The sequence below is a fragment of the Aptenodytes patagonicus genome, chromosome 4 (genome assembly GCF_965638725.1).
Source record: "Aptenodytes patagonicus chromosome 4, bAptPat1.pri.cur, whole genome shotgun sequence".
NCBI lineage: Eukaryota > Metazoa > Chordata > Aves > Sphenisciformes > Spheniscidae > Aptenodytes > Aptenodytes patagonicus.
Window position 1 is genome coordinate 3,067,709 of NC_134952.1, and position 71,722 is coordinate 3,139,430.

Below are 71,722 nucleotides of genomic sequence, written 5' to 3' on the forward strand. Positions count from 1 at the left end.
AGAGAGAGGAGCTCGGTTGAAGCATGTGTGACCCTCAGGAACAGCGCCGTGCCAGAGGAAGGATGATCATTTAGAGGCTAATAGGAGAAAGTGGAGACTGGAAAGAAAAGCTAAACCATGTCTACTAGTAAATTAATCAGTGGGGGAATGTTTATTCTATTTTACAGGCAGTTTGTTAGCACAGTCGTTCATCCTTGCTCAGTTTTGAAAGCTGGAGGGGGGGGTAATCCCCATAGTGCAATCAGCAATAGGTGGCCCACTCACAAAACTTGACAAAAGCTTTTTCTAATTCCTCAGAGATAGGGTAGGGAGGAGAACATATGGAACAGGATGGAATATGGAATGATATGGCTCACAGGAACCTCAGAAGGCTTAAATTGCCCCAGCACCTGCAGCAGGACCCGTCCTATTTATGCTACCTAAGACAAATATTTGCCCGAACTCCAGTGATAGAGAATCCATATCCTTTCTGGGCAACTGATTTCACTAATGGAATATTAGAAAACTCATTACTGATTTCTGTGTCACCCACATGGTGATTCAGCAGCTGCACTCAACATGCGGACTTTTGGGTAGTGGCTTCTGGCTCAGGAGGACATGGGACACAGCCTGGGTATGAAGTTAGCCACAGACAGAAGAGTGCTTTTGCCAAGAAAGCACAAAAAAGTATTTGAAGGATAAGACCTATACATATTTATATGTGTATCTCTGTATATCTATGTAGACACATCTATTTATACAGATATATGAATAAATACCTATATAAAAACATATTTATACACTGTCAAAACCCCCATACCCTAAAGCTTTGAGAAGTAACATTTAAACTTGCAAGCCTAAAAGCGGTTAGAAATGAAAGCGCCACAGCAATCAAAGTTAAATTGGATTTGTACTGTGAATCATCTTTTGAAGACTGTAGTAATAAACATGCATAAAACAATGGCAATTTACTCACAGATTAACATTAGTGCTGTTGAGGTAGCAAGCCTTTTAAATCCATAAAGCTACCTTGCTGTGATAAAAACAGGGTTACCCAAGGGCATTGCCTTTTTCCAATAATTTGTTGAGAAATTCCAATCTGTGTCAAGGCAACCTGTAAATGACAAAGAGCTTTCGGGATAACTCAATGTAAGTATAGTTTTGCCTTGCACGTTCTAATCGGTGCATGCTGGGCTTTGGGCTTTTGGGGGTCTTCTCTTGTGTTCCTGTCACGTTTCTGTATTTCAAACACCTTCTGTGAAACTCTGGAAATGGAAACTCTCGATTTCACAAGGAGAAAGGCTCTTGCAATAGTATTCCTCTTCCGACCGTGCCATCTGAAGCCTCCTGGCCATGGACAGGGCTAGGCTTTGGGACCTTTTCTTTCCAAAAGCACCCTCCTGCCACAACAGAACTCAAGTTTCTCATCCATGTGTTATTCTATCAGCAACCACAGATCTGCTAGGAGGCAGCAGTGGGGTTTGAACAGGCCATGCCGTGCCTCTGAGCAGTGATGCTACTACTTAATTATGGTCAGATTTCAATGAGATTTCAGAATCAACTATAGCTCTTAGGGAATTTTTTTTTCCATCCAGAAGGTAGCAGTTGTAGAGGAAGGAAGAGTAAATATTCATCCCTGGAGCTGGGTTGGGCCTTGATTTATTTTTTAAATACCCAAATGCTTTCTTTCAGGTCTTAGTGAGATTTTTTAGCATTGGTCAGCTGCACCTATCATGGGTAGAGTCCCTGCCTTGCTTCAGTCTTTCTGAAGGTAAAGGAAAGAAGTGCAGAATTTCCAAACTGTGTGAAATATCCTGCTTGAGGCTGTGTTGTGAAAATGAAATTGGAGAGCTGGGCATAATAAATGGAATATAATGTTTCCAGAAAATGCATAAAAATTATTTTTGATGTCTACACCCTACCCTCCAAACCCCAAGACATCTATTATCCACCAACATTGCACACAGGAAATCTTTAAAGTTAGATAAGTTTGGTTTATTGAACTGAACAGAACTGAACATTGTGCTCTAAACCCTTTTTTTCTGGCCTCATGGGACTTCAAGATAGGTTACTATCTCTGACTTGTCCTTGCCACTCTCTTGGCAGGACTCTGTCTCCCAGGATGCCGCAGGGACTGGCTGGTGTGGTTCATCCTGCAAGTCAAGCGTTGATCTGACTTTTGATGATATGTTAAACCACAGTAAATATTCTGTTCCCGTGGGGAAAAAGTGGGGACCAGAACTTCAATTTCTGCCTCTTCTTTGCCCAACATTTACATCTCCTCCCAGCTTACAGATCAGGTCCTTCTGCCATGTTCCTGAGTCAATTTTGCACAACAGGTTTTATGTCTTATTTCCTGGCCATGTACAGAAGTCTTGGATAGCCTAGGATGGCTCAAATGGCATGAAACACCTATATTCAGGCAACATTTTTTTTGGCCTATATCTCCATAATGGTGTTTAAACATCTGGCTCATAGGTGGGCACCTCATTGGAGTGGAGACGTCTTAATCTGTCAGCTGAATCCCACTGAAGGTACCTAGGAAAAGCAAACCTACTTGTCAGTGGCCTTAATGCCACCGTGCATGATCTGTGTCTCCATGGAGGGATATTCAGAGGTCTGAACATGAAAAAGAAATTGAAACCTTTGCACAAGATGGCTGAAGTTTCTTGGGAAATCTCTGGGCAACTCCCGGCCCCAGCTACAAACCTGTCCTCTCTGGAAAGATCTTAAAAGTCAGTCTATCCAGGAGATGGTTTTCAATTTCTGAGTGGTGTTCAGTAGCAGAAATTTCCCTGTGGGAATTGGCACACAGCGATGGCAAAATGGTATGACCTTGTTCATCTAATGTGCATTGGAGACTAACCTTGAGTTTTCTCTCTATATATTCTCATTTTAGCCTACGAGCAGAGGAATGAACGATGTAACTGCGGCACTTATGGGCTACCCAACATCCAGATGAAGGGGACATACAAACGGCTGTACCGGTTTGGAGCCTGGGTCCTTCTAGCTGAGTCCCCTCTCTCTGACGATGGAAACTTTGGGAGGGATAGAGGGAAAGAAAAAGTGAAATATCCCTTGAAATATTCTCCCAGCTGGCAACAATCGCTGCCTCAGGGATTTCTCAGCTCAGAGATTATATATATGTTTCAAAGAGCCCTTGATGGACTTTTCTGTCATGAAGGCACCTGATTGCTGTTCTAACCCCTATAGACTCTTGGCAGATGAAATATCTCGTGGTGATGGGTTCCACCATTTAAGTATGTGCCGTGTGAAGAATTACCTCACTTTGTTCATTTTGATAATTGGGTTTGATGACATTTAGTTCTTGTATTATGAGAAACAGTGAACAATCATCCACTATTCATCTTCTCCCTGACACTCCTGATTTTATAGACCTCCATTGTGTTCCTTCTCAGTCATCTTTGTTTTCCAGGAAAGTGCCCTTTGATTTAATTGTTCCTTGGATGGAAACTATCCCATATCTTTGGTCATCTTTGTCAGCCTTTTCTGAACCCTTTCTAAGTCCATTCTGTCCTTTTTGAGCTGGGCTAATCAGAAAAGCAAACAGTAGCCAAATTACAGGTACGTCATAGACTTATTCAGAGGTGCAAAGATATTTTCAAGGTTATTCTCCATCTCTTCCATTCTCTGTCTCTTTCCCAAAATTCCCTAACATGCAGTTTTCCCCTGTGACTGCTATCAAATATTGATCCAAGGTTTTCATATTATATCCCCTTTTGATTTTCCCTTTTGCCCTTCCATTTCTTGTCTCAGATATACAACATACATATTTTTATATATGTCTCTCATATCCCAACAGGTGATCCTCCACAAAGCCTCAGCAGCATTTTCGGTAAGCTCTTGCAAGTGCTGTGCTGTCCCTTGGCAGGTTTTCCTGGTGAGGTTCCCATCTTTGTGATGTGCCAGGCTCAGGGTGTGCAGAAAACCCCATGGGAGGGTGTTGGGGCAGGACCACCTGGGTTTGACCAGCGGTGTGGCAACCCTGGGCTGAGGGCTTCCTAGATGGGGTCAGGGGAACAGATCTGTGGGACTTAAATAGGCAAAACAGCTGGGCAGGATAGAGGAAAGAAAGCACAGGCTTTGTAGGGTGAGATGACACGTTGGCAGTGAGGCTAGCCAGGTCCAAAGACAACTACTGGGGGAAGCAAAGAGAGAATAAGATGAGATGAGATGAGAAAGCAGAAGCTGCCTAGGCGTGTCCAGACATCCCCCCAAATGGGGATGCAGAAACAGAATAGCCAAATACATCCAGGTGCTACCAATGTCCTTTGCTTTCCAAAGGAGTGATTGGCTTTTTGCAGTGTCTCTGGGCTATCTTCTTCAGCTACCATGTGTCGCTGGTAAGGCAATACCCAGGCTATTCGTTAGGCTGGAGTGGGATCTGGAAGAGAGTATACTTAACTTTCTGGGGAGCCCGGGTGGTCAGGGAGAGATCGCAGGGCCTAGTGTGCTCGATTGCCTTCGCTGGCCTCAGAAAGGGTGCTAAATGAAGGAGCCGTCCCCAAAAGCATGCTGGTGTTCCCTCCTCCAACGCAGTGTCCAGGCTCTGCCCAGGCTTAGCTGCAGCATGCTGGGAGCCAAACACAGCAGCTCAGCGAATGCTGAGTCTCAAATGCTGACAAGTCCATCACAGAGCCAAGAGCAACTGAAATACCAAGTGGTGGCTTCCCTCAAACCTGAATAAAAATGAAAAAAAGAAAAATAGTAATGAACTTAGTCAGACAGTTATCACCAGGCTTTTAGGGGTGCACCTTATCTCACTGGCAATCAGAGAGCACGTGCTTCTCATAACTGACCGTGCTTTGGATCATGGCCGGCAGTTTGCAAATCACCTGCCCACTGGTTGCCCACCAGAGCAGAAGAAAGCCTCTTCTGCAGCTGAAGGTTGTCTCTAAGGGCCGTGCCATAGAGAAGGGACACCAAGGCCTTGGGTGAGAGAAGGGAACCGAACTCCTCCCAGGATCAAGATGCCCCAGCACTCTTCCCCCTCCGAGTGGATCTGCTCCTCTGCCTGGGCAATGTCCAGCCAGCACATGGAAAGCGTGAGGAGTCATAGCGTGGATTTTGGTGGGCATGAGGAACAGATTTGGGGATGCATAGGGCAAAGAAGAGAAGGAGGCACTGGGAGTTGCACAGGTCACATATGATCCCCGTGAAGCTGCATTAATAGATGCATGGTCTTTTACGGGATGCTGCGAGATGAGCCAGACGAGCACCAGCCCGGGCTCTGACAGACACCGGGGCTGCATAGCCCTGGCCCCTGACCCTGTCTGCATAGCTCAGGCCACACAATGGTCTCAATGGATTAAACTTGGGGCGAGGAAGGAAGCCAAAAGCAACATGCCCAACCCAGCCTTGTGGCTCTGAAGGCTCATTCGGTCCTTGTGGCCATGGCATGGGTCTTATCGTAGCCTTGGAGAAGTCAACAGCAAAGCACCTAACACTTTCTTCCTGGCATCCAAGCAGGGCAGCAGCCTAGCTTGACAGTCATACAGAAGGGAAAGAAACCCCTCTAAAAAACGTGAGCAGCATCAGTCAAGAGCATCCTTTGCTGTGGGCTCGCCAGGGAACACAGCATCCATCCCCCTTCCCCAGCATCAGTCTGACTCAACCACACACAAGCATTAGCAAAATGCACGGCGAAGTCATGACAATCTTTCCCTGGAGCTGTTGAGTTGCATTTGGTGGCTGCTCGCTTTGCCTCTGCCTGGAGCCATCCCTGAAGGACAGCCAGCCTTGGGCCGTGCTTGGTCATTTGTTTTGCAAAGAAATTTCTGGGATACTTGTTGCTGGATGTTTTCAGAGCTCTGTTTCTCCCCTCACTGCATTTCAGACTCTGCTGTATGATATTGCTCTAGTGTCCTAGAGGTGAGGCAGGTGTTTTGTCTTCTTTTGCCATTCTCCCCTTTGGGCTTTCCAGCTCAGAGTCCTTCCCATGACACCCAGCCCTGAGACACCGCTGCCCGGTACCTAGAGGTGCCGTCGGGCTGCATTTTGTGAAGTGGAGTGAAACGGGAGCATAAGAAATGCTATTAATGGGTAATGGTTTTGTGAGTGATGCTGGAATTTTAACGTTAGAAGAAAAATGAAAATTTTCCAGAGAAATCTTCAATGAGCTGAAATTTCAGTTTTCATTAAAAAACCCTACTCTGAGGGAAATTCTTTCACCAGAGCTTGTTCCTGACCACCAACTACACAACAGCCTTCCCTCCTCCTGCCCTCCTCCGCTCCCATGGGTCATGGCTGCATCCAGAGTCGTCCTGCTCCAGGGAACGCCTCAGAGAAGACATGGCTGGTGTGGCCCCTTCATCCCTGCGTGGCACAAAGCCGAGAGACTCCTCTTCTAACTTGTTTTTATCATAAATTCTTGCATGTGGGAGCAATTATCCTAGTGAAACTACAAAAAAATATTTGAGAAAAAAACAACGCTGGATAATTTGCAGGTTTTTCTTCCTCCCTCCCTCATCCCCTACAACCCCTGTTTTAAAAATCAGACACAGCAACAATTCACAGCAACGTTTTAGACAGGTTTGTGCATGTATTTGGTACAAACAAACAAAAATATGTGCATTCTGTTTCATAGAGCTTACATCAGTCTGACAGAACTTGAATCACAAAACAGAAATACTCTGGCTAATAAATACATCTGGGGATGAAAAATAAAAATCTATACATAAAAAATTCCAATGTCTGCTAAAGAAAATGTACACTTATATACACACTGTAAACAATAGTAATGCAACCCAACTGCAGTCCAGCTCAGGCTGGCAGGGACCTTCTTCCCCCCTTAAATAGGACTCGTGAGAGTCTACTGATGTAAAAGCTGCTGTTCACCATCCTGCACACCCGGTTTGTTGAAGCAGCAAGGTCTGACGATGCAATAGTGACACGAAGCCAGCGCGATGAGGTGAGAGCTGCTGGATAACCAAGGTACGGGTGCTTTGGGAAATGGCCTGCTTGGCAAATTTGGAGAAACGGGACCACACCCTCAGCTGGTCACACCCTTGTGGGTCCAGAGAAGTCAGTGGGATCAGACCAAATTTACCTCCTGAAGGTCTGAACCCATTTTTCCAAACTTGGGAGAGGTTGGAGATTAAGGGAATCACAGAGAAATGCACAATTTTAGACACTCAGATCATATTTCATACAACATTGTCCTCCCTCCCCTGCCAGCAAAGGCACCCCTGTCTACTCTAAATGAAACTCTACGTGTAAAGCCTCAGAGTCCAGTCCTGGCATTGCCTCTTCTGATGCAAGCTGCTAAATGAAAGGGGGGACCTGGCTTAGGTGAGAAACAAGTATTTTGCTGGAATGCAGCACAGCAGAGCTCAAGACTTTCCTACAGCACCTTCTAGGGTATCTCTTGGGGCCTGATCAGATGCAGGCACAGCTGCAATGGAGGAAAGTAAATGAGCCAGAGTTCGGGCATTTATGTGTGTGTATGCATATGTGTGCTTAAACAGACATTATCCTCATTTTCTCCCTTGTAGGCCTGTAAAGAATTGGAATGGAGAGGCAGTAAACCCCCAAACTAATCTTTCTTTCCCTTCTGGATGCTTTCAAGGGGCTCGAGGCTGTAAATGTAAATATTTCAAAATTGGAAAAAAAAAAGAAGTATATTTAAAAGATCAGGGAGAAGTGTGAGCAATAATTTCAACTCATTCTTGGGAATGAACTGCTTGCCAGCAATTGCTAAAAGCCCCTGCAAAGCCTCCATTTATAGGAGAATGTCTGCCGTTTTGGAGATGACATTTATATGTATAAATGTAGTAAAGTGTGTATGTGCATCTGCATGGTCATGGATGCACCTGTTACCATGTGCTATGAGTGTCTGGCTGTGGAGAGACACCAGAAAAATCTGCTCCTGAGCATCAGAGAGCATTTAATGGCAAATGTCCATCTTCCCCCTTGACTAGACTTTCACTTCTGATGATATGTGTATCAGCTCGTCCTAAACTGTGCCCCCAAATTGCTTACATTACGTACCTGCATGTGTTAGACCTGCAAAGCAGTGTCACCAAGGGCCAAAAATGCACTTACTCCCTGCAGCAGTGGCATGTGTGCACATGAATCCCAAGAGCTGGGTGGAAGGCGGGAGGAGTAATGCTTTCACCTTTACCTTCCAGGCATCTCTGCTCTTCAGCGACTGCCCTCTCCCTGATGCCTTCTCTGCTGCTTCCCCGGTGACAGCAGTGTGCTCTCCCATCAGGATCCCCAAAACACCCAGGAAACCAGCGGCAGCTGCAGTCCTTACACTGCAAAATGACTTTCTGTGTCACCCCGTCATCACTGCGGGGTCTCGCTTCCCTTGAAGGCCAAAGAAACAGGGAAAAAAAAGATGCATTTCCCCGCAGAGGTTCCCATGGGGTATTGGGCCCTTGCTTTGGTAGGGTTGAGCCTCTCAAGCTGGCAACCTCTGGCTGATTTTGCAGACACTGGCAAACATGCAGGCAGTAATGAGTCTGGGTTCAGTGTAAGTGCAATGCTGCCCATGTGCCTTGGTGGGATTTGCTGCTGGGAGGAAAATATTTGGACAAAATCTGCAGGTCTTTGCGCGGTAATTGGTCCAGTTTGGAGTCGTGCATTGACTAAAGGGCAGAAGGGTGTTAAGGGTGTTGAGATAGGGCCAACTCCAGATATCATGTCTCAGTATGCACTGTACAAAAAAGTAAAAAATAGAAGAAGTCCAACTTTTCCTCTGTTTTGATTTCCTTTAAAGCAAATGAACAGCGGAAGGAAAGGTGACATTCTCTTTGCTATGCCTAGGAGCCTTTCATCTCCTTTGACAGCTGCCCTTAAGAGGCTTAGCTAGATGTGCTGTGCATTCATGAAAGACTCCTAGTGGGTTTGGGGGACAGTGCTGATGTGGATCAGTTTCCATCCAGACACGTTCGGTGTCGTGTCTCCACCCCTCGTCTTCCTGTTCCTGTTCTTTACTCACCTGGCTTGAGACACTGCACCTCAGAGCCAGACTTTGCCTCCATCGCCTGCGTGTCTCGTCCCTCTGCCCACAGCTTAATCTAATGACGTCTCTCTGTGGCTCATTGCCTCTCTGAAATTAGATAAAACCAGTGCCTGAAATACTTGGGCAAGCAGAGTTTGGGCAACCATTTTTCTGAGTTGCAAAGCACAGGGTGTGTGAGCCTGGCTGAGGTGGGCCTGTCATGGCTCCAACCTCCCTGTGGTCCCCGGAGGAGGCCATGGTGCCCTCCTGAGGGCAGCTCACACTCTGGGACTGTGAGAAGAGCAAAAAAACCCCTTATTGACATTGCTTTACCATGCTAACGGACATAACCAAGGGCAATTGCTGATAGCCACTAAAGGCTTTCATGTATCAGGCATGTGGGAAGCCACCTGGGAGAAGAGTCATGAGCGTGACCCTGACTGGGGAGAAGATGCATCTACACAAGAGAGCTCCAACTGCAGGTCAGCTGCATTTTAGCTTTGACTCTATGGGCAGTAGAAACGGGCCCCAAACTCAGCCACCCCACCTTTCCTGAGCCACAGCGCAAGTTGAATATGGACCTGAGCGAAGCCCCTAGGATGCATCTTTATTCTGTGTTGTTTGAGAGAGACAGCAAGTAAGAGCAAGAAGGGGAGAGAAAAAGGCCAGGGATGACCGACACCAAAAGGAGTTGCTTTGTCTCTATCAGAGAGGTATGCGCACTAGAGCAAGGTGGGTTGAAAGTGTTTCACTGGAAAGTGAAATGAGAAATGCATCACAGGTTAGACTTTGAGAAGAGAGACCCGCACACCCATTGGCATCGGCGTACACGTCTGGACTGCTCCTCTGGCCTAAAACCAGGTTACGTGGAAGGGGCAAAGCTGTGGTCACTGCACACATGACAGCTGAGAGCCAGGTTCCCCCCACCTTGCTTGGGAATACCACAGTCTGCTCGCCCTCCAAAGCAAAGACCTCGGCTGGAGGTCCTGCCCAGCCCTGTAGACCTACAAGATCCCAACCCATTATCCAAAGGATCAGCTGCCAGCTACTGCTCAGCAGCGTCCTTTCTGGGTGCTGCCTCTGGATGGAAACATGATCACGTGTACTAAGGCAGGGTTGGCATCTTTTGGGGTTTGATCTCTCCATTAGATTTTGTGGCGGTGTTTTTAAGGCAAAGGAGACATCCTGGTTTCCCTTAATTGCACAGCTTCCTCCAAAGTCAAAGATAACCATCCAATGGAGGAGACAGCTCTGGTCCTAAGGCCATATCCACCCCACATCTTCCCCTCCTGCCGTGACTCATTAAAATGGGATATGCCATTGGCTCTTATTTGAGGAACCCATAATCCCAGAGAAGGGGCTGACTTCCATGTGGGGGATGCTTGTATAACCTTTGGGCAACTGCATTTTATACCTGATTGCCGCTTCCAGTCTGCCTGACAGACCCACAGATGGTATCCCTTCATGTTTCTGCTAGATACCTCAAAAGAAACCATCAACAGCTGTCCCAGTGGCTTCAAATATCTGTTTCTCGCAGCCCGCAGCAGTCTGTTAAGTCATAGGTTTGATAGTCAATGGTTTCCGCGAAGTCATGAGGGATCCCAATAGAGACAGACTCCACCTCTGTTTTGTATGTGGCTGTCACCCCCCCTTTGCTGGAGCCACCCCGGATTTTATTAGAAAGGCTGTTCATCTTCTCCTTCAGCTGGGTGGATGCTGGTTTCTGGAAAGGAGTGAGCATTTTCCAGCCCTTGAAGCTGAGAGTTCGCCTCTTACTGGCTCTCTCCTGCAAGGAGGAGTGAAATATGAACGAGCTGTTCAGGGTGTTAATCCTGGGCCTCAGGTCCGTCTCAGAGTCTTGCACCGAGCTGTTCATGGAGGCCCCTCGCCAGTGGTGGTCGTAGACGCGCCAGATGGGCCGTCTTCTCCGGTGGCATTGGCACTTGAGCAGTCTGATGAAAGCTCGCTTGAACTCTTTGCTGGAGCACGGGTAGATGATGGGGTTCACGCAGCTGTTGAAGTAGCCCAGCCAGAAGATGACCTTGAAGACCATTTCGGAGGGCTTCAGAGATGGGAAGAACGAACCTTGGATGAGATCAAAAGAAATATGGTTAGAGGAAGGGGAAGGGTATGGCAGCACAGGGTAGCAAGGGTGGTGGTCAGCCCAGTCCGGAAGAGGCGAGACCTGCAGAAAAGGCTGAAGGTGTGATTCTGCTATTAGGTCCCTGGCTAGCAATGCCGTTGCCACCAGAGTGAAGATCTGGCCACTGCGGGACTGCAAGGTGTCGACCCTAAAGTGATAATGATGGATAATACTATGTCTTTGGCAGGAGCCTCCTAGCTCCCACTGCAAAAAAGATCCTAGCAATTGACCCAGCACCCTCAAATGCAGCTACGAGCCATCGTGGCAAGCCCATACAGCTTGGAAGGAGGCTGTTAATTGTTGTAGGAGCTACACAAGTATGAGGGGTGGTGGGGATGGAGGGTTTTTCTCACATCTCTCTCCAGATAACCATCCAGGTAACCCCCCCACCCGAATCCAGCATGCACTGTGTTTTGAAGGGGATCCACTCCAGAGGAGAAAGTCCTGGTGCAGGAACCCAACAGCCCCATGGCCAAACATGTTTACCTCACTGTGGGTTCAGCCATCCTGTTCTGAATTGATGCAGAGGACTTGCACCCAAGAGGTATCTTTCATACCTGGGGGCTGGGCTGCTTTCTGAGACCCTATAGCAGGGGCTGAGGGCATTGTTTTGGGGAACAGGTTTAGTGGTCCCCATGCCTTCCTGGTTTATCAGCACAAGGCAGCCAGGCCCTGTCCCATTCCACACCAGACAGGGAAAATTGTTGCTTGGCTGGTTTGCATGGATTGGTTCTTGGTGCCTGCCTCTTCCTACGTGTTGCACTGCACAGTTCACCACTGCAACATAAAAGGATGGCTACAGCCCTGTCACCTCCACTGATGGAAGAGCAACACCCCTTCACCTCCTACACTCATGTATTTTGGGTCATCAATGTCACACACTCTCTGTTCAAATTTTGCAGTGATGCTAAGGTGGACACTTAAAGTGGGCTCAGATAAAATCCACCGCCCCAAGTTTGTACCTGCTACTTGAAAAAGCTCTTTTGTCCACCCCGACCCCTATTTATGTTTTTGTGCTGGAGGTTCCTGGTGGTTTTCTTGGTGAGAAAGCTGGAGATTTTTTTTGCAGCCATAAGATGTCAGTGTTGCTCCCACATGGCCCCATCACTTAGCATTCCCCACTCAGATCTGAAATAACTTTCTGACTCAGCCTTAATTTCTTTTAATTTTAGCTCTGGATGACAAATTGTGCTGCCATGTGACTGAGCGTTAATTTGTATTTTAGTAAATAACATTAGCTCTGGATATCATTACTATTTTCCCTATGCTCAAAAGCCTGGTGACAAAATAAGTAAAACAGGTGCCAGAAGCCAGAAATTTGGGACTGACAATACATAAAAGCTCTCCAAGCTGTTTGCTGGAGAAAACCCATCATCCAGGAAACTCAGAGTACTGGTTCCAGCAAAACTTTCTTACACCCGCCCCTAAAAAGTGCAGAAATTACAGCCAGACTCAGCATTAGGTACGCGGGCTACTTCATCACGGGGACGTGGGAGAAGAAAGGCAAACCTCAGCACTTTCTGATGGTTAGGCAGGGAAAGCACAGATGCAGCCATGCAGCTTAAATATCTGCCGGAGGCTAACCCAAGTCGCAGGGCTGGAGTACACGCTGTTTGCCAGTATGTGCTGAAGGAGGCATTGAGTAAGGACAGTAAGCAGGGTTGACGTCTCTGTGCTGGAAAGACCTGGGACCTTCATGGAAATGAATGGCATTTGCAGGTTAATGAGCAGCCGCTGGTGTTGTAGCCTGTGGTTTTGAACAGAGCAATAGCACCGGGGTTAGGAGTTTTCAGAGGCAGTGCCCCCCACCTTGGTTGTTTTTGATTAAAGGGGTTTATTCCTTCCGGGACGGTGGTGAGCTTTATAGGTTGGCGCTAGGCTGCTTGAATCACCACATCCAATTCTAACCACAGCAGAAACACCACCCCCAAGTGTTTAGCCAGCTTTTAAACGCCCCAGTGGTGCTGGAGACAATCCCCCTTCGCGCTGCATGTAGCATCTCCTCCGTTCTCCATCCGACCATGGCTTTGAGCCTTCCCCCTTTCTCGCACTGCCCCCAGCCCACCACCCTGGACCTACAGGCACCATCCGATGCTTTGGGCAATGTGGACTAGCGGTGGGTTTCCAAGCCCGGCATCAATTCCTCTCCTCAATCTCAAGTCTTGACAATAGCGGATGGGTCTATTTTCCTGCCTGGACTCACCCCCTCTCCACCCTGCCTGGGATCAGCCTCTACCCGGAGCCCTGTTCTCTCTGCACGGAGATCCCTGGCTCTCAGCCCTGAGACATCGCATTGCCCTAGCTTGACCCTGCCATCGCTCAGTGTGAACAACTGGGGCCAAGACAGGTGAAGGACTTCATTAAGCATCTAATCCTGCTCATACTCTTGTTGGGGAGAGGTTCAGTGCCTCAGTTTCCCCACTGCAGAATGGGGCTAATTACCATAATCTCTTTCACAGCGGTGTTGTGAACCCTGTTTGCAGTGTGCACTGGGTTCTCAGAGGAGCTGCAGCTTTATGTAGCATTTTTTAACTTTAAGAGAGAGGAAAAGAAAACAAAAAGCTATGGTAACAAAGCAAATAAAAGAAGGGTCTCTTTAGAAATGAGATTAGCAATTACTGCTTGAGCCAAGCTACTTCAGAGACTGGTGCTCGCTTAAACAGCTTGATGGCTGTTAAAATAATAACTTATATCTAGTGTTTAGTGGTTCATTGCACATGCTTTGTCTTTTGCATCCAGATAAAAAATACAAATTGAAAAGAAAAAAAAAGCTATGAATTCCCTGAATTTCAACTTTGGCTGTTTTTCACCCGCTAGAACCTTGTGTACATCTGAAGACAAGAGACTCATTACCATCCTCATTACCATGCAAATAAGCATGCCCCTTAGAAGGGACGTGTACTGAGTGCATCCATAGCTTCCTCATTTGATCACACTGGGATGAACAGAACTAGGCAGGGAGTCCCCTGAAACAGGTCCTTGGCTGGTAACTTTGTACGTGCTGGAGCATCAGACTCTCGATTGGCACTGGGAGGCTGCACGTGAGGAAGAGTTGCGGGGTCTTATTTAGGGAATGAGTAAAGTACGGAAGAAATTAGCTCTTGCTTTCATGCACACAAATGCGCAACAACATTTTGAGAGAGGGAGGGTTTTTGAACTGGGCTTTGTAGCAGTTACTATATAGAAGCATGGATGTTAGGATGTGTGGAAGACAGTACTGAGTAATGGACACTTGAAGAGCTCAGGAAACACAGTCGGATGCTTCCAAGGTCCAGAAATAGAAAATGGGAGTAAAACATCAGGTATAGCAACACAGAGTGATGCATCAGCATTTTAGCCTGGTATCTCAGTGTAAGAGCACTTTTTGATGATCTGGCCCCAAAAGCATCAAAGCCAGAACAGGGCAATATCAAAGAACAGGAAACCCAAATATTGTAGGACCTGTGTCACAGTACAAGTTTGTGAAACCCATCTTGTTTCAAAGAGGAGCTCTTCCTACTCACTCAGGATCAGCCCTCTGGACACCTCTCTTGGGCATCCAGCTCAATACTTCATAGCAAAGCTTGGTGTACTTTCCAAAGGAGGACGTGCTGACACCCACCCTGGGGACATCCACCTGTGCGGTGGTCTTAGTGTGGTGAACAGTGACACTGTGTGCAGTATGTGTGCTGGGATCCAGCAACCCCCTGTCATGCTGGAGCACCTGGGACCCCAGAGCCCTCACAGGGAGAGGACCACGGAGTCTGGGCTTGCCCTTGCTCTGCTTGAATGGGACTGCTGCTTTTGGGGGTAGTGCTCTCAGCAGGGAAGTCTCCATCAGACCTAACCAAATCCACATCTGAAACACAGAGACAGCCTGGGGAGTAGGGCCAGACCTCTGAGGTGCCCCTTCTCCACCCTGACTGCCTACCCAGTGATGCTCACTCTCCTGGTGGATGGAGGATCCTGGTTGTATCTCAGTGTAGGATGCTCCCAGGTAGGGTGGGATGCAGAGCCTCGTCCTTCATATTTCCCACTGCCTTGTTGAGAAGGCTCCATGTTGGCTTATGGAGATCCTGCTGAGGACTTTGTCTTCTCCTAATAAATAAAAATTTTATAATAATACTGCTGGGGGGCCTGAGACTCCTTTTGGGGCTTTATTCCTTTCAGCATTTTATAAAAGGTCATTCCACGTCTTGCAGAGTCTGAATCGTAGTGATAGAGCTGGGTCTGAGCAAGGACTGCAGGTCTTGTTGTAACCTTTCATAATAATTCTTTCATAATTAAGAAATTATGAAAGCTGCAGATGAGCTCAAGGAAAGCTGTCCCCACCGTGCAAAGTGACTGGACTCAGTCTAAACATGACCTGAAGATTGAATTTCATTTTTTTTGGTGGTGCAAAAGTTGAGTGAATAAGGCATGTGCTCTGAAGTGAAAGCAAAAGAAGTAATTTCTTTGGTGTTCTTACAGTGTGTGTGTGCAGGACGTGCACATGTGTTTGTATGCTGTGTATGTGCCTACACACTTTTTTTCCCCGAGGTAAAGTCACCCTGCTCATATCTGGAAAAAAAACCCAGCCAGCTACAAATCTCTGAAGCCATGGGCATGCTCCCCAAAGCTGTGACACCCTGTGTTGGGTGGCTAGTGGATGCAATCTCCCCTCCACACATCCAAACACATATCCCATTTTTTTAGGTTGTTTGAGCGAGCACAATCTCATGATCTTTCCTTGTCTGCACTTCTCCACCCTGCCCTCCCCATGACTCACTCGAAGGTGATATCACTGGATTGTTTGGAGAGTTGCTGGTCCCAGTGTTCAGTGCTCAAAAAAATAAAGCAAAACAAGAAAAAAGACAAATGCACAAATGAAAATGGACCCAGTCCAATCCAAATTCTGGCCCCGGCTCCCAGTATGCAGCCAGAATCTGTGAGCAGGCTTGCTTTCTGCCGCAGTTGGCAGGGGCATCTTTGTTTTCAAAGGTCCCTGCTTTACAGCATGTCCTGAATAGTCCATGGCACAGAAATGCTGCAGACGTGATAGCAGGTGGGAAAAACAAAGTGCCAAAGTCATGCCCCAATGCCGTCCCACCATGAATGGGAAATGCAAGGACCAGCAGGATTGTTCACGCTGACAAGGGGCCTCGCTGTTGCTTGGTGTGGGCTTTGTATGAGGAATGGCCCTGGGCAAAAATAGCTTATGGAGAGTTGGACCTTGCAGGTGTTGGCGGAATGCCACGGAGAAGGTAAATAGGGAGCTATTATTCTCTGCCTTTTCCACTACAAGGGGCATCACGGGAGATGGAGACTAGCGGGTGGTAGGTTAAAAGCAAAGAAGAGGAGATGGTTCATCTCACAGCATGTTGTTCAGCTGTGGACGTCCCTGCAGCAGGAGGCTGTGGATGCTAAAAAATGATTGGCCAAACTCATGGAAAAGAAAAAATCTACCAAGGTGCGAATCACTCTGTTCCTGAGTTAGGAAGCTCCAGAAATCCATAGATAGGATTAGGCCCACAGTGGGGACATGTGCCCCATCACCTGAGCTTCTCCTGAATGTGGCCTCACAGGTCAGGAGGGGTCTGAGGACTCCCTCGGGATGTGTCAGAGCGGCAAGTCAAGAGAATTGCAGCTGGTATAGGAAAAACCCTGACGTAGGAGGTACCATAGCTGCCGAAGCTCACTGTGGGCTCTCCTGGCCAAAGAAACAGTCAGTCTCTTCTTTTTTTTCTGGCTCTCACAAAGTACATCATTAATTAAATCTGGTCCAAAGTAATAATGAGCTGCCACTTTCTGCTCATTACCCAGCTTGCATCCCTCCTTGCCAGCTCCTTCCCGGGCTCCCATGATGGACAACCTCCCTGATGCGGCTGCCAAGCTATGAGAGAATGGGCTGGGTATCAGCAAGGATTTCTGCCTATGTGTGAGACTGGGAGTCTCAGCTTCTGACCAGTCTTTCTCAACCTTCTCCTCCATTCACTATTGACCGCTTCCACTGGGCATCTGTAAGCGTTTCAGGGTCCCTAGAGGGTTAACACCTCCTTGCAGCTGGTGACTGTCTTAGAGTGATGGGGGAGTTCACTGCCCTCCTAGGATGGATCCAAGAGCTGCTTGGCGTAGGGAGGAGGACAGCATGTTCACAGTGACTCCGGCGTTTTCCCTGGAGGGCGATGGCGTTGGGATATCGGGTGGAATGCCTCAGGCCTGTAAGCCTTCCAGCCGATCCCATAAACAATGTCACAGATAAGTGACAGCTTCCGTCACACCAATGAAAACCCTAACGAGCTGCCTGTGCGCCTCTCTGCGCGTAGTCATGACTGCTTGCTCCAACATCTGCACCCTGATCTGACCGGGAAGAAAAGCAGGGAGAAGCCACCCCTCCCCTGCCCATTGCTGACCTTCTCGGCAGTGTTGCGTTGTCCCAAGTGGATGGTTGGAAGGGCGCTCCTGGAGAGCCCCTGGCAATGCCAAAGCCCGTGGTGGGGTGTGCATATCTGGCGTGTGGGGTCCCCATGGGGAGGGAGGGCGGCCTGTGGTGTGGTGGGGCTCAGGGAAGCATGGTTTAGGCTGGGGGTGGTGGCGAGGTTGTAAAGGCAGGAGAGGCCAGCCTTGGGGGGGTTGAGGGCTCTGGAAAACACCAACACTCTCAAGCAGGACCTCAAATTTGAAGACTGACTGCGGTTTGCCTGTCAGCAAAAGAAGGATAATGCAGCAAAGCCTTGTGCTGATAATTTACTGGTCTAATTCACAGCGCCCAAACCCGTCCCCTAACCTCTAGCGCAGTATGGTCCTAGTGATGTCTCCGAAGCTTTCCTCTCAGTTGCAGCCCATCAGTAGGACTTTGGCTGAAATTGCCTTTCATTCCCCTCAAAGCTCACATTGGAGCTTTTCTCAAAGCAATCCCATCAATCTGGACCGCTAATGGGTCATTACCATGAAGATGTTTCCGAGGCATCAAATTTCCTGAAAATTGTGGGTATCTTCTGATAGTCACTTACTCTCAGAATTTAGGTATCTGAGCAGGTCCCTGGGCTCCTCTTACAGTAAATGGTTTAGTCAGTAGACTCTGTGGAGAGGAGGCAATGATACGCCTCATCCTAAAGCATGAGCCCACAAGGTCTCAGATATGGACCCAGACTCCCGGCTCATGGGCATCCACATCATGGGCATCCAAGGTTACTTCTGATGGATTTCACCCTTAATGTCATTGGCATCTGGTGGTCTTCTCCTCTTTTGGGAGGAGTCTCCAAAACCTCCCATGTATCAGTTTCTCTCCTGTGCAGGACAGGACTTTCATCACTGGAAGAATTTCACCAGTGAGCCTCCCAGAGTGGTTGTCCTGGTTTCGGCAGGGATAGAGTTAATTTCCTTCCTAGTAGCTGGTACAGTGTTTTGGATTTAGGATGAGAACAATGTTGATAACACACCGATGTTTTAGTTGTTGCTGAGCAGTGCTTACACTAGTCAAGGACTTTTCAGCTTCCCATGCTCTACCGACTGAGAAGGCTGGAGGTGCACAAGAAGCTGGGAGGGGGCACAGCCAGGACAGCCGACCCAAACTGGCCAGAGGGACATTCCATACCATGGGACGTCATGCTCAGTACATAAACTGGGGGAAAGCTGGCCGGGGGGGCCGCTGCTCGGGGCCTGGCTGGGCATCGGTCGGTAGGTGGTGAGCAATTGCATTGTGCATCGCTTGCTTTGTGTATTATTATTATTATCATATTACTATTATTATCATTTTATTTCAATTATTAAACTGTTTTTATCTCAACCCACGAGTTTTTTTCTCACTTGTGCTCTTCCAATTCTCTCCCCCATCCCACCGGGTGGGGGGGAGTGAGCGAGCGGCTGCGTGGTGCTTAGTTGCCGACTGAGATTAAACCACGACAGTCGTGAAGGGTGGCAAAGTGAAGAGCCACACAGATACATCTACACTGTTACCTAGCAGAAAGCTAAAGAGTAATTTCAAGTCTTGGATCGTGCACAGTGCTAATTTGCTTGGCGTGGTCCAGCTAGACCTCTCCAGATAAATTTGGTTCAGGGAACAGTTCACTCCAGAGACCATTCCCAAAAGGCCATAAGGACTTGACTATGCAGTCCTCTAACATTGTCCCAGCAGGCTCTGCACCCTTAATTACTTCCATATGCCCTCATGCCACATCACAGGGCATGCAATGCAAAGCATCTGTTTCAGACTGAAGATCCACTCTGGTGGGCTGTCACACAGCACCCCCCTGCTCTTCCAGAGATTCACAACTCCCACAAGAGAGTAATTATGTCGTAGTACCACTGGGGCACTGCATGGGACCCAGGAGAGGCTTTGGGCCAGGTGCTATAAAGTACTTAGTCTGCTCTAGTCTGCTCTAGAGCCCTTGCTTGGGGGGCTTGTGACCATAATCTGGCTTTTTTTTTTCCTGCTATTTTTTTTTAGTAGCATAGATGACCCTTAGTATTTAGCTTGGTTCCTGACAAAGTTGTAGCTAAACTTGCCATTTGCTAGATACCATTGGGAATGTGCTTACGTGATACTATAGACAGGGGAGGGGGCCCAAAGAAGGTTCAATATGCCAAGTTTCTTGGGAGGGCACTGACCCCTTCATCTGTGGACACACAGCTGAAAGCAGCAGCAGAATATCCCCAGAAAGTCATCACATTCATTGCATTCTCCTTCCAAGGACCCGGATGTGCCATGCTAGCACCATGCACGAAGTTTCATTGCCCTGAACTGAATATGCTGCTTTCCATCTTTCATTAGGGATTTATAAAGAAGAAAATCATGCTCAAGATAATAAAGGAATAATTAAGAGACTGTGGTCTGCCACTGCACAGGGGCTGATGGATAGATATATAGAGCCCTGGGTCTGCAGAAGGGCCAAGAAAGGATTCCCTTGTTTTCCAACTCTAGCCCTGTGGCATGATGACAAAACCACCCTTTTGAAGTATATATGTCAGCAGGATGAGGATTGGGAGTTTTTCCATGCTTCTTGGTTTTTAACAGGAGCTCTGTGGACCCTACTCAGGCAGGACCAGGCAGAGGAAAGGGAGAGAGACACCTGGGCTTGGACACTGCAAACCAAGCTCACTCTATAACAAAGCTTTTAAAGTGGTTAAGGCAATGCTTTCACGAGGAAATGAAAAGCAGGAGCAAATATCTCCTTTGCATGTTGTGGAAGGCGATGTTGGCCCATCAGCTTTCTCATGCCTGTGATGAAGCCAGGACTTGGGCTCTGTCTGAGGACTGCTGCTGACCATTAATCCTGGGTCACCAGATGAGCTCATCATCATGAGTTCTTTGCTCGCTCTGTGGGGAAGAGCATGGCTGGTTCAGTGTTGAAAGGGGACTGTATAGAGGGCCTGGTAGCCCCAAGCTTGGTATTAGACATTGTCCTCTCCATGCCTTCAAATCAAGCTGTCCATTAACTCACCTCAACACTGCCGTGCCTAGGAGTAGCCTTTTTAGCTGCTTGGTTCATCCTCCAAGAAGAAGGGCTGGGCAGGACATTCAGGGCCACAGACAATGCTGAACACTGCAGGGTCAGTAGGAAAATGGGCTTTGAAAATGAGTCACAAAATTAAAAAGAAGACAAAGATGTAGGCTTTTTTCATCTGGCTTCTAGTACAGACTCCCTTAAAGGTAATATTTTTGTGGTGTTCTTATGCTTGGGAAAGATAAATGTGTATCTCACTGCCTATTCCTTAATGATTCACAGATAATAGCCTGACTCCAGCCCCAAAGGGGATTTTAAAACAAATCTTAAAATCATGAGACTCAGCAAAAGGACGTAAATAAAATTAGGAAAAAAAAAAAAGTCTGGAGGATTGGCCAATCTGGCAAATCCAAAGGGAGATATTAGGAAGGTTGTTATCTGCCAGATGCAAATGAAGAAAAAAAAAAAAACCCCGTCTCCTGAGAGAAGGAAAAAGTCAGGGTAACTGACTTGCAAGTCAAGAGCGCTTGTCTTGCTGTCTGAGCAGGAAGAAGACTGGAATCTGCATGCTGATGTTAGAGCGAGTACAGCAGAGACCACAGTGAGATTGTTGCCTGGATGGTTAAACAGAGGAAACACGCTTGGGGCGGTCTTTGAAAAGAAAATTTCCGTCTGGCTCAGGATCTGCATGAACACAATGGCCGTGCGGGGTTGCTAGGTTCCCTCCAGGGCAATGCAAAAATCAGCGTGTCATTCAAGAGAGGAGCACTCCCGTGGCTCCCCATTAAGCAAACGCGGGAGCGTCCTGAGCATGAAGGTCTTGCTGCATCTGAGCCTGGGAGTCTCTTCTCTGCATGCTGGCATCTCGGGCTCACTTCTGGGTAATGCAGCCAGTATGACCAGCCCTTGGGGAAGGCAAACATTTACGGGCAAGCTGACTGACTGCCATCTGCAGCAGGAGTAAGCCGTAGGTAGAATGTGTCATGGGCAAATACCCAACCATAGGCATAGGTTGCAAATAAAGATGCTGCTTATTCAATCCCTGGGACTCAAACAGTATGATGGCAAACCATGTAAGTTCTTGGCCATGGATAACTTTGTCCTTAACTAACGGCTTGCGTAATCCTCTCTTTTGGTGGACGGTAACTCTTCGCAGTAGGAGGCTATGTCCTTAGCTTCCTGATGCTTGCATTGCTGTCTCACTGGTGTGACTCAGTTCGTTAAGCTGGGAGGCTAGCACCATTTTAGACACCCCAATGTATCCTGGCCTACTGCTAATGTTTCAAAAGGGTGTGGGTCCACTGTAAATTGTCTCATATCAGCCAGATCTGTGCAGGTGCCTCAGAGACCCTGGAGTGGTTCAGGTGGCACTAGCGACTGGTGTTTAGGCTACTGAATTGAGCCCTGGATGCCTGGCTTTTAATCTGGCACCAAATCCAGCCCAGCAAAATGAATCTTACATGACCGGTAACAAACTACCTTGGGTTTTGACCTATCTGTCTCCCAAGCAAACCTGTGCTATGCCAAGTCAGTGTCGGGGCCACAACGACCTTTATTCCAGTGCTTTTATGCATGGAGAAGCAAGGGAGGCTGGCTACCATTAACTCCTTGCTTTGGAGTCTTGTGGCAGGTGGTTTGGTAGCGCAGTAGGTCACCCCCACCACAACCCGAAAGTCTTCCTCTCCTCACCCTGTGACATGAAGAATTGCCTTAAGTGATCCCTTTTTAGAAGACACGAGCAGAAGCTACCCAGCAACACAGGACGTCACTATCATCAGTGCCTGCTGCGGGTTTCTGTTCCCTTCATGATGGGCTGCAGGATTCGTCAGGAACGTAAATTCTTACATGGGATTTCTCAGGAGTGGAGGCAAAGTTCAACGTGGGGCTGGTTAGGAATGTAGCCTTCGCATTCCTGTCTGTCCAAATCCCCCTGTAAAAGGCGGTGTGTGGGTTATAGGGGAATTTCTACTTCTTTTGGGGTCCCAGCCAGCTTCCATTGGCAATCCAGTGAATCTGTTTTTCAGTCCTTTGCCCAGGCATCTCAATGGCTGACCAACCAGCTGAGACACTATCCTGATATACCCTGAAACCATCTTGCAGGGTTTAGCTTTCAAAGCCTGAGATAAACAGAGGGAAGAATCGATGCTCTCAGCTGGGTGGAGGTTGCAGACTGTGGAAGGGACAAGTGACGGAAGAGGTTCCCAATAGATCTCCCACAAATATAACACCTATTCAGTATTAGGAAATATTGCATGACCTTCTTTGTTAAGACAATGTTCCTTTCACAGACTAGTCTAAAAAATATCAACAAGAATTTTATGATCATCAGCTTTGCTAGTTAGAGAAATGAAAATATTGTATACAGAGGGCAGAGAACTTAATGAAATACGTACCGAACTAAGAATAATCACCAATAACCAAGGAAGAGAGGCACAAAAAAGGATTCTGGGGAGTCAGCTGAAGATTCACCACAATAATCTACTTGAGGAAACCCTACGTATTATGACAAGAGAAGCAATGACAAACTTCCCAGCAAGATGGGCAAGTTAGTAGAGGCATTGCTGTGACTTAGCCATGTGATAACTCCTTTGACACATGTTTCATGGAATGTCGTCAAAAATTTTTTTGGAAGAAAATTGCAAAAATGTTTCTTCAGCCCTTGCCATAAAGAGCTCTCTGCTTCCATATCTATAAATAGTGAATGGACATAGTACAGGGTTTTTGACCAGTTGTTCTCCAACTTTTCTGAACCAAAACCTGTTAATCCTCATCATTTTTTGCAGACTGGTTGGCTCCCTTATAAACTGGTTTTCGATGAACCATTTACCAAGCCTTCACGGACCATCAAGGTCTGGAGATGGCGATTTGGGAACCACTGTTCTAGACTACTGGTTCTTGCATTTAGTGGCAGGCACAATGGCACTTTGTGCCGAGCACTCCAGCAAGCTTCTTCTGCGCAACTCCTTTTAACAGCTTCCTTAAACTTCCCTTTGCAAGTAACTGCTGTTCCTCTGTGGCTACGGCAAACAGAAGCCTGGCTTCAACTCACCTCCAAGATAAAATATCCCTTTCTATCAAGCTGTCTCCACCACTCTGGTCAGAAACATTGAGACCGTGTATTTTTTCCAACTAAAGAGCAAGCTTGGGAAATCCTGTAGAAAAGGAGTGGAGGGGAATGATTCTCAAGCAAGTCATCCAAGTCTTGGAAAAACCACTGTGTTTGCTGGGTCGGACCCAAGACTACTCTTTGTTTTTCCAACTCAGAAGTTCTTTTCTCTGCACTTGGTTTTCTAAGAATGTGAACTCACCCACCCCGTCCTGTTTACAGGCTCGTAAATATGTAGATCAGATTTGGCTGCAGGGTAGGCCTTGGAAGGGCTGAATCCTGCTGGGAACACATGGCATTTTATGTACACCGAGGCCAGATCCGAGCTGCACAAAGCAAAAAGGCAGTTTTTCACTGGGTCCAACCCAACCCAGGAAAAAATTCTCCCCGCAGAGCAAAATGCGTGAGCCCTGACTTTAATTTACAGCGTGGGGTGAGCAGAACTCACCTTGGATGGGTGAGCATCACCAGGACCCAAACAGAGATAAGACCATTGATCTAGAAGGATGCCGCGGTGGAAGGTTTACTTAAGCTCATTGCTGGCAAAGCTGGTGGCCCCAAGTCTGGAGAACTTGCTAGTGGCGGGACGCCAGCATTTGGAAAACACGCTATCAAGGGAGGTGTGGGAGCTTCCTCAGCATGTTTCCACTGTGCTGGTCCCAAGGACATTCTGTTTATATCAGAATTGGGCAGACAGCACGTCACCGGCCGCGGAGCCTGGCACCGCAGCACTCGCAGCCCGTGCCCCCCTCCCGGTGTCGCCGGCTGTGAAGGATGCTGAACAGCATCCTCCAGAGAGCCGCACCGCTGGACCCGGGCGCTGTGACGTTGCAGAGGAAAGGGTGGGGAAGAAAGGATGGGGGAGTTTGATATTTTCAGCTCTGGTGAAAAGTCTTCGCAGGCTCAGGAGGGGTTATTCAAGACCAGCCAGGCAACTTCTTGTTTCTTTTCAGGCTTGGAGGGGAAAATCCTCCAACGTCTGCCCTGCACCCAGCTCCAAGGCACAGCCCTTCTTGTGTTAGATTGCACAGAAAAATCTGCAGAGTTTCTCATCGCTCGCCTTCTCTTTCTTTCTGTTTTTTTTTTGCGACAAGAAGGGAAACTTTAAAAAAAAAAAAAATTTCCTTCTTCTCCCCCAACCTGGATTTATTCAGGGGAGATAGGAAAGAGTTGTTCTGTGTCTCCCCAGCCCTGAAAGCCAGCTTTCAGCTGATACCAAGCTCTAAAAACATTGCGCTTCAAAAAGACACTTTTTCCCCCTCTCAGAAAACAATGGGTCAGTGTAACAGGGCTCCAAAAATATAACACGAATGGTGAGATAACAACATCCTCATCGCTCCCAACAGCTCCTGAAGCCCTTAACTCAAAGGGATAAAGTCTCCTGTTTAATGCCACATCAGTTGCCTGAGAAGGATCCCTCTCACTTGGTCCTTTCCCTCGTCTCCACGGGGAGGGTCATGTCATCCGTCTGATGTGACCGGCTGTACATCTCTTACCTGGTTATTTGGCAGCGATGCACTTAAGCCATACCCCTGCGGGTACAGCGAACAGGGACAGGATAAGGGATCAGATTTTGACCAAGGGTAACCCAGGCTGTTGGCATGGACCCTGGCGTGACTTTGGCCTGGACATGGTACAGTGGGTAGCAGAGCCGAGGGATGTACCTGCATGCAGACCCCTGTTTGGGAGGGTTTAGCTGTGGCAATGCCAGGCACATGGCTAACAAATTGACCCTGATCCCTTTTGTTTGCTAGCGTTGATGTGATGGGGGGACCGCACTTTGTGCTTGGTGCTGTACAAACACAGAGTGGTGGGAAAACCAGTCCCCAAAGGGGGTGTTTGCTACTTGATGCTGAGCAGGGGTTTCCTGTACCCCCGCAGCACACACGAGGTTGGTACCCCAGGATTTGTGATCCACAGCAATACGTCTGGCAGCGTGGATGGGAGAGACTGCATGGGTCGCACCACGTTAGGAGAGGAGAGAGCTTGTGATGCCCGGACTAGAGCAGTCTCCAGTAAAGCTTGTGGCATGATATAACCATGTACAGTGGTGTCAGGAACTGTCAGTGGAAAGAGGTGACAAGCCCAGAAAACCCAGACTATCGATATTTTTTGTTACCTGAGCAATCCACCGGGATGTCATGGCTGAATAGAAAGTAAAATGACACAAGAGGCAAAAACTGGCTGCCTGGTTGTCTTAGCCATAGAGCTGAGCCTGGGACAAGCACGAAGACAGTGCTGGGAAGGACCAAGAAACAGAGCAGCAGACCAACCATCATATCATGGTGGTTTTGTTTAAGCTTTACAGCCACATGGAGTTTTAAGGAGACATTTCAGGAGAGAGAATGCAAGAAAATTGCTGCATTGCCTGGTTTAAATGCCTGCACAGGGCAATGAGATTTCTGCTAAGAAGAGATGAGTGTCTCAGAGTGCCTCATTACGGTGATGAGGCTCATTCTCCACTGACATGCTTCCTGCTCCATCTCTGCCCTATCTCTATTTCTTTTTTAATCTCTGATCCTGAAGGGAAAGGATGGAAATTTGCATTCAATTTTCATGGCAATTTGAGTACCTCCCATGCAATATCTGTCTGCCTCTCTCTCGCCTTTTTGTTCGATAAACAAGCCTTTTTGCCTCCTGTGCTCTTCACTCACTGCTCAGAAGTAATAGACATGGGATCTGGGGTGCACTCCCTGTCTTGATGTGGCCTTGACTCCTAATTTACTTTTGGATATGCTAATTTTGCATATTCACTTCTCATTCCAGGGAAGTGACCCTAAGTGGACTTTCCATCCCTGCTTAGGAAAGTGTTGCTTTTGTGGACACCCCTGTCAAGACAGGTATCATGCCAGGTAATTATTATCTCCTGTTCTTCCACCATCACCAACTAGTTTCTGACTTGCCACCTCCCTCTTAGGAGACTTTGATGGGTCCTTATGTCAAGGGATCAAAAAAACAGGCCATATATAACTTGCTTTGCTTGTGCACTTCCACCAGCAGTGTTGTCTAAAGACAGGGAGTCTGGGGGTCCAACGGGGGGCTCCCAGTGGGTCCCCAGGATGTCTTGGTCAGTAGGTCTTCAAGCAGAGGTATTCAGTCTTGTCTTGTGCAATGAATCTATGGCTGGGTAAAGACACTCTACATTTGCTGTGAGACAGGACCCCGATTCCTTACAATGCAGATCCCCTACAAATTGCCTCCAGATATTCAAAACACTGAAAAGAGCAATTTACCTGGCAACAGAAACCATCTGTCTTGACAACACCAGTGATATGCTTCTTCAAGACTATCAACTTGCTTGTACCTAGAGACAAATATCTTGTAATACTGGGTGAAGCTAAGCCATCTGATGATCCCTAACATAAATGTCAGGGCACAGATTTTAAAAGTAGTTACACATTGAACTCTCGTTAAACTCATGGGTATTAAGCATTAAAATATCTTCTGAACATGAGGGTTCCCAGGATCAATCCCAGTATTGCATACATTAGCAGTACTGTCAGTTCTGGATCAGTATTCATGCCCGCCCTGAATGTTCCGCACATGGGAACATTTTGGTGAAATGGTTCGTTAGAGGAATATCTTTCCTCCCAGTAACAGTTGATGACTTGCTGTTACAGCTACCTCCCTGACAGACAGGCAGTCAAAGCTGTTGGCAAAAAGGCACGTGTGATCCACCTAGGAGTAGCGTTTCACAGAGCGTTAATAATAACAACACAAGCTTAGATCATAAAAAAGCCAAGAACAGGAACAGATGAACCAGACCAAGGAAGACTGAAAAATGGAGGTTGCTCATATGGAAAATCATGTCCCACTTCAGTGCCCACAGTGCAGAAAAGAAGCCAAGGAGACAGAAAATGCTCTGAGGAGCTCTATGAGACAACGCAAAGGTCTGGAAGACTTGACTTAGAGCATGAGATTAAAGGATCTTGATCTATTGGCATTATCCAGGAGAAATTGAAGCGACTTGCTCATGCATTGCAGTGAAATAGAGGGGAAGCTGTTTCTGATAGCAAACGTATCTTTAATCTAGGCAAGAATAGTAGAAAAATATAGTGGCTTATAGTTATAGCTAGATAAATTTACCCTGGAAAGAAAGCAGTCATTTTTAATAGCAAGGTTATAAAGCAACTGGAAAAAGCATAGCTAGAGACATGGGTTGTCCATTGTTTGCAGTCTTGAGTTAATGCTGAGTGTCTTTCTAAGGAGAAAACTGTTTTTGAGTAATGGGGGAGTTGAAGAAATTATTGAATGAGGCACTTAGGGTTGCAGTCATCTCTAAATCACAGTAGATAGTCAGAGCAGTCCCTTCTAGCCTTGCAAACTACGACTATGATTAGCAAACTCCATTCCAAAATGCGGTAGGTCTTGAATATAGAAGAGTTGTAAAAATCGTCATGTCACAGAGGGTCTTCAGATATGATAAGTACAAGAACCGTTTGGGAAACAGATTGTCTGTTCCAGAAACTGCTTTAATTGGGAACAGCAGTGGACCTTTCTTCCCTGCTGCAAGATCTTTCCCTGGGTTTGACACACATGTGCTGTGACGTCTACATTTCTATGCATTTGATCTTAATTAGAGGGACTGACAACGAGTCAAGCATCTGTGTCAAGGGGTTTAATAGAGTATAATGAAGGTTTTGCTTGTTGGGGATCATGTCAACATTTAATTAATTACAATGAGCTACAATGTTGGTATTTGAGACCAGTTAGTTTCTCCGCACTCTCACATCCAGAGCTAATATCCTTTGGTGTGCTAGTAATTAGCCAGAGCAAACAGAGCTGGGAAGAAATAAGCACCGCAGAGCGCTTTCTGGGTCCTTCTCAGAGCAAGCTGTGGATGCCACGAGGAAAGACCTGAGCCAGCTTTGAACAGTCGTTCAGGTCCCAGCAGCATTGAAGCTGCATTTTTTGTCCTGCCGAAGAAATCAGCGTGTGACTTGCTAATACTGCTTTGCAGCTCTGGGGACAGCTGGTGGGAGCAGCCTTGGGCGTTCTTGTGCTGGGCTGTTTGGCGCCTGACTGCCTGCCCTGCCTTGTATTTGTGGGGCCCACAGCCCACTTGGGAGTGGTTCTAAGGACCCCCAAAGGAGCTGGAAGAGCAGATGTATTGATGTAAAACTCCATGAAAAAGAGCTTTTCTAATAACACCCCTTTCTCCCAACCTGTGAGCTTTCCCCTGTCAGTCCAGCAGAAAATGTGTAACCAAGATCAAGAGAACAAAACCTGTTCAAACAACTAAAATGGCTTATTAAAAAAAAAAAATCTCCCTTCTTCCTACACCTAGTACTTTCTCTGTGGAGACTGTCCTAAGGCCCCCATCAAAATATCCCCTGTTCCCTGTTGGGGCAAGCAAATGGCCTCTTCCAGTGACTCTCTCCTGTGCATTCCTCTCCGTGGTTACGTCTCGCTCTTGCAGGGACAGGTGCCAAAGGACACATGCTCATTCCTGGCCATGCCCAAATGAGGAAAATCAAACCCAGGGCAGCCCTGCCTGCAAGCACTTGGCAAACTCTGCCGGTTGCTCAGTGGCGCTGGAGTCCTGCACAGCATCTGCACTAGGAGTTGGGAGGCTTTGCATCCTGGCACTCCCATCACCCTGCATCGCTTCTCCTCTGGGATATCATTTTCTCCTCCCTGCAGGTTTGAGGTCTGAGTCTTCAGTAATCACCACCTTGCTTCTGTCTTTGAGAGTTCCCTTTACCTCCTGCTGGCCCAGAGGAGATGGGGCTGCTCTCCTTGGTGTCTCAGTTGGGGTGAATGTCACCTGGACCTCTCGCTGCAAGATGCTGAGGGAAATCCTTGAGAGATGGTACTTTCAAAACCTGACTGCTCTTCTGGGTCAGACTGGGCAGCTAGAGCTGGTCCACTTTGCAAAATGAAATGAATATTAAGAAAATAATTAAAAAAAAAAAAAAAATCTCTGATGAATTGGCCAGGATGCTTTTTGGGGTATAGAAGAGACAGACCGAAAGCCTGAGTGTGAATGTGGAAGAGCAGCGGCTGGGACCTAAGACTCTTAAGTCCCTGAGAAGCATGTCAGCATAAGACTATGAGAGAAGGGGATGGCTTTTTTTCAGCGAATATCTTGAAAAGCACTGCAGGCCAAAAAACACATTTTCCTCGGTGCTAGATCTCCAGCTGGAGCTGCAGTGCTGGACTTGTCCCAGATGGCTGGAAAGGGGGGTGCATGAGGCTATGAAAAATCACACCTGTGTCTCAAGACTTCCTTTCTGGGAGTCAGATCTGGAGATCCACCCGGCACTTTGGATCTCTCTTTCACCGCTGTGCCCCTTTTTAGGGAGGAGCAGACTGCTATGCGGAGGAGCCAGCTGCAGCTCTAAGAGGCTTTGCAGAGTTACGCCAGAGCCTGGCCTGGTCTTGTGTCTTACCGCCTGCCAAGCAGTCACTGCTGATGAGTGCCTTAATAAATATACTTCATTCCAAGTGTACCTTGGATGCTGAGCTCTCTGTTGGGCTAAGCCTGATGACACACAGAGTGACCTCCTGGCATTTGTCTCTAGAGGAAAACAGATAAATCCCCTGATCCCAGCTCTTCCAACACTGTGTATGCCGATGGATGCTACCTCCCTAATTATGCATCAGGCCACGTAGCATCGTTTGGATACCCTGATCTTTTCAGCATATGCATCCAACTTCCAGAGTGCAAGACCCAAGATAGCAGGGAACGGGGCCGTAATTACTGTTTGCAGCCAGACAACTCCGTTGCTGTTTAAAAAAAATTGCTCTTCTAACTGAACCAAGCTCTCACTTAAAATCTTGATGTATGTGTGTGTTGGGGCGCGTGCATGAAGAAAAAGGTGTTTGGGCTGCTGCCCCTGTATATGGGGCCCAGAACACGGAAAGTATATGAGGCTTGGCACTTCTGCCTTCAACCTTGGATATCTGGAGGTGAGGCCTTCCCTAGCACCCCTGAGCATTTTTGGATCCTCCCATTACACTTGGAAGGCCCAAATCACTCCACTCCACAGATGAATTTTCCAAGAAAGTAGGGCTTATTTGGTTCCAAAACTGCACACAAGCACGTGGCTGCCCAATGTCTAATTTCTAGGGTTGAGTCTTTTCAAGTGTACTTTTTTTTTTTCTACTGTCCTCCAAGCTTGAAAGCTCAGATTAGCTCAGCTGTGCTTGCCCTGGTCTGATAACCTCTTTAATACCTCTTAGAAGTAACTACAAAACATCAGTACACTGCCATTACTAATACCATTAAGTCCATGCCTGAGCAGAAAAGAAGGAACTCCTTGCCAGGCATGTAGCTGAGCCTGGACTGATCCTGAATCCAAGCAAACCCATTTCAGATTTGCTGACAGAACTCTGCATACACCATCTTGTGACAGATGCTCTATCGATGCAGGAATAGATAACCAGGATTGGGCTGAGGTGCATCGGTAGTAGAAGAGACAATAGCAACAGCAAAGACGATTAGATTGCAGAAAGTGAGTTAGAGGCTCCCGTGTACCTCCATAACTCCCTTGAAGAGAAAAGGTCAGCTTGTAATAGACATTTCAAGCTGTTATGTTGCTCAGGTTGTTTCTGAAAAAGTGCAGTTTCTCCAAACTTCTTCTCCTATGAAGTTCTCTCATAGACCTGAACGGCAGCTCAGAGCAACCACAGGTTCCATTGCAGGCTCACCGGGCAGTAGGAAGGTTGTCCCGTTAGGGCAGTCAGGTCATTCCCCCAGCTCTTTGCTAACGGGGAAGGAGACTGGGGTGGACTCCTCCTGAGTTCAGCTGGATTTCATCCCCTTTGTGCCAGCAAAGCAAACATGAAGGAGCCAAAGATCAGCATTCGCACAACTCCTCTGCAATCTATTTTTCACAGCCCCCTGAACTCTGTGTAATTCCCCAGCTGGAAATGCACGGGGAGGTGCTGTATTCAACTCTCTTCTGGAAAGCAAAGCAGCAAGCTGTTCAGCAGACGTGCCCTTACACCATGCTTAGGGAAAAACATGGACAAATGAAAAGACTGACACGCCTGAGTCCTGCTTCAGTAAAGAAATGGGAATGTCAGCTCAGAGTCCTTCCTTGATAGTGGCACATCCATTTAAAACAAGGATAAGCTCCGTGGATCCCAGTTACCTCTGGAGGTGGTGGATCCTATAGCAAAGGGCAGGAGAAGCAAGAGACCTGCACAATGTTCACTCAGGTACACACGTGAAATCAAGGCTCACTTGAAGGTGGAGTCGTTGGAATAAATACAGGCAATGATATGGAGGGAGTGGACAAAATATTTGCACAATACTAGACTTTGTTAATCTTCATGGTTGGACTGAAACAAACTGGTTAAAAAGAAGGGGATCCGCCAAATGACAGAGAGGAAGCGTAAGAGAGATGATTTCAATGAGCCAGAACAGCTGGGACCCAGATTATCAGGGGTCTTCAAGGGTAGGATTAATCTCACAAATTGACACCTAAATTTAGTTGTCTGCATGTGAATGAAAGGCTCAATTCCGATGCCCATGCAGAGGTGCCTCGTGCTGTTTGGCATGACACAGGACATCCAAAACTTTCACACAGGACTGGCAACTGTGACACAGGACCTACAGGAGATCGGCCGCTTTCTAGAGCAGAAATTGGAGGCTAGCTGGGACATCCTAGTACATCTTTAATGGAAACAGCATGACACCCCATACCACCCTGCATGGTAATGAGAGTTTAGGTATCTACCTCCCATGTAAATGCCTGGACGTGTGCACCTACCTTCTGGAGCATTACTATGCCAGCCAGTTTGCCCTGGTTGCATATTCATTGTCAATTTGAAGCTTGCCTATGAACATCCCCACCACTGGAATAGACACTTCCATGAAAGCAAAAAGGAACGACTTTGGCCCGTGCAACCAGCCCAAGGCATGGTGTGGGAGAGGAACCTCCCAAGGTCCATTCCCAACAGGCGGCTTGCACGCAGCCACCCTGTTTTGAAGGCTAAGAGAGTTCACTAGCTGAGATAAAGGCTGTCATCTGCCAGCTGGCTTCAGCATCTGGGAACTTACCAGGCATTCAGTTTACTGGTACAGACGCAGCTTACTTCTCTGAAATTTTGAGACATAGGTGGGCATCGACTATCTAATGATATGGGCCGAACATACTGGAACAAAAGGCTGAGAGTGGAATAATTGAAGTATAACAAACTAGGCCAATTATAACTTTACTGACATATGGCTCTCCAGTTGGATCTGATTTGAGAGACACAGAATAAGTGAGTTTGGAAGGGATCTCTGGAGGTATCTGGTTCAACCACTACTAAAAACATGGCCAAGCAGGTTTTCTGTAAAAACAGCAAAGAGCATGGCATTGGTGCCCATCTCTCCCATTGGGTTCCAAGTGTCTGGTCAGAAATTTGGAGATTTTTCTAAGTCACTAAATCAAGCAAGGCACGGCAAACATGCCATGGTTGAGGGTGGCAAAATTCGGGCATCACATGAAAGACGCTGTATTTTTAACAAGTGACAATATTCACCAGCTGTACCAAAAAAATAAAATCAAATCAGGCTTTGTAATTAATCTTTTTGAGAGATAAATAATTACTTCTGAATAAGAGATACCATGGTTTCATGCATTTAACCTACACATGAGATAACCTGTACTCCTTCGAAAGTTATGCTGCTTGGAAACATCTGCTGGTAAACCATACTCTGAGCCAACTCACACCATAAGACAATCAGCTCAACTTCAGGGAAAGGATGCCGATGTGTATGTTGTGTGTAGGGGAGTCCTAGGATAAAGCAAGCCAGTTACAAGGCTGGGGCAACGGAGCTATTGGGAAAGAGGAGGCAAGCTTTGCAAAGGCTGAAGCTGTTAATCAGGAGTTGGATTTAGGGTCAATTTATGTCACACAGTTTATACTTGCACTGCTGTTGGATGGTGGAGCTTTTTCTTCAGTGATAACCCGTACAGAACAGACTTGTAGTGACGCTGATACTGCCTGAATTACATGAAGCAGCAAAAGCTGCTTCAAAAGACTCTCACACTCATAGCACCAGGGCAACCAGAAATCCCCATGTAATGGAAATACTACATACTCATTATATAGGCCAGATCCATTTTCTCTGACCTGAGGTCAAGGGAGGGACTAGATCATCTTTTAAGACAATTTCCAGCCCCAATCATCTATATTTCTACAGAGCCAGTGGCGCAAATCCCCATGATTTTAATGTGACAAGATGGTATTGTTAAGACTCACTTTTTGCAGTGTGTCTCAATCCGTGCTTGGGAACAGAGCTATCTGGAAATCCAAATGCCTGTTTTGTGGGAAATTTCAGTGTTTGATATTTGTTTTCTTTCAAAAAACAGAATGCAATAAAAAAATAATGAAGATTTCCGAGGAACTATAAATTTAAAAAAATGAATTCTAAGAACATCCAGTGCACACTGTTGTCTAAAAGGGATGTATCCCTGGAAACCTGACAACTACCAGCTGACGTGGAAACACTTGTTAATCCATGGAGCAACCATGCCAACAGTCACCCACCACTAGACAGATCTGCACCGTGGGGCAGTCTCCCCCTCTCCCTCTTCTCAAGCCTCCCCAGCCACTGGTACAGAAGACACAAAGTCCTTGGCCAGCTACGTTCCCTGGGCTTTCCCTGGTCTGAGCAACACAGGAGATCAGGCAATGGAAGTCCTGCAGTCCTTTGAATTTATGAATCTGGGAATCCGGAGTGTCTTGAAGTCCCCCAAATTAACATGCTTGTAGCAGGAAGCCTTGAAGCATGAGAAAACCCTTTCTGGAGCCAGGGTGCTCAGGGCTTCCAGGTTACTTGCATTGGATCCAGGAGTCAACCCCGGGTTAGCGCAGAGCTGCCAAGGTTTTCACTCTGCTGGTTGCATGGTGAGAAAGCCACGGAAACTTGGCGTGAATGGGCTGCCCTGGAGCTATGAGTGGTGATTGAAGTAGAGGTTGTTAAACCTGGGACATTTCCGCTTGGTTTTCCAACTGGCATTTTCCAATGGAATCCTCCTTTGCTGGCCCAGCATCCAGACCCGCTACTTGGGAATCTCGAGAGTTCAGCGTCTGTTTAAATGCTTCACTTACTTTGGGCCATTGCACCCAGGAGAACGGCAAGTGCTTTGCAGATGTGCAGGAGGTGAATCCATGCCCAAATATTACAATAAGGTCAGACGTGACTGATGTGCATTTGCTGCTGACTCTGGATTGACATTGGAGAGCACAGGGCCTTCTGGCATGACTGCATAAATGAAGGAGAAGGGGAGAGGTTGCACAGATGGATCTTTTCTCCATCCCCATTTTAACCTCTGCCTAATGGTTTTCTTTTCTTGTTTCTCACTCCTCCTTCTTCACTTATGTAACACGCCATTTCCCAGCAATTTAATGCAAAAGATGCCAATCAATCACCCGCAGGCAGTTAATCTGCCAATTTTGTATCTGGAATAGCCATTTTCAGGTTTGCAAATGTAAATGCAAATACATACCGATCTGCACGACAATGCTTGTGCTTTGCAGCGGCATGGATGCCATCAGACATTTCAGCCCTGCACCCCTGACTGCTGTAAAAGCCAACACTTCCATCCTCAGCCACGCTTGATCGGGCACAAAGTTAAGCTGCTGATTTGGAAGTACAGAAGTGATGCAAGCAATGGGAAAGAGAGGTCTCTCATTCTTTTGATTGCTGATGAGAAGGGAGGACAAAATGCTTCTGCTCAGACAGTTTCACTTTCTGTTTGAAGAAAGTCCTTCCAGTTATTGGAGAAGATCAAAACATGCCTTGACAAATGGATGCTGACTTTCCGATTGTCCCGGGGGGATTTCCCATTTGAGCTCTCTGAAAAGGTAACTTTTGCTTCTCTGCAGAATCAAAGCACAGAGGCATGCTGCTGAGTTGCAGATTATCCTACGCTGACCCTGTGGAGGAGACAGGGAAGGGAGCATGGCTGCCCCTCTAAGCCACAGATGACTCCTAGTCACTGGGGTGACATAGCATCACAGAATCATAGTATGGTTTGGGTTGGAAGGAACCTTCAAAGGCCATCTAGTCCAACCCCCCTGCCATGGGCAGGGACATCTTCAACTAAATCAGGTTGCTCAAAGGCCCGTCCAACCTGACCTGGAACGCTTCCAGGGATGGGGCATCCACAACTTCTCTGGGCAACCTGTGCCAGTGCTTCACCACCCTCAGTGTAAAAAACTTTGTCCTTATGTCCAATCTCAGCCTACCCTCTTGCAGTCTAAAACTATTGCCCCTTGTCCTGTCACAACAGGCCCTGGTAAAAAGTCTCTCTCCATCTTTCTTAAAAGCCCCCTTTATGTATTGAAAGGCTGCAAGAAGGTCTCCCCGAAGCCTTCTCTTCTCCAGGCTTAACAACCCCAACTCTCTCAGCCTTTCTCCATAGCAGAGCTGTTCCATCCCCCTGATCATTTTTGTGGCCCTCCTCTGGACCCGCTCCAACAGGTCCGTGTCTTTCTTACGCTGAGGGCTCCAGAGCTGGACGCAGTGCTCCAGGTGGGGTCTCACCAGAGTAGAGCAGAGGGGCAGAATCCCCTCCCTCGACCTGCTGGCCACGCTGCTTTGGATGCAGCCCAGGATACAATCGGCTTTCTGGGCTGCGAGCGCACATTGCTGGCTCATGTCCAGCTTTTCATCGACCAGTGCCCCCAAGTCCTTCTCGGCAGGGCTGCTCTCCATCCCTTCATCCCCCAGTCTGTACTGACATCCTGTCCTGCCCTTGCACTAGGCTATTTAAAGAAGAAAAGGAAGAAGTTGGGTGACACGAGATATTCCCCCGGATGCTGGGTGACAAATCAGTCCAGATTCCACTGATGGACTCTGTCCTCAGGGAAGGGGGTGGGCGTTGGACCGGCTGGGAGATTGTTCCCCCGAGGAGACCCCAGGGTGAAGGTGGTCTCTGCCCTCCTCACACTCTGGGACATCTGTGCTCCTTTGTTCATTCCTTTTGACCTCCCTTGGCTTGGTTCCCTCAGCGACCTCCCTGAGGAATAGAGAGGCCTGGTATCAATTAGCTGCATGAGACAGCTGGTTATAATCTCCTCTTTGATGTCCTGGCATGGAGAAATCCCTGGATGCTCCTTTTGAAAGAGAGGAAATGGTCCATTTTATGGGCTGGCTCTGCAGACTGTCAGGGCTCCCTTGGTACTTAGCCTGGGAACCTCCATGGTCATGAATCTGCCCTTGTTCCTCATCTCCCGTGGCACAGGTGTCCCAGCTGTGGCCAATATGAGGAGGTGTGGGTGATACCGTCTATGCCCAGAGCCCCGAAGAGGGATTTTGAGGTAACACGGGGAAGAATTTGGCTCCGTAGCTGAGCCTGACCTGGTGCCTGGCCCTAGATGCTGCTCCCACGGCCAAGTGCACTGACAACTTGCAGGCGAAGAATGTCAAACTGACCCCTCCTGCCTGGATTTTGGGATAGGTCAAGGGTGATTATTTTTTTAAGGGCGGGGTGACATCCTTTCTCACTCTCTGCCACTACTAACCGTCCGTGACTCTCCTTTGAAAGAGGCCACCTGGTCCCCTAAAATGGCTTTTGGGATATACAGAGCAACATTTCAGTCTGGGACTTGTTCCGTAAAGGGAAACCGAAAAATGGGTACAACCAAGAAATGTCGTGGTTGTTCACAGCAATAACACGTCTGCTTTATTATCCAACCTTCTTAATCATTTTATACACAGAGATTCTCAAGAGCTTTCCAGGCTGTACCAGGATATCTCTCCTGACACCACTCTCATGCAGCCTGCCAGAAAAAAAGACATCTGATGATATCAGGTCAAAAATATATCGGATGGCTATTTCATTCACTGCAAAGCATGCAGATCAGAGGAGACAAACACAAATTTTCATGTAGGGCAAACTTGTCAAATTGTTTTGGCCAAAGCAGATGAGAGAGAAAGAGAGTATTTGAAAAACAAATGCAAAGTTTTGATCTTGAAACTTTTCTAAACAAAACTTTTCTTTTGGGGTAGGGAAGAACAGGCGTGCCAAAGTTCTTTGTATTGAAATTTGCTTACATTTAAGTTTACAAACCAAACCCAATCAAAGCACACAGGGAAACAGGACATTATGGGTCAATTTGAAAAACAGAGTTTAATTTTCTTTTGTTGAGCCAACAATTCTCTCTCTTCCTTCACTAGATCCTAAACCTGCTGATAAAAGACCATTATCAGCCTTCTGGATCTCCCTTGGGTGATTCAACAACCTCATTATCCAACTTTTCACTGAAAACATACACATTTTGATGCTTGATATTCTTCTGAGCATCTGCTGTGGACCACTTGTGATAGTCCCACAACCTAATGGTGGCCAGAGGTCAACAATTTGCACAGTTAAGCTCACAAAACCAAGGCAGTAAAGTCTTTAGAGTGAGGAATTACCATTTTGCTATGGGACTTCCAGCTCCTACATGCATGCTCCTGGATGTAACTGCAGTACAAATAGATTTTATCAGTAGGAATAACAAATAATGAATTGTTCCCAAATGATCATATTCTTGCATTCTCTGTTGTTTTGCCTTGTTTTTTTTTTTTTAATTTTATTTGCTGTTTGCTAATGGCAATAAACAGCTCAGTTTGCTTTTCATTTGTAGGCCTTTTCTGCATGGTTTTGCAGGCATTCCCAAATTTAATAGACACATCTGTCCAGTGAGATGCTTTTTGCTCCTTACCAGTACCAGGGGTAATAGAGGCACAGCTACTGCTTAGCACTGATGTCAGCCTTCGTGGTTTCTGCCAAAATCTGCAGGAACCAAACTCCAGTTTACCTGTCAAAACCTGCCATAGTGTTTCTGTTTTGTGCAGGGAATGAAACAGAGCAACATGCAATAATGACAACCTAGAAGAGGACGAAATCAAGCGAAAACTTGCTAGTGCTGAAACTTTTCTGAGTGACCAGCCTAGCAGCAGCAGAATCAGTTGAAAGAGGCATTGAGAGTGGGATGGAGACCAACAGCCACTAAATGAGGAAGGTTTCAACCTTGTGAAGGAAGGAAGCAAGCTCTGGGTACAAGGATCTGTGCAGGTATCAGGGTGACAAGAGTGGTGACACCAGTGGTGACCCCAAGGCAGACAACCAAGTTCAGTGTCTTACTTAGCAGGGCCATTAAAAATGCCCACACCATTGCCTGGGTGCCTGCCAAACCGCTGAACAGGATTTTTTCTAACACCAAGAGACAGAGGTGTCCATTGCTATGAGGAGGGGAGGAGGGAGAAAAGCAAAGCCCCCTGCCCGAGGGGCTGGGAGGTGCTTGCAGAGACCGGTGGGTCCCAGGGGAGGTTTGGGGCACCATAGATGGGAGAGGATGGCACAGCATGGCTAAGCATAAACAAAGGGCTAGCTAAGGAAAGAGGTTCCTAAATTTTTCATCCAAGGGGGGCTTCTAACCTTGAGATCCTTTGCTCCTGTGACTGCTGCAAAGGTGTTTCCTTTTGCTTGGGTGCTGGGTTCTGAGCGCTGGTGGAGGTAAGATGCACGATCACCTGTATTTAAGAAAGCCTGTATTACTGCAGCCCAGGCTAACTTCCAATGCCTTTCCACTTGAGAACCTTACTGATGGAGTATTTGATGGGAAAAGAGTTGGGAAACCAGGTCTTGATACCACCTATGGCTGGCCCAGTCCGTCTCTCTCTTCACAAGCAAAGTGATTTCTCATGGATTGTGACACCTTTTTCAAAGGCGTGTGGTGGAACACCTCCTTGATGACTGCAGTTTGGAATAAAAGAAACACTCCTTGGTCCACTGCAATCTGCTTTATCCTGGAAATGTAGGTCACTCCTGGGCTAGAGAAGGAGAAGGGTGAGAGGAAGGCATTTGGAAGTGACAAGAAATAAATAGGGAGAAAGAAAAATGGACTTTCCCAGATCATTTTTCTGAGGTGCTTGACCCAGTCACCATGGTGACCATAAGCGAGTGTTCCAGAGGCAGGATGACTCATATCTGGCAGTGGAGCAGCATTTCTTAATCCACATTTCAGCACTGGCTGATGGGGACCTCGCGGCTTCGAGGTGTGCCCCCTCCAGTGACCTGGGGAGCTGTTTCCAGCTAAGTTTGGAAGGAGGGTCCTTTGGAGAGTCCTTTATGGAGTGAAACGGCAGCAGACAAGACCAGCTTATGAAATAAACCCTCTAGTACAATACTGAGCACATACTCAGACATGGCAGGTGGCATCCATTTATGTTTTTAGACGCTCTTCCTTGGAGATCTCTGTGGCATGACTCAGAAAAGTCCAAACCCAGTGCTGACTTAACAGCCAGAGCATCAAGCTGCATAGGTTGCACGGTGGCAATCACAGGGGACGTCCACCAACACAGTGCAGGTGGTTGCCTTCTCTGTTTCTTCTGTAGGGGGGAGGTGTTATCTGCCACTACCGTTGCTATCAGGGACATCAGGATTACCACAAAGGACTGCTTGCCCAGACGCCCATTTGTCTGGTGCACCTTCAAGAGTTTGAGTGCAAAGTACAAGGTTTGTCTCCCAAAGCATCCAAACCATCAGTGATCTTCTCCTAAAGGGGAGTAAATCCAGATGGACCAGTAGAGGAATACGGAAGATAAAGGCAAAAGGGAATTCATTAGGTGGGATGAATTTTTGCTTGTTCAATGCAGCAAAAAAAGGCTACAGGGGAAAAAGACATCTGATCACCTGTCTGCCAGAAGGGTGAAAGCTGAAGAGAGAATATAACTACTTAAGGAAGAAGATGATATAGATACAAAACTAAATGATTGCAAATGACGCATGGATATGTTCGCGCTGCAAGCAAAATTTCTAAGAGTTGTATGCATTAAGATCCAGAACGGCCTCCCCAAAGGCACAGGCAGCAGGGGGTCAGGGACTGGGACACACATGAAGCTCAAGTGATTTTGAACGGGATCATGCAACGTGGTGATCTGCAGTGGTAGTCACTCCTTTCTTGAAATGGTGACAGCCGCCTGTGGGACTTGCACACCAGAGCGACAGAGGGGTACAAATAGGAGGAGAAACAGGGAGAGGAAGAAGATGAAGAGTTATGAAGGAAGAAGGCACTTAAGGGATTGCCAATGCACTTGGTGGGATGGCAGACGTGATCACATTTCCGGCTATGTTGCTCTCCAACGGCTTGTCTGAATTCTGCTGCGAGTCACCCAGTTCCGCTTTGAGCGGTAAATGGCTGTTTTTGGAGCAAATTATTTTTGTTCCATACATTAGGCTGCTAATTTAATCACCTACAGTTTCTCTAAGTGCATGCTGATGGGTGTGCAGTGAGAGTACACAGAGAAAAGGAACAGACCTTTTCCAGCTGAACGTGTGGAATAAATCCTGACAGGCTGATGGCTACATTCAGTGTAAACAATCTCCACTCAGCCCCCTACCCTCGCTGCCTTTGACTCAAACAGCCTCAGACACTGGGAAAGTTCTGTTTTGAATGCAAATACTTTCCCTTGCCTTGTCATTGCAGCAGGAAAATGAAACCGCCCACATCCTGATTCCCCTGACCTTCGGGGGAAGTTCATGGATCCATCCTGTAGGACAGCAGTAACCATGCTGCCCGCTGGGGTCATCAAGAGATGCTAATGAAGCCCAGGAAGAGCTTGTGCATTACATATGTCCTGCTGTATGTTTCTGAGCTGGTTCTCACATCTCATCATTAGCAGGTGGGCAAAGACCTAAAGCTGTGATGGGACAAGCTTCGTGTGCACCACTGCCCTATCCAACAGCCTTACTATCACTACATGTCCTAAATGGAGAGGCCAAACCCACTACTGGCAGGTAACTCCCTGTTTTCCATCTATTTGGCCGGTTGCGTCCTACTTGCCCGGATAAACATGTCAAGTGATCGAGCCTACAGGAGAAACAGACAGGTCAGACCAGTAAAGTCACTTAGATGGACTTTCTTCTTTATCTCTGCCAGTCAGCAAAGATTAAGCCCTTCCTTCAAAGAGTTTTCTATATATTTCCTACTATTCCTGCATTGAAGCATTAGGTGTGGTCTTTAATGCTTGATAGCGATGTAAAGGAAGCCACATTGACTCCTCATAGGTCATCCGAGAAAGCAGCAGTGACTCTTCTATTTTTCTTTTCAGGATGCAGCTTCAGAATTAGCCTGTGGAAGGGTGCATCTGAGGGGAAGGTATCAACACACCAAGACACCAAGCTTCAGGGCACAACCTACACTCCAGTTTACGGGAAAGAGTAAGAAATGTTTGTGTGGGCAGGTTACCAGAAGTATTTTCCATGAGGGTGTCTGGTTTTCATTTGAATTTCTTGGGAAAGTAATCCAGGGTGCAATCCAGGTCATCCTAAAGTAGACACAGAGGTTGCCTATGTGTCTTGTACCACCGGAGATAAATGCCCTGGGATGTCCCTCCTGGTTTCTGGATGTCCCTCTAGAAGAGTGCAGGGCTTCTTTAGGTCCTGCCTTGCAACCAAAAGCCTCACATGGTTACCTCATCTACCTTAGGGGATCTTGGACAGCACTGGGCATCTCTTAGGGAAGTAAATTGCACTCCAATTCTCGTTAGTAATCTAGCTCTCTAAACATGGACGATAATGGGAGCTGAGACGTCCAGCTCACATGCAGACACCTACCCATAGACAACTATCCGTAGAAGTTTTCACCTGTGAGTCCCATCCTACCCCTAATCTCTTTGCCTACCTGCAGACCAGAAATAATGACATGCCTCAGTTATCAGAGAGGCATGGATGAGAAGAGAAGCACTGGTAAGGAGGTATTCAGGGAAGGGGACTCAGGGAGGGAGGGCAATGGCCATGGAGGTGATCAGATGCAATGGGAATGGGGCCTTTCTTGGCTCCTTTTCTAGGCTAGCAGAAGCTACCTGCCAATACTTAGACCACTATGTCCTAGTCCTTTGTCTGGATGCCGGGAAAACTGCATGCAGGTGCTCTCCTGCCTCCCACATCCATCTGGATCCACCACTTTGAGCTCCTCTGGGCTAGAAATAGCATTACTGTTTGTACAGCACCTGACACAAGAGGGGCTAAAGCCTATGACTAACAGCTTGTGCATCGTTAAGGATCCAGCCTGCAGAGAGCCCCGAAGTGCTGTAACCATGTGGTGTCACTGGAAGTGAAGCACAACATGATTAATCCCAAATAACTCTGCTTTTGCAAGGCGGAAGAAAGGGAGAGAAGCAATGTTTGGAAAACTCTGTGCTTTGCTTCTTCTTCCTCTGTCTCTGCATGCTTGGCTCTGAGTGAGGAATACACGGAAAGAAAACCCTGTGACATGAAGTCATTCTGTTTTGTTTCCCCAAATCCCCAGCCTGAGTGCAATATTGAGGGAGGCAGACAAGCCCGTGGCTGGCTGCCAGCTCGACTTCAGAACGCATCCTTACAGCTTTCCAGATAATTCCTATGAAAGGGACCCTGGGAACAGAAATAGCCCATGGCTGAAAAACTTTTCTGGTGCAAGTCTCTCCTAAAGAACTTGACTTTAAAGGCAGAGGTTCAAGAGCTGGCAGCTGCTCTGAACCCAAGCCCTCTGCTGTCTGTTCTCAAACCAGGTTGGTGAGCAGCTGATGGTGTCTTCACTGTTGTGTTGTGCATGTGTGTGTGCCCCATGCCCTTCCAAACTGCATTTCTAAAATCACTTGTGGGGTGGAAATACACGTCAGGTCCCCGCCTGGGACACAGGCGAGAGGGCTCTCACCTAGGGCAAGAAGTAGCACCATTGCCAGCTTCACCTGGTGACCTAGGGGCTTGAAAGTGGTTCTGAGTCCCTGGATTTTGGGGCCAGTGCCCTCCATGATCCCTATCGTTACCCGTGGGCTGTTTCTCAGCGATCTGTGAGGCTGGTCCGAGGAAACCTGCAGCTGGAAAACAGCCAGGGATGAGATGTTGCATGAGCCCGCTGTGCTGGTTACCTCCTCCCCTCGGCCTGTCCTGGGGTGGCAATGTCCGGCTCCGGACCATCCTCTTGCTGCAGAGAGGGTTCCCATCCCTTTCCTGGTCACGTTGCCCTAACCCACTCTTGGCTCATTGCCACAAGAAAAGAGCACCGTGCTGCGAAGATATCCCCACTGTCTCTATACTAGAAATCATCTGTTTTAGGTTAGGATATGAATTTCCCCCTAAAATTTCTTTCTTTGTTAGCTTTCCCCCATCTAAATCACAAAGATCTTGTCCGTGACAGAAGACCTAGACCCAGCTCCAGCCTAGCCCCTCCAGCAAAGGCTGAGGCAGCCTTCTTTCATAGCGGGGACTCTCCCCTGCTCAGTGTTTGCATAATTGATCCTTTCATGGAAGATCTCTTGCAGGGCTTCCATATGTATTTTTTTTCTCCGTCATGGACATCTTTTGCAGGATTTGCAGCCTGGCTCTTGTCTTGTGCTTTCTCGGCACTTGCAACCTTGTATTGCAACAGCCTTGCAGGGGAATGCAGCCAGGAGTTCTTTAATTCACGTGATCAGGCGAGATAACCCCTGTGATTTGCTCTAGCCTTTATCTCACTGGGGGAAATGCAGATCCCATTAACTGTCATAAATAAATTGCTGAACAGAAGAGGGGCAGGTCTGATTCCAGGTCCTGAACCCAGGTGGCACCAACCACCTCATGTTCATACTGCTCCAGGCACGCTTCTTGGGCAGGTTTGTGTTGGAGAGAGCTGGCTGGGGCCAGTCCAGTACTTGCTGTCTCCTGCTGGTCTTTCTTTACTGAGTGCCATCAACGCACCCACTGTGAGCAATGGGAAACGTGGCTTGGACTTGTCCGGGGCAAGGATTTCTCCCAGCAGGGATCCCTTGCAAATGCTTGGGTTTTTTTTCCAGCTACTGGAAGCGGCAAAAGTAAAAGTTGCATTTCAGGGGCCTTAATGACTGAGTTGTGAATTGCCTTGGGTTGGAAACTTCCCAGGAGGAGGAAATGCCCTCTCTTCAGCGAGCTGGCAGTTGGTTTTCTGCCACCAGACCTGGTGGTTCTCTGGCTCGGCTCCAAATGCATTAGCTAAGGAGCCCTCTTAGAGAAAGGCTATTCATTAGGAACAGCTAAAAAGCCATATCCTCTTCCAACCACTCCAGTAAATCCATCCTTGGGCTAATCGTACCCATAAATTACAGTGCAGGGAGAAGTACAGTCTTCTGTTTCCACGTGACAGTTTTATATAGCACCGAAACAGAGAAAGCAGGACAGGCAGAAGTGGCTGGTGTGTTAGCAATACTGGAGAGCTACCAAGTGACCACAGGTATGTAAGCGGTGCCTCAGCTTCCCTAGCCGAAAATGATGATGAACAGTGTTGAAACAGACAGGTTGTCTCCCTCCCTGATGACATCTGTGTGTGTTCCCCTTCTTCCTACTTAGTCCTTTGAACTATAGAGCTGGCACCACCAGGATAAGGTTTTCCTCAGCACACATTGTGTGAGAAGATGTGAATGTCTCCTCTGCCACTCAAGCAGGTTTCCTCACCAGCCTGGACAGGAGATAGTCGATGCAATAAACCAATACCCACCAGAGACTTCATTTTTGCATTGCAGTGGCTGGAATTTGCTTTGGAGGAAGGAGGATGAGGATATTTGGGGATGTGTGATCAGGTACAGGGGCAAACGGCTGAGAGATCTCTGGGTGGAAAGTGCTCGTAAAGGCGAAGCCTTCAAAAGGAAAAGCTCATTGCTCAGTGTTCCTAACAGCATTTTAAAGGAAATATTTACAGCAAGTAAGAATGGCAATTAACTGCCAAACTGGACAGCAGGTCTCCTGTGAAAGCAGCCAGATGCTGAACTTTAATACTGAAACTATTCCTCATGAACTACCCTCACTCCCAAATCCCCAAGCCCTTTCAGCCACAACCAAATTAAGAGCAGGTGGGTAAACAAAAACAAGACCATAAAACATGTTTGGCCCTTGGAAACACTCTTGTGAGTTTGAACATTAGGAGAGAGAGGGGACGGTTCTGTTTTGGGGCTCAGCAAACCCTCTGTTGTGGGGTCACCTCAGGGAACCTCGAAGCCCTGCCACCTCAGGGCTGCTAGAGACAAGAAGGGCTCCCAGTCCAGCCTTCCCGGCACCTCGCTAGCCTCACTGCACCCCAAGCCTCCTGCTCTTCCTCCTCATCTCCTATCTTGCCTTCCAGATCTCCAACTCCTTTCCTTGCCCCCCATCACAGATCTTGCACAGAAACAAGCTACAATGAATGAGGGGCTCCACCACAGCTACAGGGGTTGGCTGTCTCTGACCCCATGGTCACGTTCAAGAGGTCCCTTGTGAGGGAGAGATGAGTGCTCTCACGTACTCCACGGAGAAGACCTTGCCCACAGAGAGTTACCACCCAACAGGTGCTACGTGGTAACCTGATGGGACAGAGGGTTGGATGGGCCCCATATGTGAGGTCCTCCTGAAAGATAGGGCATTTGGATGTCCTAAATCCTTCTTCGAAAGGTTGCCAACAATTGGTATGTTATTGTAGACCCTTTTGCATTAAAAATGGCTCAAAATAGTAATTAAGTCTTAGAGCCACTGAGATACCCTGTGAAATCCGGAGAAGACCCTGTGTTGATGTGGATGTGCAAGTCTCCTCCAGAGAGGACTAGCCCTGAGTTATGTGGATGTGAGTCACTCTGCACTACTTTGCTGGGGAGAGTGCAGGGTTTGCTTCCTGGCATGGGTGCGTTTATCTAGTGGATACAGCCATAGTGATAATCCCGACGTAGCACCTGCTGTGAAGAATGAAAAAGCAACACCCCGAACTTCACAGCAGCCATCCTCCTCTAGGGCCTGGCCCATCAGCAGAAGTCACCAATGCCTGCACCACCATTTAACAGCCAATGCACAGAAGAATAAAACACTGGCTGTCCTCAGAAGAGCTCTTTTGGGTTGATGCATGCAACAGATCTGCCTTGATGACAACCCAAGAGAAAGCAAATGGCAATCTCAGGGTTATGAGACCACACTTACCCTTGCCTCATTATCACATGACAAGGAAAGGAGGCAATTAGTTCACAGTGTAGGGCAGAAATCCACATTTACAAAGTGTAGTTAGTGCCAGGCTTTCCTGGGAAAAGGTTTGCTTAGAGAACAAAGCTGATTCACAATCTCCAGAGAATCCACTCAACACAAGAAAGGTCAAGTTGTCCTGTAAGGAATGATGGACAAAAACCCACTCTTTGTACCCTCAAAGCTAGATACCTTAGGAGGACTTTGAAATTTTGTGTGTAAAAAGAATAAGGAGATGGAACTACTTGGGCTGGTCAAAAAAGTCTAAACATCTATTAATTGGAAAACTGGATTTTTCACTAAGTACGTTTCATGCCAGAAGCTCTTTACAGCCTTGTTTTGCCCAAACACCAAGCAAACAAACCCTGAAATATTTTCTGTTGTCAACGACAATGTCATTCTTCTGAGAGTTGCAGTTCAGTTGCTTTCCTGTTACTACCTGTCTGGAGGATGTCATAACCCGTGATGCAACCTAGGCTAGCACTTGTATCTTGGTTAAGTGGGAGACAGTGGGGTATACCAGGAACTGTAGACCAATTAGGAGGACCACCATGTAAAGGGCAATAAGGGTAAGAGACATACAAAATATGTACCCGATGATGCCATGCACCATATAGAGATATCCAGGGGTAGAACTGTATTTTCCCGAGTTGAATTTATGTGGAAAGAGAAATTTCAAAGAAAACCCCTGTTTTCTCAGGCAGCTCCTGTCTCATCAGCCACTTGAATTAAAAACTAGACGTTGCTGCAGGCAGCACTCAAAATCCCACCAGTGTCCATGGAAAGATAATTGCTGAAAACAGGGTGTGTAAACCACAGCCTTTGCAACTGTGGATTCTGGGCTTCAGCTGCTGTAAAGATGTATTTTCTCATACAGAGAACGAATATTTTAACAGATTTTCACATTCTTTGCTTTGTAATTGGGTTATGTGTTGAAAATTGTCTTGTTTTAACTCTACCACTATGGTGAGCACTGGTTTCTACTGAAGACACAAAACGATAGCTTCCAGACAAGTTATACTGTATCCCATATAATAAAACTGCTAAATGAACACTAAGGAAGTCGCAAAATTAAGGACTCAAAAGAGTGACAAGGTCAAAGTGAAAATCACATTGCAAAACTTTGGTTTCTTACATTTAAAGAGTTTAATTTCAGGGTCATGCTCTATTGTCTCTGCAGTGTCTCTGCCGCACCAGTTGCAAGGAAAGGTGGGTGCCCAATTAAGTAATAGCTCGCTTGAGCTATTCAGCGTCTCCTCACCGGTCAGTATGTGGCTCCACACTTTACAAACTCACCCTGCTCAGCTCTGCTCTGATGATGACAGAACTATTTCTTTCCTCAGGGATATCTGAAGGTACTTAGCTCAGTTATGGCCAAACATTTTGCAAACATCTATATTTTTCTTTTCACAGCTCTCCAAGGAGAAAAAGGTGCTTTAGAGCCATTTTACCATCGCATCTACAAAGCAATGCCAAAATATGTCTGTATTTTGAGTGTGGATTCCTGAGCCCTTGGTCTTATGGAGCACTTCACATCCTTAAAGTGTAAGTTCTATCAGCTCCAGCTGCCAAAAGTCTTTGGCAAAACTGGTCCCATATTTGGCTTCACAGTGAGATTCATCTCAGCTAGTTTAGATGTGCACTGCGCACCTTGGAGCTAGGGGTCTTTGGTCTCCCTCAGAGGCACTGAGGAGACACTGGTGCTTTTGGGGTGTGAGCCATCTGACCAGTTTAGATAGAAATATTAGGATTAGATGAACTGCAGCCTCAAAATACCTATTTTTCATTGTTCGTTATGTAGAAAGCTGAAAAACAATTAGCTGAAGACGGTATACTGCTGGCATCCAACGCCAGGGACTGTCTTGACATTGGAGAAGACTGGAACTGCATGGAAATGAGCAGTACAGGGGACTGCAGAGGAGCAGAAATGCCTATCAGACACCATCAGGTCATTGCTCTTAAAAACCCTTCCTCAGCAAGCTCCAAGTCTTGCCAAACTGCCCAACCTTGCCAGCACCTCAGAAACATGCTTTCTTCACAGAAGTTGGCCATATTGGGCCAGCTTTGTCTAATTTCTGCCCTGTCCTGACATAAAGCACCTCCCAACCCCGATGGAGTAAAATGTCCAGTTTCTGCTCTGACATATGGTACTGCCAGAGCTTTTTAAACTCAAGGCTGTCCCCATAACACTCCTTATAGGAACTGAACACTTGTTTTTTCCTGTCATCTTTCTCAGATATGGCTATCTCATTTTGTCTCACATTTGGCAGAACAAATTCAGCCTGTTACAAAGACATGGAATGGAAAACTTTACCTAATAGATAATGTTTGGCACCAGAAACGGGGACTTTATTCCAGAAGGGTCCTGTAATGTTAATAGGTACAATCAGCCCTACCTCAAATACAGCTCAATAATCATATCAAGTAAAAGCCCTGACTGATCAATTGGAAGATAATTCAGGTTGCTTTCCCAAGGAAATATACTCGTTTTCTGAAGACCCTCGAGCAAAAGTCCTGTATATACTCACTAAAGCGAGCACACTTCTAATTAAAATCCTACAGGTAGCATGAAGCTTTTAGACTGTTACTTGCTAACACGACACAGTTGCTAGTACCTAGTGCGTGCTGTTTGTTGTGGCAAAACCAGTTAAGAACAAGCTGCTAGCAAGAGATTGAACAACCACCTTGCACGATCATACCAAAGAGCATCCCCACCCTTCCGCTCAACCTTCGTTACATCTCATTAACCAGATTATCGGAATTAATAAGCAAATGTTTATCCACATATGAATTTAATGAAGATAGATCAGGCTAATTAAAAGCTCCTTCCCAGAATATCCAGGACAAAGTTTAGTGTGTGCAAATATAATAAAACTGTCAGACCCAGCTTAATATAGATGCATTTAATGTTATATGGTGCATTTTGGTATTGGTTCCAAAACTCCTGTTGAGAGATTTTGTAACATTTTGCCCACTGAATCACAGTAGTTTTAAATTTTTCAAGATCTATTTTTTTCCTGTTTGTGGTACATCCATTATAGCAACTGCCTCCAGATGCGTCAAGACACTGCGATACAAAAACAGACATTTGGCTTTAAATAGTTTTATTTGGTGGTGCAGTGGGTGGACTGGAAGCAGAGTAATCCCGTACATAGGTCATGGGAGATCTGGGTCCTATTCCCAGTCACTTCAATGAATCACTGCATTACTTTGGCCAGGCAGAGGCAAAGCATATGTTCAAACTCGGGTGCCCAAATCATTATTAGAGGTCCAGAACGCTGCATCTCTTGTAACAGCAAAACCTGTACTAAACCCCTCCATCTGCCTCTGGCCTTCTGCACAGGGTAATGGGTAGGAAGGGAACCACACGCACTCATTTGGGCTCCAAATAATCATTTTTTGCTGGCTACTTCCAAACACACGTAGACTGTTTCTCTGTTGTTCTGCACTCTGGTGGCTTCTGCACCAGGGCACACGAGGAGTGAATCAACACCGTCAAATGCTTTAGATACATAATATACTCACAGGCTCGTTATCCATGTGCCTACTTGTAATTCTCTCCTGTGCCCTTCTGCAGGATGTCAACATGTTCTCCCCGGAGAGAAACCCAGCTCACAGGTTGTTTTTACACAGTATTATCTCTAGACAGACACAATGAATGCAGATGACTCGCAGCCAGGTCCCCTGTGCCTGGACTATTCCTCCAGTGCTACCCCAGCGGGCTGTACACCCCCATGTGTCCCTGTGCCATGCCCACCGCATGCATCCCTGCTATCGTGCCCTAGGAATGACATTCCGGTAGGCTGCAACACAGCCCTAAGGTTATTGCTGACACTCTGAACTGGAAAAAGAGAAGCAGAAATCACATTTGAGGGCTGCTTAAGCAACAGTATAATTTGCTTGGGAAAGCAATGGATTTGCCCTCACGGCAATGCTTTAAGAGTTGTCTTGAAAAACAGGTCAGGAATGGTTTGGGGCCAAGTGATCTTTCCCTGAGAAAGGGAGATGGGCTGGAAGACCCATCCATCCCCTATGATTTAATGAATTTATGCTAATTTGGCATGAGCCCATTTGATGGACACATCCTGTGGTGCAAAGCAGAGGAGAAGAATCTTGCCTGGATGATGTGCAATAAATCAAACCGGAGCCTGGTACCTAGCACCTTCTGAGACTCAGTGTCTGTGTCTTTGCTGGCATTTTTAATGAATGTATGGTTCCTGTGGACCAGGATCAACGGGGGACGTGTGGCAGATGGAATAGTTCATTGCGATTGCTCTTGCTCCAGTTTGATTTGATGCTCTGGCCCATAGCTAATTATTCCAAAGCAGTTGCCCATTCCTTTTTCCATGCTAATTCTGCCACTTCCACCACGACTCAGAAAATTTCAGGAGATACAAGAGACTGCCCTGACAGTCACAGTAATTGAATGGTCTATCTTTCCTCCTCCTCCTTTTAAATCACATTTTGGATCAGGTCCTCCTGTGCGCAACAAAACTAAAGAAGTTTGGTTTTCTGTGAAATTGTGGTGGATTTTTAGTGAGTATTTTCTGATGTCTAACTAGGGTCTGAGCTCACTCTGCAACCTTCCTTCTGTGGGGAAGCGTACAAAAATTCCCACTCCTTTACCCATCTGCCCGTTTTTATAGGAACTTGGTATATTGAGGACTTTTAGCACTTTCTCAAACGTGATTGAGATTGATGAAAGAGTTCATCAGGTGGTGGGGAAAGGCTTACATGCACACAGGCACAGAGCGATGACATAAGCCCTTTTTTCCTTAGGAAACCATGCTAAATGCTCTTCTACCAGAATAGAATTAGATTCTCCACTTCTACCAGAAGAGACTTGGTCTCATCTGAAATGTACTTCTACCTACATTGTCTTCCCCATCATTTATTTTACAAGTGACAGTTACCGAAGCTTGAGCACTGCTATGCTTCTGTGAGCCCGTCTTCTGCAAAATGTTTTGTGAAAGGACTTCTGCCCTGTGAAAAACAGCATCTACAAAAATATTTTTGTTTTGGCTTGAAGGAGACCTTTCTGAGCCTGGTTTGTGTAGAGCTTCCTTTCCTTCAGGATGCAGGTAAAAAAGCCAGTACACTGTTTTTCTGAATCATAGCTGGAAATGAGTACCAGCTTCCACTGCAAACACAGGCAAGTCACCACCCCGAGGCAAACATAAGACCCTGAATGTGGAGGGATTTGCTCACATTGAGGGATCTCTTAAGTCATTCCTTGTCTGGGTAACCTGCTGCTTGTGGAGGGACAGAGTGAAGAAGAGCCTTGGGTTGTGGCTTTCACCCTTGTGTGGCACTAGCTATGGGTGCTGCTGTGCCTTTCTCACATGGGTCTTGATTTCTAACCAAATCCGAAGAATAACAAACATGGGAGCCCACCACCCAGACTAGACTATGCTTCTTAAAAAACAGGGGCCATTGAGGTGTGTAATTTGCCATCCTGGGTACTGGCTAGTGCATCCTTGATCCCAAGGGATGGTTGTTTCCTCTTAGATGCTTCTGGGATGGTGATGGAGAAGGTCTTTGCCTCCATTCCTGAGATGGTCCCATTTAGGGTCCCACACTGTCTTTGCATGCTCCCCAGCCACCGAAGAGTGGATGGGGAGCAGGGCTCCATCCCTCCTCCTATTCTTACTTACTTCCTCCTGGATCAGGTTTGAGAAAGCAGGTGACTGTCTATCTATAGGTGTTGTATAGGGGGTTCTGGTTCCTTGACCCATTGCATAGATGCCCTACTGCAAGGACAAATCCAGCACCCAATTTTTAGCAGGGTTTCCCACTAGCAGAAGAGCTAGTGAAGCCTCTATGGTTGTGTGACTTAAGAGTTTCTTTGTCTATTCTCTCTCTCTAATAAAGTTGACACAGGATTGCATTTTCTCTCCCCTGGGCATCTTGCTTCCATTAGACTTAAAAAAAATCCGGACTAGGATACTTCCCACCTCTCTGCAAATACCTGCAGTGCAGACACCATCAGCTGGTTAGTTGCCCCTGGCTGCTTTTGTAGTCAAGAGAGAGGAAGAGGCAGATTGACACCGCAATTCATCTCATCCTAAGGAGGATGTCCAAAATAGGTCAGGTGAGTCACACCTTCAGGCTCTCCCCTCGGAAAGATAAAGGGAACCTTGGGTGAATATGACTGATTGATCTGGTATTGGTGTTGCTCAGAGGGGGAGTTGGACCATCAGAGGTCCCTTCCAAATAGCATCTCCATGATGCTATGACTAGCTGAGATGAAGGCACAGATGTCTGAGACAACCAAAGGGAGATGAATCCCATGCTACAAAACGCCCTTAAACTCCTGGCCCACATCTCTGAGAAGCCTCCAGTTATCTTCTCTTGACAGGGCTTTGCTAAGGGAAGAGGCGCCCTGGCAGACACCACACAACCACCACCCAGGATCCCCAGACAAAGCAGCTTGGTAGAGCTCTACTGCACACCCGGCAAAAGATACAACCCACACAAGGGTTATGTGGGTAATTAGGATTTCATCTCTTGTTGAACAACCAGCTGCTTGAAGAGTCTCATTAGCCACAGAAACTGTTAATTGTGTTAAAACTCCTGGCGATGGCATCCTGTGCTTGGGGACATATATCACAAACCCAAGGGGGAGCTAAATTACTCAGCTGATAAATAGACCGTAGAGGTATTGGAGAGTTTGAGCTGATTTAAAGAAGAATCTTTGTAGATTATTCAAGCATGGGGAAATGACTGACAACATTTGGCACGTACCTCGGTCCTGTTATTTAAAATTATTGGTTATTTCAGCTTCTCAACACTGGTGTGATAAATACTACTCCCGTGTAACTAATGTGGAAACTGTTCTGCAGAGCGTTGCAATGACGTGTGCAGACTCACAGAGACACCGGTGACAGAGCAAGTAGAGAAGTTTCTGATTGCTAAGTCAATGCTAAGTAGAGCAGGGAGTCTTTTTTCAGTTGACAAATTTACTTATCCTTAAAAAGTATAATCAGACAACAGTCAGTCAACAGTGTAGGTCAATGACAACTTCTTGCAAATTCATGGCAAATAGAAAAAAAAGTCAAAACATTTTGATATTTTCAGAATAAAATAGATCACTTATTCATTTCATTTTAATATGACAGTTCATTTTGAAATGTATCTGAGTAGTCATTTTTAATAAACTTCCATTCACTCTTTTCTTAAATTGAAAAAATACGTTTCACTTCAATTGAAAATGATGTTTCTCACCAGTGTTTCATTTCATTTAAAATGTGTATCAATATTGTTTCCAGTTGGCCCCAAATTATTTCATTTAAGTTTGTCTAACAAGCAAATAAAAAAGTCATTCTACTTAACCATTTACAATCTTCTTTTCAAGGAGAATTGGCCCCAGCATGTTTCAGTTTGTGGATTTACAGTGAACTTTGCTGATATCTCTGAGTTTCCAACCTGTCTCCTGAGCTGTAAAATCAGAGATTAGCCATTGCAGAAGTTTCTGCTCTCCTTCTAGATAGCATTGAATGATTCTCAGATTAGAATAGGAAATTGCAATTAATAAAAGGGAGGTGAAATCAAAGGCAGCATATTTTGTAGTCATAAAATAAATGAACTTCTGCTGTGTTTATATTATACGTATAATACAGCAGGAAGTAAAGATCAAAGCCATGTTTATAAAGAACTTGGCAAGTTGTGTGCTTGGAGGAAGCAAATGGGTTCACGGGAGGTACTTAAAGAATGAAGTTTGGATTTTTAGCTGGTGTAAATCAGCGTATCTCCTTTGACTTCAGTGCAAGGGTAGTGATTTACATCAGTGGAGAAGCTGGTTCAAGGGTTTCAAGGGAGAACAGATATGGTGAAACAAAATAAAATATTTTTATCTACTGAAAAGTATTTGCCTGATGTTTGTTCTCTATTTCCAAGTACTGGGAATAACTCAGAGGAGCAGGATCCCGATTCCCATCTTCATTAGCTGTAAGGTGTAAAGGTGTGAATGAGGTTCGGAGCTGGTTCCTGCTCTGCTGATCGGCCAAGGAGGCGAGTATCAGACTGGGGCTGCCCAGAGAGCTCAGCCTTTGGGTACTGGCATCTCCCTGAGCCCCACAGTTCCCAAACTATTTCTTTGCAGGCTACAAAAATCCCCCAACGCACCTGATCAATGAAAGGGAAACTAAGGCATGGTCAGATGGGATAATTCCTCTCTGGTCTTGTCGTGAGGGAAGCTCACTGCAGCCTTACTGCTCCCTGCCTGAGTTATACCATGAACTCCCATGCTCACATAGGGTGAAAACTCCTCACAGCACAATTTCACCCCTATGGAAAGCCAAGATAAACTCACCAAATACCACCCTCACCCAGAGAGAGAAACTGAAGCAAAGAGGTACAAGACAGCAGCATGGTGACACCAGACACCCACAATCCTGATCCACCACCCTAGGGACACCTCAGCTCCCAAGGCACCGTTGGGCCTGGTGAATTACCCCACTGGAGGGCTGGTGGGGATCGAGTGGCCTCGATTAGGTGTCTAACAGCCTTGGGCTCCAGCTGTCTCCAGGGGAACAGCCGCAATGCTGGAGGGAGATCGAAACCTCAGCAGGTCAAAATGAGTCCTGTGGTCACGGTGCTCTGTTTCCATTGACTTGAGAGGCAGCCTCGAGCAAGAGGATTTGAAAAATCCTGAGAAAAAGTGCAGAACTAGCTATAATGTTTCTCTGGCTGCAGGGTTACTTGGACACAAGTCCCCCCTGGTGGGCTGTGGGACACGCGGGTCTCACCCAGCAGATGGAGTGACAGACCTCTCTGCTTTGCTGAGCTCTGCGCAAAGGCCATCGTCAATATTCAGCAGTTTAATCTCCCCCCCCCCCCCCCCCCAGGTTTAGCTACACCACTCCAGAGGGTTAATCCGATCCCCTGAACTGGGTGCCTGTTGTTAGATGAGGTGGAGATGAAGAGCTCTGGCTTTCCTGCGCTTTATGGGCCGTGGGTAGCACTGGTGCTGGTGGGGGACATTGCCTTGGACATCACATGGCCCCCTGCCCGCTGGGCTCTGTGCCCACTCAGCCTCCTCTGCATGTAGGGGGTTGCATCCTTTTCACCTGGGGCAAACAGCTTGCCAAAACTTTAGAGCACAACCCCTCAGACAACCCCAAATGAGCACCCAGTGACACGGGCACCGTGGCAGGGCCAGGAGCTGAGGGCATGACTCCTGCGGGAGGTGGATCAGTCCTGGGAAATTACCCAGGACCATCACCCTTGTAGGTAAGACCTGGTCCTGCTCCAGGTCCCTGCACAACATTGGCATCCCAGGAAGTTGTTGGGGGTTATGTTTCAGACTCTGACACGCTCCTTGGAGGGATCAAACCTCACCCATCTCCAGCATCATCACCAGTTCACAGCAGGGGCGGGAGCCCTGAGCACACGGAGGCAGAACCAGGTGCCCTCCCCCAAACTGGGAGGAAGGGAGGCTGGGGGCAGGGACGGCAAAGCTGTTTGGAGATCACTGTGCCATAATTACAGCCTGTTTGAAACAGAGCTGCTTCCTCCTCAGCCTGAACTTCATTAATTAAAGTGCTGGATGCAGAATGAATTAATTAAACCAATTATTATGCTGCTATTTTATTCATTTGCTATTTACTGTGATTGATTATATGACTCTGATTAATAAATATTGAATAAGTGTTAATTAATTGAATTAATTCATTGCTGGTTTATTCACCTGTCAGTTACTTATCCCTCAACTCCACGCATGAGTTGTGTCCTGAAAGTTTGTCCCAAGGAGCAGGTCCCCAGGCGTTCAGCCACGGGCAGTGGGGCTGGGATGGGGGACGGGGTCACTTACCAAAAGGCAGGACGAAGAAGAAGGGGAACCAGCAGAGGATGAAAACACCCACGACGATGGCAAGAGTCTTGGCTGCTTTTTTCTCACGGGAGAACTTGAGGAGCCGCACGGAGAGGGAGCTCCTGAAGTTGTGCCCCTTGCTCCGGGTGCTGGAGAGAGGCTCCTCCAGCACGCTGCGGCAGTGGATGCGCAGTACCACTTCCATGGATTTATTCCTCTCCTTCTTGACCCCTGCCTCCAAGCTCCGGGTGGTCCGCCTGGCCACCACGTAGATCCTGAAGTACATCACCAGGATGACCATGAGGGGCAGGTAGAAGGAGAAGAGGGAGGAGAACAGGGCATAGCCCGGCTCCTCCGTGATGCTACAGATGCTCTCATCCGGCGGTGGCGGCTCCTTCCATCCCAGCAGAGGCCCGATGGAGATGACCATGGACGAGAGCCAGACCACCACGAGGATGACCCCCGCCTTCCTCTCGGTCATGATTGTGGGGTACTTGAGGGAGTACTTGACGCCGATGTACCTGTCCACGGAGATAATACACAGGCTCATGATGGAGGCGGAGCAGCACAGCACGTCCACTGCTGCCCAGATGTTGCAGAAGATGCGCCCAAACACCCAGAAGCCCAGCACCTCCAAGGTGGCCGAGAAGGGCAGCACGGTGGTGCTGAGCAGCAGGTCGGCGATGGCCAGGTTGACGATGAAGTAGTTGGTGACTGTCTGCAGGTGCCGGTTGCAAGCCACCGAGAGGATGACGAGGATGTTCCCCACGATGGCTGAGAGGATGAAGACGGCCAGGAAGACCCCGACGCCCACCGCCTGCACGTCCAAGGTGAAAGTCAGCGTGGTGCTGTTGCCCTCGGGGGTCTCCTCACCTTGCAGCCCCCAGGACCGGTTGGCACCACTCTGGCTGCCCTGTCCCGTCCGGTTCCCACTCAAGCTGCCATTGCTCAGCTCAGGGAAAGTCATTGTAGAAAAGGTCCGGGCTCCATGGAGGGCGAGGAGAAAGCAATGCCGAGGCGCAGGACCCCCGGCATGATCCCTGCAGCCCCCTCCAAGACTCGCTCAGCACCTCGCTCCCTCCCCGGGGCAAGGCTCGGTCCCCCCAGCCGGGCTGGAGGGCTGGAGGGCTGGCAGGATGCGCTGCTCCTCGCCCCCCCCCCCCCCCCCCCCGCCCCAGCCCGCTTCACGCCGGCCGGCCGCGCTGCCCCCCTCCCCGCGACCGGCTCTGGCCGCCGCTCAGCCCCGCCGCCGGCCCGCCCGGGGGGGCAGCGAGGTCGGTGCCCCCCCGCTGCCCTCGCATGCTCCGGGGGCCTGCGCTGGGCAGCGGCCGGCAGCGTTCGGCGGCTCCGCTCGCCTTCCCGCTCGCACGGGAGAGCTCCGGGAGGGGCGAGGGGAGGGAGGGAGGGAGGGAGGGGTGGGCCGGGCCGGGGTGGGGGGTGTGGGGAGCCCCGCGCGTCAGGTGCCGCCGGAGGAGGAGGAGGAGGAGGAGGGTGAGGAGGAGGAGGAGGAAGAGGTGGCAGCAGCGCTGCTTTGCGCCACGAGGCGAGCCCGGGGCAGGGTGAAGCCTGCGGCAGCGCCGGGCGCTCGCAGACCCGGCGGGGGAAGGCGAGACGATGGGGGGGGGCGGGACAGGCACGCACTTGGGGGGCAGGCACCTACTCGGGGGGGAGCAGGCACCCCCAGGGACGGACAGACACCCACTCGTGGGGGGGCACGCAGCACTGGGCTGCAGACACCCCGGGGGGGGGGGGGGGGGGGGGCAGGTACCCCGGGGGTGCAGCCGGCCCGCCGCCGCGCCGCCCGCCGCCGCCAGGGGGCAGCAGAGCGCAGGGTTTGCCCCGCGGCGCGGGCGACCCTGCGGGTCCGTGTGTCCCCCCCCCCCCCCCCCCCGGGGTCCTGGCGCTGCGCTGCTGGGGGGCTGCACCTTCGCACTGGGGACCACCCGTGCCGTGGCCCCCGGCTCCTGTATCCCACCAGGAGGGGTGCTCTGCAAGGCTGGCAGGTCCCCCCCAGCCCCTGTATCCCACCAGGAGGGGTGCTCTGCAAGGTTGGCAGGTTCCCCCCCAGTCCCTGTATCCCACCAGGAGGGGTGCTCTGCAAGGCAGGCAGGTCCCCCCCAGCCCCTGTATCCCACCAGGAGGGGTGCTCTGCAAGGCAGGCAGGTGTCCCCCCCCAGCCCCTGTATCCCACCAGGAGGGGTGCTCTGCAAGGCAGGCAGGTCCCCCCCAGCTCCTGTATCCCACCAGGAGGGTGCCCTGCAAGGCTGGCAGGTCCCCCCCAGCCCCTGTATCCCACCAGGAGGGGTGCTCTGCAGGGCAGTCAGGTCCCCCCCAGCCCCTGTATCCCACCAGGAGGGGTGCTCTGCAAGGCAGGCAGGTCCCCCCCCCAGCTCCTGTATCCCACCAGGAGGGGTGCCCTGCAAGGCAGTCAGGTCCCCCCCAGCCCCTGTATCCCACCAGGAGGGGTGCTCTGCAAGGCAGGCAGGTCCCACCCCAGCCCCTGTATCCCACCAGGAGGGGTGCTCTGCAAGGCAGGCAGGTGTCCCCCCCCAGCCCCTGTATCCCACCAGGAGGGGTGCCCTGCAAGGCTGGCAGGTCCCCCCCAGCCCCTGTATCCCACCAGGAGGGGTGCTCTGCAGGGCAGTCAGGTCCCCCCCAGCCCCTGTATCCCACCAGGAGGGGTGCTCTGCAAGGCAGGCAGGTCCCCCCCCAACCCAAGCATCCCACCAGGAGGATGCCCTGCAAGGCTGGCAGGTCTCCTTTCTGTCCTCCCATCCTGCCACTCCAGCCCTGGCATCCTGCTCGGGCTGCAAGCATGGGCTGCCCCTCGCTGGTTCCTTCCAAAAGCAGAAGGGACAATCAGGATCTTGCATTCAGGGACAGCATGTGATCGGCAGCTCCTCGTCCGTGACTTAACCCTGCTGCAAGACTGGGAAACGGCAGCTTGTGATTAAAACATATAGGCACATATTTCTGGCTAATTTAACCAGGGTTGGGTTTTTTTTTTTCCCACTGATAAAAGCAGATCCTGTTTACACTGGTTTCCTCCCAGTGACCCTACTCCCCTGCCTCCATACATTGCGATGGGGACTGACCCCAGTGTTGAACAGGGGCTCTCCCTCAGCTCCTTTCTACTGTACACAGGAAATATTTCCTTGGAGTGTGTTTATCTATGATTTTTCAACTTTTCTTTCTTAAAAAAAGACTTTAAAGGGCAGTCCAAGTGGACAGTGAGGTGATTTAACTGCTGCTCTGTCAGAGCACGGGAGATCTGTTGATTCGCTGGATATGAGAGTGGACAAAAAATACAATACTACATTTATTCCCTTATTTTCCTTGACAGTCATTGCAGGAAATTACACATTTTTGATCTTCTTTATTTCTTTCATGCACTTTTCTCTTCCTTAAGATTTCACCCTCCTTCCTAGAGTTTTTGACCCTGCTGGGAACAAGCAAAGTAGAGCAACTGGAAAACACAAGCAAGCAGGAAGAAATACTGTACAAGGAAATTGTTCAAAAAGATGGTTTTGCTTAAAAAAACACCCCAAAAAAGTTTAATTTTTTTTTAATGTGAATTAAAAAAAAAAAATAACCCAAACACCCAACACTTGAGGTCAAATTACTCATTTTCCTTATGTTTTGATGAAAACGTGTCAACCACCAAAATGAAGTATCGTTTCTTACTGGGATGCTAAACTCAGCATGGGATGATCTCAGCCCATGGAATTTTGTAGCTGTATCTTTGCAACTACACAGATTGCTGTGTAGATAAATATATCTCATCTAATCTATCCAGTGACATACAGAGATAAAGAAAACATGTGCCTTTCTTCAAAGTTAAGGCTGGACTGAGCTTCTCATGTACAGCACGATTTTAACCACCTTTTTGGTCAGAAAAGAAAGGTTTCCCCCAAATGACACGACAGCTAATGTCGTTAGGGTGAAGATTGCATCTGGCCTGCGTCTTGCCCTCCCTGGGTGAGCTCTCCTCTTCTCCTGAGCTCTCTGAAGACAACTTGCCCATGTTGCTGAAAAGCTGGAGCTGGCTTGGACCGCAGGGTTCGAATGGGACGCAGGGATGGGATAGCTGAGCTGAAGCTACACCTTTTGGTGGGCCTAAGGCTGGGGCTGCAACCTCGTGTGCTGCTCAGGACTGATGGACCTGCTCCAAACATGTCCAAAACCTTTAGGGTTGTGCTGATGCTTTTCCCCTCCCAACCAGGGCAGGGAGAGAGCATGTCCTGTGCCGTCACCGCAGCTCAGCTAACGAACTTCAACTCATTAAGATCCAGTTACCTCATTGCTTTCCATCTGTCTCCTTGTTTGAGTCTAAACCAGGGCTATTACGTTTAATTTAAACTAATGAGGAACACGTTTATGCTAACATACTTAAACCCAAATAAAAGTGTTGGGGTGGATCTGCATGGAGGAGCTGAAGGGCTTGAGGTAAACACATGCAGAGATCTGCAAGAGCCTGGGACCTTGCCGATCTGTTGGGCTTGAGCTGGAAGGAGGTACAGCTCCTTCCTCTCTTGACATTTACATCTCTTTCCTCCCTCTTTTTTACCCTTTTTTACCCTTTTGGAGCAGAGTTTATCCTAGGACTTGGTTAGTGCCATGTAGCGATGTGAATGGGGCTTTTTAAATAAAAAGAAAGACACATGCACTTGATGAACAGTGTTTGTCACACTGTAATTACATGTTACACCTGAGTCTTGAAAAAGAAAGGCAATTTTTTGGTGCAAAAGACCACAGCTTAAAGGATTTTGATCAACATTTGCATGCACTCCAGGTTTATACAAGGCACACCAAGGAGAGTCATGCCCTGGGTGCACCCTTGCTCTCCAAAGCTGCAGTGCAGCTGCCTGCAGCATCTCCCAGGTCCAGAGCTGGGAGAGATGGATCCTGCTCACATTCAGTGCAGAGTAGTGCTGAAATGATAATATTTAAGTGATTGTAAAGATGAGCTTGCCTTGCCATGGGCAGGTGATTCAACAATCCTCTGGGAAGATGGGATCACTCTTCGCTGCATGTCCCTCTGAGGCCGTATCCAGCTGGAGGTCAGTTAGCTCTGCTGGCTCCTACGTCCAGCTGACCCCTGGTCTTCAAGTGTATTAAAAATGGGCTAGAAGTGATTGCAAGAGATGACTCAAACCTCTCCTTTGCAGCGCCCAACGTGGGCCTCTTGAGAAATTCCAGATAAGGACAGTAATTGGGAGAGGTAGCGGGCAAAACATGGACTGGACATCACCAGAGAGCATTACAATTGTGGGGAATTTTTCTTTTAATTGTGGTTAAGGGTCGAAGGGTGGAGTGCGCGTAAATTGTCCACCTTTGTCAGTGTTGGGATGATGTTGTTTTGATTTTGGTGTGGGGAATTCTTTTTTTGTTGATGGATGTAAAGTTTGTGAGGATTGTGTGATGAATGTATGTTTTAATGATATTGTTGCATTGTTGCAATTTTATTTGAAGTCTAGGAAAAATCAGGCTACACTTTGAATGTTTATGTCTTAATTAATGAGGCGAGAAGGATAAGGAGAGGAAATAGCTTATATTAGCTGACTGATAAAGGTGGGGGAAGAGAAAATCAGACAATCCTCTTGTGAAACCTACCTAAAATTGCCCAGACATGTATTATACCTTCCCTTTCCCCTTGCCTTCCCGGTCCCCCGAACCATCCCAGCCACTATCACATCAACACCGTTACTACGTTTACTACGTTTGCCAGTTTTCTCCTTTGCGTGTGAATGTGTCTGCTTTGGGTTTGGTTGGGTTTTTAACTGCTGCTACCTTACTGCAGTTCGGGTGGCCATGAGTGGTCCCCAGACCACACGTGGGAGGGACGGTGGTGAGCTGGCCCAAGCCCCTTTACTGAAGATGGAGTTGCCTCTTCCAAACCTGCCACCCTTCATGGTGGCTTTCTCCTCCTGCAGTGGACTCCAATGCCTCCCTATCCTCTCGGTTAGAAAGTCTTCTCCGGTCTAGCCTAAACTTTCTTTGCTGTTATTTCATGGCTTGTTGCCAGCTGATGCGGAGAGTAATTTATTACCTTCCTCTTACAGGTTTTAATTTAATTTTGGGGCAACAATAAAAAAAAGGCAAAATAAAGGGAAAAAGAAAAAAAGAAAGGAAAGAAAAAGGGTTACCAAGCACATTAACTCTTTCTTTCTGACTGTCTTACTGCAATGAAGGTGCTTTTACAGAGCCTGGGTGTGATTAACAGTGATGACTCCCAGGAGCAGACATTATTTTGGCTTCCTGGGTGCAAGAGCTGACACAGCAAGTGGGGGAGCGAGGCAGAAGCTAACAGGAGCCACTCCGAACTCAAAACAAGAGGCGGAATAAAATGAGGTGGCAAAGCATCTTCCAGGCCATGGGCAATCAGTGCCTATCGACATGCATGGGCTACAGGCGTTTCAGGAGGAGCAAGCCTCTACCCCAGATCTCAGTCAGAGCCTAATGCAGTGGACAGGAGCCAAGGAAAGAGGCCAGATTTTTTGCGTGAAAGGAGAACAGCTCTGAGTGCCATGCTGATATCTGGGCAGCCAAGGCAGGTGGGATGGGTAGACAGAAGAAGCAGATAAGTGTGGTTTATAGGGCTGGTTGGACATGTTTGTTATTTCAATGGGAATGTTGATGTGTTCAAAATGAAGCATTCCTCAGGGATGTTCTTTTTTTGTCTTTTGCTCTGTTAAGAGCCATATAATAAAATACTTTAATACCAAGCAGAACATTTTAGATTTGCATTTCAAAACACTTTTTTTGGGGGGGGATGAGCAAAACATAAGGCCAATTACTTCAGAAATTACTGACAGAATTAGCATTTAGCAGCACAATTGCTAATGATGATGCAAAAAGAGCAGTCACTGATGTATAGAATAAAATAAATAATAGCATGCAAAATAAATCACAGCAGAACTAAATATATAAATAAAAACGCTACAAAAGGTCAAAATTGCAAAAAAGGGTTTCTCCATTATCACAGAAAAATATTTTTGTTGGCAGTTTTGTTTCTTTGAGAAATCTCACTTCCCCCAAATGTCAGCATTTATGTGCCATTACTATATTTTTTCCTACCAGTTAGAAATCCAGACCATCAGCTGCCTCAAATGGCAGGTATGATTACAGCCCTGAACCAAAGCCCCTCTGATTTGCGGAAGTCTGCCTCTCATGGTTGACTCTTTTGCTCATAAACAAAAGCCCTGAGAAGCAGCTTTTGGAAAAGGATACCAAACTAGGACTTAGCCCACAAAGAGAAGTTGTCATGACGTCGTTTCATCCCGGCAACCATAAGATAACCATAAAACTTGAGAAAGTTGTTGTACCAACAGCTGCTGTTTAAATAAACAGGGGATACAGGAGTTGGATAGAGAAACTGAGATGTCAGGAGCGGCAGGAGGAGGGGAGGGTTAGCAAAGAGGATCCTGGGTGTTTGGCTTGAGGACTTCCCTTTGGCAATCAAGAGCAGGGGACACTTGCAGGGCATGAGGGTCTTTGGGCTTGGAGACCACATGGTGTCCGGCATGGTGCACGCATCTGAAGGCACCTCCGAGCTTGGTCCTGCTATAGACCCGTCCATGTGTCATCCTGGATACAAGAGCATGGATGTGGGCAAAGGGGATGGCAGGGAAGGAGGAGGGGGAAAGTGGTGCGGCCACAAGGAGAGAAGCACACAGGGCAGAGGGTGACACTGGGTGGCCATGGGGTTGCTGTCTCGGCAGAGCTGGGGCAAAAGGGTGAGTTGACCTACATGTGTTAGTCCAAGCCAGGAGTGTGCCTTGGAAGCAAATTAATGATCTTGAGTCCAATAAAGCCCAACAGCCTAAAACCTTTTAGTTTCATGCAAACCATTCAGTTTGCATGATGCATAAATATAAATATAAATAACTATATAATATTTCTATAAATTCAAGTTACATTGCCATTTCTCCCAGTAGCTTGTTTGCTTTCTTAAGTGAACACAGGGACCTCCCAGGCTGCCACCCTCTAATTTAGCACAAGTAAATACAAACAAATATAAACATCTGGCATGAAAATGAGTGGCATAGGCTCAGACTAAAATTAAACTCTGCAAACTGGGTGCTGTTCCTCAACTTTGCCTTTAGTTAGAAATAACTGGAGTTACTTTAGCAGCTACCTTGTGACAGATTAAAAAGATCTGGGTTCAATGCGTGTGAGGTTTTGGGTTTTTTTGTAAGCCACCTAAAATATTAAAGGATGAGGAATAAATGTTGCGCTCATTTATTTCTGTGGCATTAAGCAAGTTCACCCCCTGGCTGGCTTCCTCACCTCATGTCCACCTCGAGGTAGGAGTCAAGAAAATGTGTGCTTGAAGCCATCTACCTGTGGGCAAGGACACATGGGATAGGTACAGCCATGACCTGAGGGTGGCTCACTGTGAGAACCTCACCTGGAAGAAAATCTCTCCTGCATTAATATCTTCGGTCGTCAGCTTTGTTTGTCTCCTATTTGCTGGTGGTCTTTTTTTCTGTTTCCTTTTCAATTTAATGCCTTGCATATTACAGAGACCAAATTTTAAACAGTGGAAGTTGAGCTTGTACTTAGATAAAAGCACACGAATGTCTTGTCTCCATGAAATGTTTGCAATGCAAAGGGGGTGTGGGGAAAAAAAAACCCAGTGCATCATTCTTTTTCTTGCTTTTAATGCCAACAGTGAGTGGCGACGTCTAATGGAGGCTTGTTCCTGTAGTCTCTCTCAGTACAAGTAAGGGCATTTACCACCCCTCTGGGAACAAATTCTGATACCTTTTCCCCACAGAAATAATGCACCATCCTGTTTTACATCTTCTGAGAAATTTGGCCCAATATACCAAGATGCTGTCCAGCTGGCTTTCTTCTCCATCCATCTCAAACAAAATCCTTCCTGGCAGAGGTCTGTCTTGCCAGTTCTGGTGACATGCAACACCAGCCAGCCTGGGCTTTGCTTGCTTACCCAGTGCTTGTGCTCCAAACGTGGCTGTTACGGGAACTCGTGTGCTACCTGGGAGTGTGCAAAGGCTGGACTGAGCTCGGCCACCTCTGTGCTTCAAAATCTTAAAGACATTTTTGGGTCTATAGCATGGGTAATTAGGGTCTGAGAGAGTTACATCTCTTCTGCATGCCTGACTTCTTCCTTCTGTTAAAATGTAATCCATCACAAAGTGGAAGCCTATGGCAGCACTGAGAGCAGGAGGAGGACGTCTCCTTATCCCTGTTTCAACACCTTGCTGATCAGCTCAGCCTTCCCTCATCTCCCCACGAAAGGTCAGAAATGCATCTCTGGGTCTTTTTGCTTGAACCCTCATGTGGTTCAGCTCGGCATCTGCCAATCCCCCCATAAACCAACAAAGAGTGTCCCCGCGAGTGATGCTAACCTGACAGTTTCCTAGTCTCAGAATATTATTTCCAAGAAAGAGGTCACACACGTACAAATATCCAAAGTTATTAAAAGAAGAGGAGAATAATATCCCTAGCTGCTGGTCCAAGTATTGCAACCTGATGCAACCGACAGAGTTAAAAGCGGTAATGAATTTAGCAACAGGCGTAGCAATGGGCCTGTAAAAGCATTAGCCGAATGTTTGCTTTTAGCATGACACATGTAGGATAGGCTTGTTCTTTTCCCCTTGGCTCTAAAGTGACTGCATGACTGCATTCTGATTTAGAGGCCAGAAGGGAACATCAGCTTCATCTTGGCTAGTAAAAGTGAGAAAACATTGCTGACAGGTCTCTAGTTTGGAGGTGAACTAGGTCAGAGTAGCCCCATTAAGATAGGTTTTGCTAAAGGAATGACCTTACTGCGACGGGAAGGCAATTTGGATGGCAGCATCGGTTTCTTATGAGTTGTTCCCAAATGATTCTGTGCTGCTTTGTCATTGCAGTCAGTGAACTTGGCCTTCCAGGGCAGGGCTTTCTGTTAGCAAGCAGAGCGAGGGAGGAGAACAGGCAGTGATAGATAAACATACGCCTGCGACTCCAGAGCTTGAAATAGCAACTGCTTCGGGAGCCAATGACCATATGCAGGTGTATTTGCCAGGTGAATGCCCATCCAAGGATGTAACACATATGATGCCCTTGCGAGGCTTAAATGGGATGCCTTGAATCAGACTTCCCTGGTGTCCACTGTAAGGATGTCTCTTCAGATGGGAAATGGTACGGAGCTGCAGTTCCAAAATTTCTTCACTGGGTGTCTGGGTATGAACCCTGTTTCTGCAAATGAACTGCCATGGTTCCCAAACCCCATGGAAGTTCGGCAGCCTTACCAGTGGCTGTGACACCTGGCTGCTGTAGGGAAGGGGAGGTAGTCATCTTATCTCCTCTTCCTCTGTGCTGCTCCAAGATGCTTTAAACAACACTGTCAGGTGAACTTTTTACTGGTGTATTTCTGATGCTGAAACTTTTCAAGAAACCACCTGGTAATTGTAGCATATACCCTATTTTCTGATCTCCCAGGGAGGAGGGTGAGAGATCCAAATGCCAAATGTGGGATCAGATCTCTGTTCCTGCTGGTGAAGAGCTAACCTCATTTACTGAGTATGTCTTTCAAATTACACATCCCAATTGGAAGGAAGGGGTTAGAGATAAATTTCAAAAATATTTTACATATTATCCCCCAGATAAAGTCAAAGAAACAAAGGTATTAACCAGGATCCTTCAGGAAAAGGAGCCAAATTTTCTGTCTCCACTGTTAGATTTCCTGGATCACCACGGTCCCTGGTGAGCCGGGCTCAGTTGCCCCACGAGGCTGCAGGTAGCAAAGGCTGGGAGACTTTAACTTCAGTCTGAGGATATCTTGGCAACATTCAATGTGCAAACAGCCACCATTTTACAGAGGCTGTTTTTGCTTGGGGCTCTCCCACGTACCTCCTCACTTTTTCCTTTTTGAACGTTTCTTTGGAAGTCAGAGAGTCCTTGTGGGAACACTGGCAGAGGGTGGCTGTCACCCAACATGCCAGCAACATGCCAGGTGTCAAAAGAAATATCTCAGGGCACTTGGTGGGGTCACGCTTTCTTCTGGTGATAAATCCGTGGGGTCTGTATGCGTTACTACCTCTCAAGAGAAATCGAGGTCTGACATGCAAGTCAGGAGCAAACTCCCAGAAGGTACTATCCAAGTCAATCTTTCTGATCTTGGCTGTTAGGGATCTTGAAATCTAATGAGTCAATCAGACAGAAGACATGACTCCCAAAGACTCATGGAAATTACTTTGGAGAAGACAATGAATAATCTTCTTGCGTCAGCTAGCTAGAGCTAAATCAGGTCAAGGAAGATCAATCATTATTAAAACTATCACCATTATTTTCAGTAGGGACTAGAATATAAAAATACAGAGAGGAAAAGAAGAAAAATGCACTTCCAGAAAAGTGTGTGTTATGAGCAGCTTGACAATCAGTGGGAGAAAATGATACAGATTAGAGGCAGCAATGTGGGGAGTGAAATTAGTAAGGCCACATTAAAAAACAGTAGGAACCCAACGCAGATTTTTTCCAGCTCTGTTCCAGGAAGGAAATAGGATTTACTGTTTGCTGTGTCGTGTTTGGATAAAGAAGCATCCATAAAATCCAAAACGATGTCTTTGCTGTAAAAGTTACATTGCAACACTGTTAGACGGTAGAAGCCTGGAATGGTTTTGAAGTCTGCAGCTGCTTCCAGCTTCTGGTTTGGAGCAGTGGCTCATTGCAGGCCACGATGCAGGAGCAAAAAGGAAAGTGCAGTAATCTAATACAGATGTTTCAGCAGTGAGTGAATCCTTGGTTTTGACAGCAGTTCTCTGGCATTCAGGAAATTACTGTGGTTAAAGATTAATGCTTTCTATTGCTCCACTTTCCTTCCAGCATGAGGGAAAATAAAACATGAAAAATGTGTGCAAAAGTTATTGAAAGCTGAGAGGTGGTCTTAGAGTTTGTTTTTTTTCCCCCATGTTTAATGCCATATTTGCTGGAGAAAGTGTGAGAAGCAAATGTTTGCCTTAGGTTATATTTGTTTATCAAGAATATAACAGCCAATTGCTAGAGCCAACGAAGACCAGAACTCGGGTCCTCACCATCCAGGGGTGCCTCCTAAATCCGAATAATTCCATGTAATGGGAGTACCTTAGCACGACAGTGAAGGGTCAGGAGAGAGGGTGAACGTGAGCAAAATTAGCACGAATGCTAATAGCTTGTTGAATGCTAGGAAAATAATTTGTTTAGGAGAGCTCTTAGCATCCATTCCTGTATTTTCAGCACGATGACCACTTCTTATTTTATGAAATAGCTGGGTGCAGTACTATACTAGTGAGAAATTCTGGATTTTCCTGCACAATGGCTACAGCTTGACAGTGATGGCTGTGGCACAATTGCCAGATTACGAGCATCTGAGGATATCCTCTTAGCTGCAGATTAGATGTTAAAGCAAAATGCAGCCAAAATTGCCAAGAAATGAGCTAGAGGAGGGGAAAAGGGCTGGTAAGGATATCAAACACAGAGATATCACCTCTGCCTCTGGTTAGAGGAGGAGTAATACACCTGTATACTCTGGTGAGAGTATAGGTGGTATGTACTCGCCAGAGTATATAGGTGTATTACTGCCTACCTGCTCTGCTGTTATGCTCTTTCCTAGGCAGCTTGATACTGTCAGAGAAAAGACTCTAGACCTTTTTCTTGTCCGAGCAAGGCGACTCTTCATGTTCGTACTGGGGAAAGAGGAGGAGTGAGGCCACTGCATGAGAAGATATGCTAACCTCTTCCCCCCCGATTTCCCATGAAAATACAGTCAAGAAATAATTGGAGAGAAACCAGAGATACAACAGCTTGCCACAGGCCAGGCAGCAGGACTCTGGTAACATTTAGAACAGACTTCTGAGTTTCCGACAGGCTTCATCTTCATTGTATTGATGCAAGGAAACTTAAAACATATGAAACTGATAAAGAAGGGAGCTGATGGCACAATTTAGTGTGAAAAACCCCTTTGTGTTCATAGTCCATGTAATTGTTTTTTGAATACTTCCATGGGCGCTGTCTAATTCTTTCAAAGTAACTAGCTGGATTCAGACTAAGAAAACCTCCTTGGCTTCATGGAGGCAAAACTAATTTGGGGGGTTTTTGCAGCATGCTGGAAGAGCTGAAGCTGACTGTGGTGAGAACAGTGTGATACACTCAGCTGGGACAATGTCTTCAGGTGTCAGCTGCAGGGACTGCAGGAATTACCTCCTTTCATACTAGATACCTAAAAATGCAGTGAGCTCTTGAGGTTATGACAGATACGTCCATAAATACCTAGGATTTCTATAAAACAGCCCAAAGCTCAATAGAGTAAAACAAAAAGCCCCACAACACTTATCAGTGGAAAAGAAAACACAGAACATTATGACACTGCATAAATCCTTAATATTTGGATTTTCCCACATCTCGAATACTGTCTGTAAGTTTGGCACCCTTATCTCAAAGGAGATATAGGAGAACTACAGAGGAGGGCAACAAATCCATGCAGCTGTTAGCAACAGTTTTTCTATGAAGTCTGATTAAGTAGGTTAGGACGACTCAGTCTGGGAAAGAGATGCTTAAAGATGAGGATAAAAAATCAAGGGGAATGGAGCTGGTGGAGAAGATCCAACTATTCCTGATCTCTTCCAAAGTAAGAACTAGGGGCCATTGAATGAAACTAGTACATGTCAGATTAAAAAAATGCAACAGGTTTCCTTGCCAGAGGATGTTGTGGTACAGGAAGTTTATATGGCTCCTGGAAGAGTTTGCCTGAGTATTTGAAGAAATAGATTACTAAATGACAAATTTGCATCAGATTCAGGAAATCTTCTGAGCTGAAAGTAATGGTAGACAGAGGGAATGCACAAGGAAAGTGTCGTGTTTTCGTGCTATGTTCTGACTCTCCCTGACTCTGTGCAAGGTTGACAATTTTAAAGCCAGCTCCAGGAACATCACCAACAGAGAGTCCTTCTCAACCAAAGGCACACCTTTGATGCCTCTCTGTCACATTGGAGAACCATGTTGTTACCCTCAGCGGTGCCCAGTTAGGGCTGATGTGCCTCACTAACCTGTTCTGCCCCATCCATCCCCTGATCTACCCCAAAGAGTAGTCTAGGGCAAGAGTGATGGGCTCAATGCTCCGAGGCTGTGGGTGCCAGCACCAGCGGGAAGGGAGGTGGACCTGCCATCGTACTGGTACCACCCATGACCCTATGACAGGCTCACTGGGTGCTCAGCTCTATATGCCAAGCTGAAGGAGGTGGGGAGGATCTGGGACACTGCTGGGAAGCAGCCTTCAAGATCTGTCACAAGACTAAGACAAAGGGTCTAAAGCTCTTATCTGAAACCTGCTTTGGTCATCTTCCCTTTTCTGGCTGTAAGTGTTGTATTTTCCTATAATGACTGACTCAGGATCACCAGACTGGTTAATGAACTGGAACAATTTCATCAGAGATGAACCCGAACTGGAATTCAGCCAAGAAACATAAATGGTTCGACTACCTGATTAGGAGATGAGCTTAAGCCAATTTGCAAGCAAAAACAAGGTCTGTGAGATTTAAGTCAATTCTTATCGCAGTCATCATCTCAGGACATGAAACGTAAGAGAGATGAATCTTTATGTGGCTGGCAAAGTTTAGAAAGTGTGTTGTTTCCTTCTCATAGGATATACATAATTCCTAAGTACCTGCTGGACAGCTTGCGTGGATTCTTTGCAGTGCTGACTTTCCCAAAGCAATGCTATATCCTTCAAAGCAATGTACTCAAAGCAACATGTTCCTATTAAGAAAAACTACACAGCTGAGATATTTGCTTAATTAGATCTTCTTTCCAGAAACTAGGTCAGCTCCAGAGTAGCAAAGCACAGTGATGGTCATTTAATTGAGATGCATAGCCAAAGCAGGGCATGCCAGGCAAGGCCTGTGCAGGGCGTGATACATATTCAGGTTTCTGGGACATTCATCAAATGATGTTGAACAAGCTGACCAGCCCAATACTTGCTGATTTATTTTGTACACTTGCACTGTATGCTTGCCTTTAACTCTTGGCAATCACAACCATGAATCATCATAGATATCCCACTCAGACTACTTTTTTCAGCTAGATGCGTTCAAATCAAGAAGAGACGAGCATGGCTCACCTAGCAAACTCATAAAGTTGCAAGATTTTGACAAAGTTCATGGGCAGCAACATTTTGCCTATCAGAAAGTAAACTGGAAGCTTCAAAAGGAGGTTTACATTTATGGTTAATTATGTCATACGAAAGGGTAATTAGTGATTGGATTCTGAGATGACAAAGGGTTAGGGCTGAAATATGTAGAAGATCAACAATATCCATCAAATGAAAATTCTGGCTAATGCTTTCACTCTTCTGATACAATGAACTTTCCTTGAACTGGATAAAGTTCCTCTTGTTCATAGCAAAAAGCTGTCAGTGAGGCGGT

The 71,722-nt window shown here is 47.3% G+C and overlaps 1 protein-coding gene across 1 annotated transcript; it reads right to left on the bottom strand.

The window, feature by feature from the left end:
- Positions 1 to 6,517: 6,517 nt before the first annotated feature.
- Positions 6,518 to 57,417, bottom strand: ADRA1D (adrenoceptor alpha 1D). The gene is made up of 2 exons (XM_076335691.1): positions 56,319 to 57,417; positions 6,518 to 11,032 (listed from the first exon to the last, which is right to left on the bottom strand). The coding sequence occupies exons 1-2, from the start codon at positions 57,283 to 57,285 to the stop codon at positions 10,464 to 10,466; spliced, it is 1,536 nt and encodes a 511-aa protein (XP_076191806.1). The 5' UTR covers positions 57,286 to 57,417; the 3' UTR covers positions 6,518 to 10,463.
- Positions 57,418 to 71,722: the final 14,305 nt, after the last annotated feature.

Bases quoted from the DNA above. Each gene is read 5' to 3' on its own strand.
- ADRA1D (XM_076335691.1), bottom strand. From the start codon at position 57,285: ATGACTTTCCCTGAGCTGAGCAATGGCAGCTTGAGTGGGAACCGGACG. The intron at 11,033-56,318 runs GTAAGTGACCCC...ATCTCATCCAAG, and splicing joins CTTCTTCGTCCTGCCTTTTG to GTTCGTTCTTCCCATCTCTG.